The 70235-nt window shown below is 51.8% G+C and overlaps 2 protein-coding genes and 1 long non-coding RNA gene across 3 annotated transcripts in view; 1 reads left to right on the top strand and 2 right to left on the bottom strand.

Annotated features, from left to right (window-relative positions):
* Nucleotides 1–17914: 17914 nt before the first annotated feature.
* On the bottom strand, nucleotides 17915–40859 carry LOC126037209 (adenylate cyclase type 10-like). The gene is given in 26 exon segments (XM_049797474.1): nucleotides 17915–18092; nucleotides 18367–18545; nucleotides 18703–18810; nucleotides 19193–19407; nucleotides 20207–20545; nucleotides 21232–21486; nucleotides 22523–22639; nucleotides 23535–23671; nucleotides 24296–24579; nucleotides 25038–25124; nucleotides 25652–25844; nucleotides 26563–26716; nucleotides 28158–28210; nucleotides 29123–29312; nucleotides 29622–29698; nucleotides 30327–30448; nucleotides 30563–30754; nucleotides 31336–31424; nucleotides 31742–31835; nucleotides 32273–32478; nucleotides 33226–33369; nucleotides 34008–34046; nucleotides 35178–35282; nucleotides 35590–35752; nucleotides 35754–35869; nucleotides 40805–40859. Coding segments are annotated over 26 exon segments (3891 nt in total).
* Nucleotides 40860–60886: 20027 nt separating this feature from the next.
* Nucleotides 60887–62303, top strand: LOC126037179 (uncharacterized). Its single transcript, XR_007505544.1, has 3 exons — nucleotides 60887–60920; nucleotides 61472–61540; nucleotides 62236–62303. It is a non-coding gene; the product is annotated as an uncharacterized LOC126037179 (long non-coding RNA).
* Nucleotides 62304–68131: 5828 nt separating this feature from the next.
* LOC126037210 (T-cell activation Rho GTPase-activating protein-like) overlaps nucleotides 68132–70235 on the bottom strand; it is a gene marked incomplete at its 5' end in the record, with an annotated part of 2568 nt that continues 464 nt past the window's right edge. Inside the window, 7 exon segments of the mRNA XM_049797475.1 lie at nucleotides 68132–68289; nucleotides 68376–68467; nucleotides 69047–69192; nucleotides 69320–69437; nucleotides 69665–69796; nucleotides 70024–70137; nucleotides 70222–70235. The exon segment at nucleotides 70222–70235 is cut by the window's right edge and continues 107 nt beyond it. Of these exon segments, the coding sequence (XP_049653432.1) occupies nucleotides 68166–68289; nucleotides 68376–68467; nucleotides 69047–69192; nucleotides 69320–69437; nucleotides 69665–69796; nucleotides 70024–70137; nucleotides 70222–70235 (740 nt within the window).

Below are 70235 nucleotides of genomic sequence, written 5' to 3' on the forward strand. Positions count from 1 at the left end.
AAAGAGAACTGTGGCAAATGGAAAGAATGACAACTTCAAATCTGCAAGCGCACAAGTGATCAACAAATGCTGGTTGATAGCCTAACGTGGTGAGTAAAGCAATCACAGTACGCCTGCTTCTGCCCTGACAAGGGCCAAATGAGAGAACAACCATCAGCCAGGGGTCATGGGCAAGCCATCACTTCTGCACAAAATTAAAGTACAATGGAAACAGGCTGAAGAAAGAGAAATACACAGAATGACAGTGTGGAAAGATGCCCCTCTGCCTTACTTCAGATGTTCATCTGGAGGAAGCAAAGGAAGAAAACAACAGCTATTCTATTCATCATTTCCTGCTGCTGCAGGAGTGCCTGAACTGGCATGATAACATCTTCTTCCACCCAGGTGTGCTAGAAAGGGAATGCTGCACACATCAGTTACTGAATGAAATGAAATAGATGCAAGTAATAAGTTCATAAACTGATCTCTAAATCACTGCTATTTTGTGGATAGACAAGGTCAGAGTCTCCATCCCTGTATTTCGTTTCTCTACAGGCTTGGAGTCCATTTGACTCTCACGTAAAAGTTATTCCTGATTTCACTCTTGAACTGAACAACAGGGAAATAAAAACGGACTTCTTGCATCCCTAGCCCCACGGTTACTTGCAAGGAATGATAAAAGGATGGTCACAATGCATGTTTTTAGGGTTTTATCTGCCATTTGACGACACTTTCAGTTACCCACTGGTCAGATAAACACTAACATTAGACACTGCGTAGAGGTCTGGCTTACCAGAGCTATCGCTCCTCTGTCATTGGGTCTTCTTGTCCACAGCTTTTGTAGAGCCCCAGCAAAACAGCCCTCTTCTCTCCCGTTGCATATACATAATGGGCAGCTACACTCATCAGCTAGTCACAGACCTGTGGCACATGAAAGAGGAGCTGGGCATGACCTTCAGCATCAAAATCACCCGCCTCCACGCTCAGAGCAGTGTGGCAGCCCGCTGCCCTCAGTGAGGAGCGAGGCTCTGCAAGCCAACACAGAGAGAGGGGAATGCGCTGCCTCCTATCATGGACGCTACCCTCACACCGTCATCAGTTTTAGTTGTGATGCTCCTGTAGCAGCATGAACTACTCCTATCAAAGAGGTAATGACAACAACAAAACATTTGAAACCAACTTCCTGTATTCTACATGAGAGTGAAAAATACGTGCTTTCCTCCAAATGATGCTTCTTATTCTTTTTCTTCTTCTCTTTTTTTTCCCCCTTTTTGCTTAGTATTCAGCTGTGGGTTTTGCATCTCCTCAGAGATGGCAACACAGCACCCCAGAAAGAATCGAGTCGGACAACGGGACTCACTTCCGAAACAACCTCGTAGACACCTGGGCCAAAGAACATGGCATTGAGTGGGTATATCACATCCCTTATCACGCACCGGCCTCCGGAAAAATCGAACGATACAATGGACTGCTGAAAACTACATTGAGAGCGATGGGGGGTGGAACTTTCAAGCATTGGGATACACATTTAACAAAAGCCACCTGGTTAGTTAATACTAGAGGATCCGCCAATCGGGCTGGCCCCGCCCAACCAAGAGTTCCACATACTGTAGAAGGGGATAAAGTCCCTGTAGTGCGCATGAGGAGTATGTTAGGAAAGACAGTCTGGGTTAGTCCTCCCTCAAGCAGAGGCAAACCCATTCAAGGGGTTGTTTTTGCTCAAGGACCTGGGTACACCTGGTGGGTGATGCAGAAGGATGGGGAGGTTCGATGTGTACCTCAGGGAGATTTGATTTTGGGAGAGAATAGCCAGTGAATTGGGCTGTATGATATTTAACTGCTAAATAACCTGCCAATGCATGTCATTGTATCTATAGTGTCTATATGCCATATCAAGGGTATTATTGTGAGAATTATCCAAATGACTACAGGATGGACTTTGAAACTGAGCCAAGTACAACAGCGATAGAACTTGAACTGGCACCCAGCAATTTCCTCAAGATCTTCGACCTGCAGACCAAGGGCGTGGGTTGCACCAAATGTACTAGCCACAAGTTCCAGAGGCAGCGTACAACAACCCAACATCTCACACCATCTCTCTTATCCTGAAGAGCTGTTACAACAGATGGAGCCCCAAAGTCATGGACTAAATAAAATCGATGGACACATTAGAGGGATAGCCCATAGGCTAAAGGAATACCATTTGTGTGTGTGTGTGTGTGTGTGCGAGGGAGGGGAGTCCATATACTTATATACATAAGACAAGGAACGTGGTAGTGGTTGATTGGAAAATGTAAGATCTGGGCATGATGTAGATGGTATAGAATAAGGGGTGGATAATGTCCTGGGTTCAGCTGGGATAGAGTTAATTTTTACAGGAACCTGGGAGGAGGGGGGCATAGCCGGGGCAGCTGACCTGAACTAGCCAAGGAGCTATTCCATACCATGTGCCATCATGCTCAGTATATAAATGGGGAGTGGGCCGGGGGGGTGGTGCTCGACTTTCGGTGGGGGAAGTGGCGGAGCGTCGGGTCCCGGGTGGTGAGCAGTTGCACTGTGCATCACTCTTTTTGTATACCCTTTTCATTAGTACCATTGTTGTTGTTGTAATTTCTTTGTGTTGTCCCAGTAAACTGCCTTCATCTCCATGCTCGAGGTTCCAGGTTTTTTATCCTTTCCTCTCCTCCGTCTCCTCCCTATCCCACTGGAGGGGGGCGGGAGGAGCGAGCGAGCGCTTGTGCATGCGCCTTATACAATACTCTAATGGGTACAATACCCCGTTTCACTCAATGCTATCTTATCCTCTATTGGCTGTTCAAGGTTCTTCACGAGGTGTCCAGCAGTTACTCATCTCATTCTTTGGCATCCAGGAGTTGTTTGTCAGGCTCTTCTTATCTTCCTTTTTCCCAGCGTACAAGGACACAGCGTCCTTGTCCGCTTCAGCACTTTGTAAACTTATGCTTCGTTCCCAGCTAACGGCTGGATTGCTCACATGCCCTCGCCCAGCCAAGAAATCCTCAACAGCCAAAGGATTGTGGAATTAATATGCCACCCAGCGATCCTTTTGTGCTATCTTTGGAAAAAGAGAAAAACAAGAAAGGTGATAATAAGCTCAAAAGGTGTTGTTCTGCATGTAGTATTGGGCAAAGATGTTTAAAGTTATATGAGCAAGAACGAGAGGATGATACTGAAATGATAATTGGATCTCAAAGGGCCCCACCTAGAACTTCTCCCAGAAACAGTGATGAAAGAGAGCCCATGAATAGTCCTGTCCCAGGGCAAACAAGAGCTAAACAGAGCAAAGTTACTCAAGCTCCTCTTCCTCAGGCGCTTGGGACTGAGGGTGTGGCAACTATCAAAGTACCCTTTTCTACTGTGGATTTAAAAACTTGGAAAATAGCAACTGGGAGCTATCGGGAAAACCCTGATCAAACAGCCCATGCTTTGGAAACAATGATTCAGACTCAGGATCCTGATTGGAAAGATACACAAGTAATAATGGATGTACTTTTTGATAGTGCAGAAAGAGATATGATCCGGAGGGTTGCTAAAACCCAGGTAGAAGCACAAGTGGCTTCTGGAGTATTACAGGGAACAGTGGAACAAAATTTTCCATCTACTGATCCCAAATGAGATCCTAATAATTTGGCTCAGAGAAGACTGCTAAATCAATATCAAAAATGGGTTCTATTCGGGATCAGAAATGCTATGCTTAAGGCAATTAACATATCTAAATCATATGAAATTAAACAAGATAGAAAAGAGTCTCCCACTGAATTTCTAAGCAGATTAAGAGATGCTGCTAGGAAATATACTATTATGGATCCTGAGTCTGAAGAAGGAAAAGCTCAATTGGCTCCTTTATTTATAGGACAATCCTCTGATGATATCAGAAGGAAATGACAAAAAATGACAAGGAGCAGATTCTCGAGATTGGGGAAAACTATTAGAAGTTGCTTGGGTGGCATATAGCAATAGAGATGAATTACAGAATGAAATGAATGCAAGGTTAGTAGCTGCTCTGGAAGTAGGAGCTGGTATGGCACGAGGCAGAGGAGTTATTCCTCGAGGAAGGGGATGTGGTCGAAGAATGGGACGAGGGAGAGGAACTGGATTGGGGTCACCAGTGGGATTCAACCAGCCCCTGGGTCCGAATCAGTGTGCATACTGTAAACAAGAAAGACACTGGAAAGAGGAATGTCCCCTGAGACCTACAAGGTCACAAGCGACCTCAGTTTCAACTGCACAGTCTCAGCAAGTTCCCCCTTTCTTGGGAGAGCTGAGTGAAAGTATCTGATGGGGACCAGAGGGGAGTCTCCCAGCAGAACCTCTGGTTACAGCTCACCTGGGAGAACAGAAAATTGAATTTTTAGTTGACACCGGAGCCACCTTTTCCGTTTTAAACACCTTAAAGAGGGAATTAAGTTCTGAAGAAATTAGTGTTAAGTTCTGAAGAAATTAGTGTTGTCAGTGCAACAGGTGAACGAGAGACTAGACCCTTTTTTTAAACCTTTGACAATGAAATTAGGAAAGCAATGGGTCACTCATCAGTTTCCGTATTTGCCAAATTCTCCTAAACCCCTGTTAGGGAGAGATCTACTTGAGAAATTGGAAGCAGAAATTAAATTTTAAAATGGCGAGATTGAAATTCTAATTCCAGAAACTAAACATATGAAAGCAGTGGCTTTGTTGTTACCGGACGGTCACCAAGAGCAGAGGATCATACCAGTCAAAGTAAATAATGCTGTAATTCCAATCGTCTGGGCTGGGGAAGTTCCTGGTAAATCCAAAAGAGCAGAGCCTGTGAGAATTGATTTAAAGCCAGGATCGAGTCCGGTAAGAATTAAACAATACCCCCTAAAACTGGAAACCCGGAAAGGATTAGTACCGATAACACAAAAATTACTAAAGTACAAATTGTTAATAGAATGTGAATCCAAATATAACACCCCAATCTTGCCTGTTAAAAAGGCTAATGGAAAAGATTACAGGTTGGTTCAAGACCTCAGAGCGATAAATCAAATAGTACAAGACATTCATCCGGTAGTAGCAAATCCTTACACTTTGGTAACAACCCTAACAGAGAAACAAGAATGGTTCACAGTGTTAGACTGAAAAGATGCCTTTTTCTGTATTCCCTTGGATCCCAATAGTCAAGAGCTTCTTGCTTTTGAATGGGAAAATCCTGAGACTGGGAGAAAAACACAATATACATGGACAGTCTTGCCTCAAGGCTTTAGGAGCAGCCCTACCATTTTTGGAAATCAATTGGCGCGAGAATTAGAGATTTGGAAGAAAGAAAATAATGAAGGAATCTTGCTGCAATATGTGGATGATTTATTAATTACAGCTGAGGGAGAAGAACAATGCACAAAGTTAACTATCAGCCTTTGACCTTTTGGGGAATCAGTGGATATCGAGTGTCAAAAGAAAAAGCCCAGATAACCCAGAGAGAAGTAACTTATTTGGGTTTTGAAATCCTGAAAGGACAGAGACAATTAAGAACTGAGAGAAAGGAGGCAATTTGTCGTCTCCCTGAGCCTAAGACTCTAAAAAAATTGCGAACATTTCTGGGAATGGTTGGGTGGTGTCGCCTGTGGATTGCAAATTATGGCTTGCTGGTCTGACCTTTATACGAGCAGCTCAAAACCTCAAACAATGGATTTATAGATGGGACTGATGCCGGGAAAGCTGCTTTCAAACAACTAAAAGAGGCTTTAATGGAGGCGCCAGCCCTAGGCCTGACAGATCTCACAAAGACATTTGAACTCTTTACTCATGAAAGAAAAGGTATAGCTCTGGGTGTCCTGGCCCAATATCTGGGACCAAGTCGGCGAGCTGTGGCCTACTTCTCGAAGCAATTGGACAATGTGAGTCTGGGATGGCCTGGTTGTCCGAGAGCCATCGCTGCAACTGCGCTATTGATCCAAGAAGCTCGCAAGTTCACCCTAGGGCAGAGAATTACAGTGTATGTTCCCCACATGGTGATCACTGTACTCGAACAGAAAGGGGGGCACTGGTTATCCCCTAGTAGAATGCTGAAATGCCAAGTGGTGGTGTTGGAGCAAGATGATGTTTACTTGAAAACTACTATTATCGTTAACCCTGCTGTGTTTTTAACAGCTGATCAAGTTGAAGGAGAACTGGAACATGAATGCCTGCAGACAACTGAAGAAGTCTATTCCGGCTGACCGGATCTCTGAGATGCGCCGCCGGAAGAAACGGATTGGGAACTATATACCAACGGAAGCAGTTTCATCTGTGGAGGAAAACTTTTATCAGGATATGCGGTAACCACTACTGAGAAGGTAATCGAATCATGTGCTTTGCCTTCCAATGTATCTGCCCAAAAGGCTGAATTGGTAGCTCTTACTCGAGCACTGGAACTAAGTCAAGGAAAGCAAGGCAACATTTGGACAGACTCAAAGTATGCTTTTGGAGTAGTACATACACATGGAGCAATATGGAAAGAAAGAGGACTGCTATCTCCATGAGGAATCACCATTCAGCATGCAGAACAAATATTGAAATTGTTTAAAAGCCAACAGCAGTGGCGATAATGCACTGTAAAGCACATCAGTCAGGTAGGGCTGTCCTTGAAACAGGTAACCAATAGAGCTGCTAAAGAGGCTGCAGAAAAAGGCATCCTAGCACTAGTTCCAGAGAAAAGTGTAAATTTACCTAAAGATGCTCCAAATTATAATGAAAAAGATGAAGAATTAATTATTAAATTGCAAGCTAACAAAAATGAAACAAGATGGGCTGTAACACCATCAGGTTAAATAAGAGTCCCACCCACAGTAACGAGAGAAAATGCCCGGGCTGAACATAACAAACTACATTGGGGAACAGAAAACCTTGTTAAACATTACAAAAGTCTATTTTGCGTAGAGATATGACAAAGATTATCCGAACAATTACAATTGGATGTGAAATTTGTATACGCAATAATCCCAAGACCAGTAATAAGATTACTTTTGGAATTACGAAGCAAGGAAATTCTCCAGGAAAATACTGGCAAACTGATTTTACAGAATTGCTTCAACAAAAAGGCATATTGATATATCCTAGTTCTTGTTGATACCTTTACTAGGCAGCCTGAGGCTTTCCCTTGACACACCAACAAAGCAAGAGAAGTAGTTATCATCATTGTTATAATCTGTGTCACTTTTAGCTGTCTTAAACGAGCTGTGACACAATCTATGTTCAAGTGAGACTATTAAAAGAATTAGTAGCCTCAAACAGAAAGCGGGGAATTGATAGCATATTTCCATACATTCTGTATGGTATGTCTAAATATTTTGATGGTTTTAATATTTTGTACCAGCCGTGGAAACTGGTTTGCTGCTAGGTGACTGTAAAAGTGAGATTTGGTAAATAATTATTAGAAATCTTACACTAACAACTATGATAGAAACAATAGACAAAAGTATAGCCAAGCAATTAACTAGTAGAGGTAGTTACTCCTAAGTTTTGCAGTTCTTTGCTCTTAGGACGAGATGTTCCTGTACGCTAGATGAGAACAATGCTGAAACTGACCACATGTGATTGAAACTGCATTAAGCTTCAAGATCAAAGAACAAGGACAGGAATAAAGACTTCAAGGACAGCCAGCAAGAACTTCAATGGGTCGGTGGTCGCAAAAGCAGCCCTTCGACTCAAAGGGATCCTTCATTGCACATGATCGGATGGAGGCAGTACTAAGATAATCAGTTGCGACCATTTTTATGTATATGTATACTAATCTGATTAATATGCAATCAGTTATTCTATTGAACCTGTTTGTGCTGAAGCTGTGGCATGCACGCTAGGGGGAACTATCCCCCATGCATCCAGCGCCTAAAACTCCAAAACGCCTCTTAGAGAGTTTCTTCAGCCGGCTTTTCGGTATCATAATGACACTCTTTATACATAGAGGAATACGGTGATTTTAAGCTGTAGTCACTGGAGCCCAGGGACTGATTCCCCGGGAGTATTGCCCATCAAGTCCAAAACTGCAGAGTGCAGGAGTCTTCAAAAGTGCACTTGTATTTGAATTGTAGTTTTCAGCAGTGCCAGGAGCAAAAATGGATCTGTTCCTTCTGTGCCTGTCCCAGGTATTGCCTTGCAAAGCTGGAGTTTGCGTAGGCTGTTCTGCAGCATGGCTGTTGCAGGGGGACATGACATGGAGGGCCTGCAGAGGTGCTGATGGAAAATGGGTGCTAGGGGCATGAGTGTTCTGGTCATTCAAACTTAACTAAATCTCTCCATTTTCCAGATGAGCCAAGGTTGCTGAGTGTGCTGCTGCTGTAGCTCATGGGTTCTTCATAACCTGCCTCCAACCCAGGATCCTTTTAGTCCCAGGCTGTGGAAACTTTTCCCATTTTAGCTGTTCTGGTTGGCCATCTGTGAGAGACTGAAAGAGTTAATGTCTCAAACATTGTGGTGGGGCAAGTTCTGCTTAAAGATAAACCCTGCACAGCAAGGAACCAAGGTGAAAACAGCTCAGACATCAGCAACAGGAGGGGGAGGGTATGCTGGAGGGTGCACAGCTCCCTGTTCTGGTAAGCTCTTCTGATACAAAGATCAAACAATGGCCAAGTCTGCAGGGAAGGAGAAGTTACTCCACAAAGGACCCCCAACCCCAAAGGCTCGAAAACTGCTCATTAACCTGACGAGTTCAGGTGCCAGCCCAAAGGAGGGGCAAGGATGATAAAAGGACACAAACTGAAGCCCTGGGAGTGCAAACCCACTGGAACTGGACCCGTCGGCTGACTGGACCCCTCGGCTGACTGAACCAACGCTGGACCCAGGACCAGTGAAATCTTTCTCTCTGTCTTCTCTCTTTCCTTTTCCTTTTCCACAATCCCTACATCTCATCCGTTTCGAGATATGAACTGTTGACCAAGTCTGAGACTAAGAGTGGATCCAGCCGCCCCTGGGCCCTTCTCTGAGGAGCAGTCTAGAAAGCAAGGGGGTCTGCTCTGAACCTTGTGACTCAACGGGAGGGATCTCCTTATTCCCTGAATTGATGTATATGATTATACGGCTTACAGAAGTAGTCTTATGCCAATTCCTGTTGTGAGAAACCCTGTCACCTACTACCACGCCTCCCCAGTTCCGTTTGCTTCTGTCATAAATAAAACCTTTAACTGATCGTTTGGTGTCGTTTCACCTTAATTTAGCCCGAGGGAATTTTGAATTAAACACGATTCCCTGGTCTGTCCAGTCTGGGTCATGACACCATCTCCTCTAATAAGCCAATGTGACAAATGAACTGTGGGGTGGTTTTTTTTCTCTCCAAGGTTGAAGAGTGCACGTCGGACTTCACTAACACAAGCTAGAAACTTTCCATGAAGCAAGGTAACTTGCTGTTAGCTCATGTTGCGCTAGCACCTGCTGTCATCCTGCTTGCTGTAGGAGAGGCTCCGTCTTTCCCCAAATGCCCTGCTGCCTGGTGCATTGAAACTCCCTCGAACTTCTGTGGGACTGGGTAGGGAGAATGGGTCTGATGCCCGTCAGGTCCAGCTGTGAAGCGTGTGTGTTCCAGAGTGACAGTCTTCCCTACTGCTCAGCTAAGCTGCAGGACTCCAGGGTGCTGCTCGTAGCCTTTTGGCAGGCACCAAACTCTCAGCTTGTTACTGACGCCTCTGTCCTGCCGGGATGAACGCCTTTGCCCTGCCCCTGTCGCTGGTGAAGCAGAGTGTGCCTGTACTCCACTGCTTTGGTGCCAAATGGGCAGCTGCTTGAAGCTGAGAAGACAGACAAGGCTGGGACATGTTCTGTTCTCCTGTCTCTGCTGGAGGTCACAGCCACCACCGCAGAGTAGCTCTAGCCCCTTACGCAGTTCTTGCCAGACTGCCTGGAGCTAGTCCACCTGTGTCCTTGTGGTCCCTCTCGTCTCTGTACTCAGTATCTTCATCAGTAATGCCAAGCAGTGAGTCTCAGGCTTAATTTGCAGTTGGTAGTGGAGAGTTGGATGGAAATCCTGCAAGGAAAAGGAATGCAGTTCCCTCCCCTCCAGGTGGAAATCCTGGCAGGAGAAGAGCTCTCCCAAGGTACACCTCTGGCACCTGTCCCAGAAGTACAACTTACTCCCACCGAGCACTGACGTGGGTCCTTCATGAACAGCTCTTCTTGTGGTGTTTCATAAATCTACTTCCCCTGTGGGTTGGTTGCTTAAACGGAATCAGTTCACAGCGCTGCATCTGTGTGTCTTCAGGCTTTTCTTGGAAAAGGGGGAGATTATATCCCCTGGGGAAGTGAAGGAGCTCTCCAATTTCATTTGGAGTTGTTCGTTGTTTTTTAAAGATGTCGTAATGGTGCCCGTGTTGTTCTGTGATGGCAACATACTGCTTTGGTTATTTTACAGGCTTTGAAAAGTGGAAGTATACAGAGAAGCAGCAAGTCGTGGGTGAAGTATGACAGGCTGTGTATTTCTAGGATTACTCCTCCAGCTACTGTGTAAGATCACTGTGTCACAGGGAACATGTTCTGCTTAGGTTTTTTTTTTATGTGGGCTTGGTTTGAGGTGCTGCTTGCTTTGCTTTGCTTTGCTTTGCTTTGTTTTGTTTTGTTTTGTTTTGTTTTGTTTTGTTTTGTTTTAAAGAAACTAGACACTTGAGTCTACTTGAGTGTCCTCCAGTTGTGCTGAAACAAAATTTATTAGTTAGGCACTGAGTGTCACCTGTGCCAAAGGAACACTCCTGATCTGGAAATCCCAGCCCTGATGTTGATCTATTAATTGAAGCATATTCCAGGTCTGGGTGAAGGGCAAAAAGGGTAATTGTATGGACTAAGCTTTGGCTTCCAAATACAGAGGCTGATCTTTCTGCAGAGTCGGCAGAGTCTCTAGGTTCCTGTAGAGGCACCCCTGGAAAGTCTCCCTCTCTGCTGACTCTGGTCTCCCCGAGTACCTCAGTGTGTGGTCCTAAAGCCTGGTAGTGTGAGACCCCTTTTCCTCCTTTTTTTCCTGCATAAGAAGCTTTGGACAAATCTCCGAAGAATCTGGACAATGACGTAAAATTCCTCAAGTCTCACCTGCTTCTGTGTATTCTGCTTTCAGGGTGCTTTCTGCGGTGACTGAATTAAGTGCTCAAGCTGTCTGTACAAGATTCCATTTATTTCACAAAAGGATCAAACTTATATATGTTTCAACAAAGATCTAGAAAGAGCTAACGGCATACAGCCAATACTACTAACACAGGAGCACATATCTGGCTCAGCTGGGATGTTTGCCAGTCCTCAGAAGACTTAAAGATAAAAACATTCCATACACATACTGGTGACTGTCTTCAGCCACATCTTCCCAGGCATACACCAGGCCATCCTTCGACCTGACCTTGTAAAACTAGTTCTTCAAAGGCGTGGCAAACATGCAGCACAACAAATTCTAAGGTTCACTCTTGAAAACAAATGCCAGGTGTTCCGAGCTGCTCCCACACTTTCTTGCAAAGAGAACTTCTCATGGGGAGGATTTACCCTTGTTGCTGTATGAAGATCCCACTGGAAAACTGGAAACAAACTAGATAGTGCTGCAAGCCTGCAAACAAATGGGGCCAGAGATAACTTGATTTCTAGCCTGTTTCAGTGGCTTTAAATGCTTGTAGCCATACAGATACCAAGTTTCAGAATATTTCGTGGTTGGTTGTCCGTCACTTTTGGTCCAGTCAGTGTTAGAAATCGAGGCAGAGAAAGGTGATGATATGCCAACTGTCCAAAGACCAGTGATAGTGTTACTGATTGATTATTATGTTATTGATTTGTTATTGATTGGATGGTAGCTTTGATTTATTACTGATTTGGTAGTGGTTAGAATAAATTATGTTTGATAAAAATATAAAATGGTCAGAAACAGTTTAGTAAAGATACCTCTATTGCATTTTGCACATTTAATTAACAACCGACAGCTGCTGTGAAACCCTCTGTATAACCTGATACCAAGGCCGAAGGAATTGGTCAAAATCATTTAGAAGGAACATTTAGAACTTAGATGACAAGCTTGAGATTTAAGAATGATTTCGACATAGTGTTTGTCAGTAGGAGTATATTATAGCAAACTAGTGATGTAGTGTTTGTCAGCAGGAGTATATTATAGCAAACTAGTGATATAGTGTGTGTCAGAGGGAGTATATAATAACAAACTAGAAGAATGGAGAAGAAGTCAGAATTACAAATTAATGGAATTGATAAAGGTCGAATAAAGCGACCTGTAGTAATTTGCCAATAAATAGTTAGTTAGTGATTTACCAAGGATCCAACTGCGCAGAATCACCTGGAGAAGGTCAAGAAGCGGACAAGTGAGGAAGACTATGAAAGACCACTAGAGGACTCTAGAAGACCACCAGAGACCTTCAATGCGCATGTGTAAAGGACATTAATATATGCTAATGTAGGCTAATGATTTCTTGGAAATCTAATGAATATGAATGAATAAGTTCAATATAAGGTGTATGATTTTGGAGTTCGGTGTGCGTGGTTGGTGAGAGGACTCACCCGCGCACCCGGCCGTCAATAAAGAAGTGTCTGCTTATCTACACTAAATTGGTGTTGATAAGTTCTTTATTCCGAGTTTTTCGGCAACAATAGGAGGAAGAGACAGGTTTTCTTACTTGATTTGAGTTTGTTGCCCTGTTGGGTTAGACATTGGAATTGAAATCCAGGATCATGGTGAGAAAGGCAGGGGTTTCCCATCAAAGGGCAGGAATGGCTGTAGGGCAGGGAATCTCCAGGCTCCCCATGAGAGGTGATTTGGGGGCAGCCTGTTGTTGAAATGGCAGATAGACCCCTGTGATGGATGGAGTTTGGTCTTGTGACTGTGCTTCCATAGCTTCTTAAACAGCTCGCTGTGCTCTGCTGAGACCCAGCGGCACTCCCGTTTTCAGACCATCTTATCTTTTCCAATGTTCCTTAATGATTTCCCTCCCTTGCTCTTGCCTGCCCTCTGGAATGGTGTGTTTGGCGTTGCCTCCTCCACCCCAAATCATCCCAATCTTTACTGTAGCAATATTGTACTTGCAGAGGTGACCTCTGTCAAGCAGCAATGGGCTTGCTGGCATTTTGTTAAGCCATGCTTGAGACCTTCGATTTGCTTTATTTGAGACCAGGTAGACCTTTGAGGCTGGCTCAGCCTGTAGAAGTGGGCAGTTGCCCTTGCCCGTGTTTGACTGATGGTATTACACAGTAACGGTCTATTCCTGGGAGAGGGGAGAGGAACAGACTCTGGTATATCTCACATTAGGCACTTGAAGGAGAGAAAAGAACTTTAATCGTAACAGACCTTCAGACTTTTCTTCCTGCTGTTGGCTTTTCAGTCATGTGGGAGCTCTTGCGCTGCTGGTGAGTGTAGGGAGCAGTTAATTTTATGGCTCAGCTCTTTTCAGTAGACTGGCATGTTAATTTGGGCATCTTTGGGTATTACATTTTCAGTATTCGTGATCACATGTAATCAAATGAGTGAGTTAATTCTGGGTTCGGTAATACCCAGCTTGCAAGCGCTGGGCAGCAACCCCTCATTAACAATTGGGTGTTAATATGATGGACATTCCTGAGGAAGCAGAAGCTGCTTTGCAGTGTTGGCTTGAGCACAGCAATGAGGGTGGTGCTCAGCCTCTTCACCAAACACCTTCTTCCTGGGAATTCGTCCAGCTTTCTCCCTTGTACCGTCAAGTCACCCAGGAGAATTGCTAGTGCTCTCCTTGGGTGCTTCCTGGGATTGTGGTAAAGAAGTGGGTCCATGTGTTTGGTTCCCTCATCAGTGCTGCTGGCATTAGTCCAAGGGGAGTAAATGTCCAAAGAATAGTTAATTGGTGCTTGTTGCTAGTCTCAGTTGTTAATTTTCCACATAGATCCATTTTTAAGACTCGCTGCAAGAGTGTGCCCAGTGATCTTACTGGACTTAGTCTGTCCACAAAGGTTACATTGACCCTGTGGGTGACTCTTGCGTCTTCCTTAATGAGGGGGACTCCTGAACTCCATTATGGGGATATATTCACTGCCTCTGTTTCAAGTCTTTGGCTGCTTTTTGTATCTTGAGGATTAAGATACTTCTGTATCTGTTGTTCTTCTCCAGAGTTTCATCCTCTTCCTTCACCTGAGCGCTTGCTTTCTGTAGAGCCTGCATCTGCAGAGTTAGCAGATGAAAGATTGTACTTTATTTACTGTAGTGTCTTTAAAACTCTTAAAATGGTATTCAAATTTGCTGCCTTCTTAGATGGGTGCCTGTCCTGTTTCTTGACATTTCTCCCTTTCGGGCTTTAGAAGTGTCTGACAACTGTTTGGCTTGTTTGGCTTCTCTTTGCTGGATTTACAGGGAAGATTTCTTGGCAATCAGCAGTGCAGGTTGCAAGTGTGAGCTTCTGGCTTCCTGTTGTGCCCCAGGTGATGCAGGATTCCTAGCAGGTGCAGAAGTGCTTGCTTATTTTATTCTAGGGAGGTGGTGGTGGTTGTTTTTAAACTACCCACACTGTGCTGAGTTTTCCTTACCAAGCGAGGGGAGAAGTTACTGCTTAGAACTTTACAGCTGAAACTACAATGCCAGTCCCTTAACCGTGCGAAGTTTCTTGCCCTAAGAGCCGTTGCTGTTCTGGTTACAGGAATAACTGCAACTGGAGGAGCAAAGTGAGGAAATGACAGAGCAATTCAAGGGCTGGCAATGGATCAGAGTGGGGTACAAGCAGGTGAAAGCACTGCAAGAAATATGTCCTGTTGCTGCTTCTGAGAATACCTTAATTTGGAAACTTGTTATAGGAAAATGAGGTTGAAGATGCAGGGTGGGAGTGTGAGGGTCTAATGCTTCGGCATTGTGTGTTTCCAAGTTCTTTACCTTCTCAGCCCAATTAGTTTACAGTTTAGCTAAAGGAGTTTTGCATTAGAGTAAGCCTTTATTGGCCTGGTGTCAAACACAGATGTATGACAGCGGTGTCACACTGGAGAACGTGAAGGGCTTTTAATTTCCGTCCTAATAGCTGTTGAGATACTCTTTGATGTGTGAATCTCTTACAGCTCAGCTGAAGCATGATTTTCCTGAGGCTGTGGGCATCCTGAGGTGTGCCTGTGTGTTCCTAATGAGCACTTCTGGTGCCAGCTTTAGGACCTGCAGGTGACAACTGCAAGTCTTTGTCTTAGGTACTTAAGTGTTGATTTTGTGGAGGTGGTTTTTTCCCTAGTTGAAGTAGGATGGGGGAGGGAGTCCGGTGTTTCTGCTGGAAGGAAATACTGAGGAGGAAAAGAGGATACACACTCATTGGGGAAGGACAGGGGAGGAGGAGAGGAGAGGGGATTACTGGTCCTGATCCTGCAGCGCAGGTGGTGTTTTTCAGGGACGTGGTTAGGGCAGAGGGGCTGCTGTGTGCATAGTGTTTTGCACTATAAGGCTGGGGAGAGGGGAGCAGTGCCTCCCTCCTACAGGCTGGCACTCTTGCTGGCATGGCGCTCTCGGTGGCATTGCCACCGTTTTCTTCCGTTACCAGCACCCTTGTGGGGATTTATGGGTTTGAATTCAAGTTTCCCAGGCCCGTCCCTCGCCTCAAGCTGGGGTTTGTTCTCAAGTGAGCCATTGGCCACGGCTGAGCCAATCAGCGGAGCCGGTGTTGGCCTGTCAGTCACTGCCGACCTGGGGTGGGGCCGGGAGGGGGCAGAGGCCCAGTGGCCTGAGGAGAAATGGGGGAGAGACGGGGTGGGGCAGCCGGGGCGAGGGGGGGACCAGGGCCAGGGCCAGGACCAGGACCAGGACCAGGACCAGGGCCAAGGCCAAGGCCAAGGGCAGGGGCAGTTGCAGTTGCGGTTACAGTTGCAGGGGCAAGAGCAGGTGGTCTCGCAGTGTGGACGGGCCTGGGGGAGACCTCATCAGCCCTGGGCCCTGTCATGGCCCAGCTCACCAGCCCTGGGCCCGAGTGCTCAGCCCCAGGGACAACCCCAGCACCAGGGTCAGAGCAGCTCCTGCTGCTGCCCCGAGGGTGGCCAGCCCTGAGCCAGGGTGCAGGTATCTGAGCTGGGATGAGGTGGGAGAGACTGGAAAACAATTCATGGAGAGGAGGCGATGGAAGAAGGTGCAGCGTATGTGGCACCTGGGATTAACTGGCACCCTCGATGTTTCATATCTGGGTCAGTACTGTACTTGCAGATGTGTTGTGCCACAAGCGGGGGTCGGTACCCGGCGCGCAATAAGCCAATCTTACACGCAGAACCGAGAAATTGGTTTCTTTCATGTCTGTGCGGAGATGGGTGCTGGGGGGTAACTCCACAAAGCTGGCACACCACACCAAAGAAGAACGATGTATTTCTTCTGTTACAGGATTAGTAAGAAACCACCTAAATGGCGCCGCTTCTGTGGATCCTTAAGGTGGTGACCCCCAAGCCTGGGAACTCCCAAACCCGGGACTTCCAAACCCCAGCGACCCCCAACCAAGGAACCCCCAAGTCCAGGACGCCCAAACATGGGAGCCCCGAAATCTGGGAACCCTGCAACTCCCCCAGCCCAGCATCCCCAAACACTGGGGCCCCCTAAACCCCAGGCACTCCCCTAGGATTGAGACCCCCAAACCTGGGACCCCCAGACCCTTGGAGCCCCCAAATTCCAGAGCCCCCAAAGCCTGGGGATCCCTCAACCCTGGAAACCCCCAAACCTGGGACCCCAAACCCGGGACCCCCTGTGAGGGACTGAAAAGGTTAATGTCTCCAACACTGTGGTGGGGCAAGTTCTGCTTAAGGACATAACAAGGAACTCTGCCCAGCAAGGAACCACAGGTGAAAAGCAGCCCATCAGCACCCCATCAGCAACAGGAGAGGGAGGGGAAGGCATGCTAGAGGGGGCACAGCTCCCTGTTCTCATATGCTGCTCTTGATGTGCTGAGCAGGGCAGCTCACCATGCATGGCAAAAGATCACATCTGCAGGCAAGGGGAAGTTAGTCCCCAAACAACCCCCAAGCCCACAGACCTATTTCCCAAAGGCTACCTAATTAGCATAAGGAGTTTGAGTGCCCACCCAAAGGAGGGGCAAGGATGATAAAAGGACACACAAACTGAAGCCCCAGGTGTGCAAGCCCACTGCAACCAGACCTCTCAGCTGACTGGACCCCTCGGCTGACTGAACCAGTGCTGGCCCCAGGACTGATGAAATCACCTTCTCTCTCCCTCTCCCTCCCCTCCCTCCTGCCCCCTCTCCTTTTCCATGATGCCTACATCTCATCACTTTAGGCATAAACAGTTGACCAAGTCTGGGACTAAGAGCAGATCCAGCTGCCCCTAGGCTCCTCTCGGAGAAGGAGCCTAGAAAGCAAGGGGGTCTGCTCTGAACCTCGTGACTCAACAGGAAGGCTCTCCTCATTGTCTTCCCTGAACTGATTCCCAAATAAGCAAGGCCTGTAGCGTATCTTTGGTGATGTATGGTTATCACATGTTAGACAGTTTGCCAACATAGTTTCATGCCAATTTTTGTTGCGAGCATACGAATTCTTGCGGTGAGCATGCCAATTCTTGTGGTGAGCGAGGAGAAGTTGAGTTTTGTGAGTTAAAGGATCCCTGGTGTTGTTTCACCTTAATCCTGACATGGGAATCAGCAAACCTGAGCCATGGTCCTGAGAAGTTGGGACGTGACACCCCCTAAACCCTGGGAACCCCTCCCCTTTAGCGGGGGAAAGACAGGGAGCAGCAGTAACCGGCTGACCGTACGTGGGTGGTGAGGAGCAAGAACAACAGAGAGGGCTAGGGTTTTAGAGGCCTCTGGTTTTAATGTGACCTCAAATCAGAAGCGTCTTCCATCAGGAGCCTGCACCAGGGCCTGCGAGAGAGCTGTAGCCATCACTGATGGAGCCGCCGCAGTAGCCATCAACAGAAATGATAAGACAGTGTACCATTCCGTGCCTCAGAAAGAAAGAAAGAAAGGCCCGACTACAAAGGTCATAATGACGGAGCTGTTTAATGAGGTAACTTCGTTGCCACCCTTCTGGTGTAAGTCTATCTGTGGCAGGAGTCTGCTGCCCGATAGGAGTCCACTGCCCTGTCCGTGTTGGCCTTCATGCGCGCTGCCAGGCGGGAGAACGTCCGTCCACTGGAAGTGCCCTCCAGGCTGAAGAGGTGCTCCAGTAAGCAAAGACAGCAGCTCTGCCGCAGCAGCCAGGCTAGCCTCTTCCTCCTGCCACACGAGAGAAACTGCTTGGCCCAGAGGCTCTAGCTGTGCAGTGCTAAATGGGACAGGGCCGGGGGAAAGCAGGGCGCAAGGAGGGAGGGAGTGTGGGGCTCTGCCGTCCCCTGGTCTACCCGCACGTGGCTCCTTACTGCCTCGGTCCTGCTAAGGCCTATGTGTCAGGTTCAGGGTGGCCTCAAGCCTAGGCAGGTTGGGCCGGGATGCCTGGGACCAGGTGGGAAATGGGCTCTTCCTCCCCTGGCTTCTCAGTTCTGCTTCTTACCGGGCCTCCTGCGGAAGGGAGGATACTCTTCTGCCAACAGAAGAGGCACACGGCAACTTTTCCACCTGAGACTTGGCAAAGGCTCCAATGGAGGTCCGGGGGAATTGTCTTCCGAGCAGGCTCAAAGCCTCCCTGAGCATTTTCTTTGCCAGCTTCACGTGCCCCATATGCCAGCAGACCTGCAGAGGAAAAGGGAAACATCCTGATATGGACTAGTTGCCCAGGAGACTGCAGGAATCTCCAAGTGGCTGGAGATGCCAGGGATATCCCCTGCAACCGCGGAAGGCATCCAGCTCCGTCCCCCGGGAGATCCCTCCAGACCTGCCCGTCTCTTACCTCCCCTTTGAGGCTGAAGAAGGTGGCCTCTTCAAAGCAGGCTATCACATCTGCTTTCTTCTCTAGCGAGTTCCTCAGGACCTCCGCTTCGTTCAGCTTCATGAGGGCCTTTGCGCAAGCACACAGAGAGCAGGTGAGCGTGGGTGCAGAGCCCATGGCCAGCCTTGTCCTCCCTCATCATTGCCTCTGGCATCTGTCTTAAGAGGGCCTGTTTCTCCCCCTGGTGACGCCCGCCCAAACACAGTCACACTGTCTCAGGGCACAGACAGGCACCAGTGATCCTTCAGACTGCCTCCCTGCTAATGCCCCTTGTGCTAAGGGCACAGTGCCTTGTGTCTCTTGCCGCAGAAGAGGCAAACCAGAGGAAAAAGTCAGGGTCTGACCCCAGCATTTCCCTTCCAAGGTCCCGCAAAGGCATGCCCGAGTGCAACGGCCAGGCAGGCAGGCAGGCCTCTGGGCACAGTGCGTGCTGGCAAGCAGGGCAACTCACCATGTAGCTGTTGGAGACATGCAGGTAGGCAGCCGCAGACTCCAGAAGGTAGTAGAAGGCTCTGGCAGCATCGCCCATCGCCACGTAGTGGCGAGCCAAAGGCACAAGCACCGATTCCACGATGGCTTTGCATTCACATGAGCATGTACCGCTGTGCTTTCTGTCGGTCTTGCTGGGCAGCTCAGCTGTCTGTTCACTCTTTGCCAGAAACCGTCCTGCCACACTAGTCAGAGGACGGTTCCCAGGAGAAGAAGAGAGCAAAGAATACACAGGCATCACCCGTACTGCTCTTTCTCCCCACAGAGATGGCATCAAAAGCCCTTTTTCAAAGCGGAGCACGAGGCCATGGGCACGTATGACCCGTACAGGTGCTTTGTAGGTAGGGAGAAAGACAAGCTGGGCTTTCTGTCACCCCTTCCCACAGGCAAACCACCCGAGTCCCCGGGGCAGGTTTTCCCCTGCAGATTTTGCAGTGCTACTCTGTAGGAACTGGAAAGCAAGGGCTGCTCCAGTGTAGTGTGATGATCGCTCTGAGCCCACAGGCTTCCTCAAGCACTCCCTCATCTCCATGGCCATCTCCTCCCACCTCCCACCCCACAGAAAGCCTCTTCCCTAAGCTGCAGTCACAACTGGCAGCCAAATGGCGGCGCTTCCTTTGTCTCCTCTGGACACCCTGAGCTCACTGCCTTCCAAAATCGTCAAAACCGTGTCTGCTCACCCAAAATCCTCCTCCAGGAAAGCCTGCTGCTGCTGCAGAGCACCTGCAGCATCAGGAAAGAAAACAGGGGGTTAGACACCTCCTCACATACCCCAGGGGAAGAACTACTCTCCCTCTCCCAGCGGGCTGGGGATCACAAGGATCCTTGCAAGGGCCACGACACACTGCGGAAAGTCTGCAGTGGCCATCCTCACCTCCTGGGCTCGTCCCTAGCAGATGTCCTCCCACCCCATCCCCAGCACAGCCCCCCTGGGGTCCTGGAGGGCCCAGGCTGTGAAGCATGGTGCACAGCATACCCTCAGGGGCGTGAGTCCTGTCCCTCTTCAGCTGTTCTCCTGCGAGCACCAAGGCCTCCCAGCTGTGAGGGTCGCCCTGCTCAGCAGGGCCCTGACTGCTCCCTCCCTCCTGGCTGCTGGTGACAGTGAAGCGGTGGAAGGCAACAAAGTCCCCTTGGCTGCAGCTCTTGCATTTGTGCGCGTGCCGCTCCAGGAAGGCGGCGCACTTGCGGTGCAAGGCGACCCGCTGTCTCTCGGGCCACAGCTCGTAGGCAGCCTCCCGCAGCAGTGGGACACAGAAGACCAGCACGCCAGACTGCCGCTCCGTGGTCTTCTTGCTCAGAGAGGGTCTCTCCACACCTGCAGGGCAAAGGGCCTTTGCATCAGCCTGAGCTGGGGCCAGGGCTCAGGGCCATCCCAGCCGGGGCATGAAAGTCATGCCTTGGTGAGCATCCTTAGCAGCAAACCAGCGCTGCTGCACACCGAGCCTTGCAGGACGAGGCAAAAGGGCCCGCCTTGCCTTGCTGATGCTAGCACAGCCCTGGGGACACAGTGCTCAGCTGTGCTCCAGACAGGAGCTGGGGATGTTGCCGCCAGCCAAAGCAAGCCCCGGCCAGTGCTTTCTCTCCGCTCCTGGCAAGGCAGTCCCCAGCCTCCTGAGCTTCCCCTGCTGCACCACAGGGGAATCAAAGCTGAATAAAAGCCTCTCAAAGGCCCTGGGGCACTTTGGAGGGCATCTTTGATCCGGATGCCGCAGGCAGCTGGGAGAGGATATCGGTGATGGCACATGCCCTCCCGTGCCTGCGCTACAAGCAGCACTTGAAGGCAGAGGAGCAGAGGCACTTGGGACAGCTGGTGGGAGCGCAAAGCTAGCGTTCTTTGAGATTGACTTGCAAGATCTTTGAACAAGCCATCCCGAACCGCCATGCCTGCCTGAGCTCCACCCAGCCATTACTGGGGCGGAGGGGGGAAGTGCCCCATGCCCTGGCGAGCCCCACCAGGACACAGCTGGGAGCTCCCTTGGCCTCTTCACTGCTACCACTTACCACTCTCTGCCTGCCGAGAGCTGCCTGGCCCCTTGGCAGGATCTCGGACATCTTCTGGCACCTCTGTGGTTTTCAGCCACTTAAGGATGTTGTCGCTCACCAGCACGTCCAACAACCAATTCATCTTGTGCCTGATGCCATGAGGAAATATGTGTGACAGCAGCTGGGTGGTAAACACTGGCCCGATGACAGCTGCAGACTTCAAAACCGTCTGCTTCAGTGGCTTTATCCGGTCCAGCTGGGCCAGCGCAATCTCTGTCAAAAAGAAGCAACACCTCTTTCTCTCTTGCCTGTTCCCCATGCTGAGGCCGGAGAGGCTGGAAAGTCTCAACACATGAAATGGGGTGGACTTTGGCCTCTTCTCCTCGGCACTGCACCTGCTGGGCAATTGCAACCCAGGGCAGGCGTCTTCAAAATGGCTCCGCACCTGTTGGAATCGCAGGCCACAAGGCCTGGGAAAGAGCGAGACGCTCAAACAAACACTCGCCCACCTGGGGTGAGGAGGGCAGGATCCAGCAGGTACATGCGTCCGTGATGCGCCCTACCAGATCTGGAGTAGGGTTTTGCCCAACAGCGCACACAGAAAACACAGAACCTTCCCCACCGCAGAGGTGGACTCAGAGCTCCCCACAATGGCTCTCTTAACTTGGCCAGACAATACTATGCCTTTTGTTTGGTTTTCTTTTTTTTTTTTTGGGGGGGGGGGGAGGGGGGAGGGGGCGAGGGGATGGGACAGAACAACGTAATAGCAGGAATGCTTTAGCATGACGTTTCTTCAAGGTTCATACAAATGGCTATGGCTAGAGAGGAGGGACAGTCGTTGACAGCTCCCCCATCCAGCTCCCCTGCCAATCCACAGAAAAAAACAATGGATTTGGTTTGGATTAAGTGCCTTGAGAGCGCCGTTAGCTGGGGAGCTTAAAAAGAGAATAGCGAGGGCAAAGTCCCGATCACAGCTGAGTCAGCGGCAAGTCAAAGACTTTTCCCAGCAAAGGATTTGCTTCTGTGAGAAAAGGGAGCCATTCTAGTGTTGCACCAATAGCCTTTTCTCTCCTGCCTGCTGCTGGAAAGCAGCCAGCAGGCTCACAGCTGGTTCACACCCAGGAGGGGAAAATGGCTGCCCGCAACCCCAGGCCTGTTTCTGGTCGCACTGGAGCCACCTTCCCAGCAGAGCCCCCAAGCTGAGAGGGTGACTCTGCAGCACACAAATGCCCGGCCTCCCTCTAGCCAATGCCCCGCGAAGGGGCCCCAGCACAGCCGCGAGCCGGCAGAGCGGCTCTCGGTCCCTCACCTTTCAAGGTGGTGGGCAGCACCGTGTTCTCCGGGTTCACGTCTGGTCTGATGAAGCAGACCGTGCCATCATTCCCTGCGCTGGAGCTCGAGGTCGCTGTGAGGGGTGAAGCCTCAACTGCAGAAGCTGGGTGGAGCAAGAGAACACGAATAAGGCAATTTGCAAAGTAACTTGCGGCTTGCAATCGTTTCAAAATTCACCTGAGATGGGACAAGTCCCACTTCACATGGTCCAGTGCAAGCGCATAGACCTGCACGCGCTGAACGTGGTCATTAAGCACAGCAAAACAGGTTCCCACTGCAAGCATTTCTTTGCATAGCCCTCCCAGAACAGACAGGTGTTCTGCCTTCAGACCAGCTTTCCCAGACAGCCCCTCAGTCAAAGCTTCTGGAGTGCCTAGGGGGCAACTGAACGCCCGCGACAGAAAGCAGCAGCATTGCTGCCTTCCACAGGGCTACCTCCACAGCCAGGGAAATTGCCAGTGATCATGCAAAATGCAGCGTCAGCCCTGGCTGTTCCCAAGGCCACAGCACTCTGGCTGGCATGGCCCTCTCGGTGGCATTGCCACCGTTTTCTTCCGTTACCAGCACCCTTGTGGGGATTTATGGGTTTGAATTCAAGTTTCCCAGGCCCGTCCCTCGCCTCAAGCTGGGGTTTGTTCTCAAGTGAGCTGGCGTTGGGCCAGGGTAAATTACGTGCCCATTAGAATGCCTAAGAAACACCAAAACCGCATGTGCTCTGGAACTGTTTCCCCTGTGTTTTAGACCTCCAGCCTCCCCCCCTCCCCCGCCCCCCCCAAAGAATTTAGGCCCCTCCAAGCCACCACAACTCGCTAGCCCCTGCTTTGGCTGTCCCAACAGCAAGGCACGCAGGAGCCCACGCATCCGCCAGACCACGTTCTGCACTGCTGCAAGATCTGACTCTGCCCAGATCAACGGGGGAATGATGGGGCAAGACTGTGCTGCGGAGAATGCGCCGCAGCAACTCGCTAGTCAGCAGCAAAGGTGCTTACTGATCAGGCTCTCCCAGTTGTCCTCTGCTTTTTCACCCCGCCTCCGGGTGCGGAACAAGAGCATGTTGTTGCAAAGAAGGCAGCCCAGCAGCTCCTTGCAGTAATACGGGATCCCCGAGCTTCTTTGGATCAGGAACCTGGACAGGAACAGACGCGGCAGTGACCACCACAAGAGGAGTAAAGTGAAACACGGTTCAGGTGGGCGGCGAGTCACTTGGGCAATACAGGGTAGCCAGCATCTTTGTCACAGCTGCACCTCGCCTTTGAATGGGACAGTCCTCTGCTGGTTTGGGCTTTTGGCCCCCCCCGAACCTCCGGCCTTCGCTGAAGTCCATGGGAAAAGAATTGCGGCCAACGGCCAAAGCACAGAGCAGCGAGCCCTGTCTTTCCTCTCCTCAGGAGCCTAGATCCTCTCTGGCAGCAGGGCAGGCCTCTGTCCCAGGGAATCTCCCCCACAGCCTGGCCACCTAGACCAAGGCCTTTTCACAGCCCAGCCACACTTGGGCTCGGGACTCTTCCTCCCTTCCTCTCTGTGCAGCCACGAAGGGCTGACACTTCCCACGCTCCGTGTCTCGGCAGTGGCCCACTCTCAGCTCACGCCTGCCAGGACAAGGCATAACAAGCAACCCACCTCCTAGAGTACTCGCTAGAGTCGGTGATGCTTCTAGTGGCCCTGCGCTCCCTTTCCGGGGGGGCTGATTCCCGTCTGTGGTCTGCATAGGTTCAAGCCTTCAGGAGGAGCTCCCCTGCCTCCAACTTACCTCGCTAGATCCCTGGAGATGCTGTCCACTCTAAGGTTCTGGCAGACCTCCTGCACCACAGCTGAAGGTTTCAGCTCATCCAGATGAAGATAGGTGATTTTCTGGGGCATTGTGGTGTCTGCTGCAGCTTTGCAAAAGCCCTCTGTCCTTGCGTAGCCCGGCGCCAAGCTCATGACCATGAAGCAGGAGACATTTCGGAGCACGGGTGACATGATACTCCAGGAGGCAGGGTCGATGAAATGGGCATTGTCGATGACAAAAATGCCAAATTCTCCTCCAATGGTCTGAAAAAAAGCAGGATGTTCTGAGGACAATCCAGTGGAATCCCAAGTGTCTTGCAGGGGAGGAGACTGAGCCTCTGTCTCTTGAGAGGATGCTCTGAAGTCTCTCCCCAGCTGCTTCCCTGCTCAGCAGCTTACTGACTCAATTTCTTTGAGATTTTAAGGTCACACCTAACACCACCTGACCTGCAGAAGGAGGCAGCTTGGGCAAGGGAATGCAGAAGCCATTGCTCCTTGTCCAGGGTACACTTGACGGGAGGAAAGTTATGGGGTGTGTTTGTGGGGCTGCGTGGAGGAGGGTGGATGTGGGGGTGGGGGGTTTCTCAGGCCCTGAAGGGCGATGGCCCGGGCGTGTGGTCCTCCCAGCCACTCACACTGCTGTGGTGCAGAGCCTGCAGCCAGCAGGCTTGTTTTCCTTCTCTGACCCAGGAGGAAGGAAGGAAGGAAGGAGAAAGGCTCACCTTCTCCAGCACTTTTGCCCAAGTCAAGCGCAACTCCTTTTTTCTTTCAATTCCACGCATCTCGCGAACCTTGTCCGAAACGGGAAACTGGCCAGAAAAGCAGAGTCAGGCAGAAGCATCGCTCCGGGGCTAGGCACATGAACCCAGCAAGCAAGACCGCAGAGCAAACTGCCTCTGCTGGCCTCAGCACCTTACCTCTCCCCAGCACAGGTGCAAGGAGCCACAGTGGGGGCTGCACCTGGAGCCCAAAGCAGAGGCCCTCTGCTGAGGGTCGCTGGCAGAGCTGGGGCTTGGGGGTGGGCTGAAGAGCTGGTTCTCTGCCTGTAGGAAGCTTGGGCTGGCTGGAGCAGACCACTCGCCCAGCACCAGCCTCTCTCCAATGCCACTTCCAAGGTGCTGAACAAGGCACCAGGCACCGCCAGATGCAGCGCAGGACATGAACTCACCCTGGAAAGGGAGCCCCCCAGGGCCCAGGAATGGGAAACCTGTGCTACCACCCCCATGATTCCCACCCCCGAGCTCAGGCACTCCCAGCAGCGCGCCCACGCAACATCAGACCCAGAAAAGCTCATGAGAAGGCCTTCTCCAGGGCCAGAGAGGCCTCTTGCTCTCACCTCGACAAGGAAAATGTCATTGAGGAGACAAAAGCTGCTCTCTTCAATTGTCCCTCGGAGCTTTGTCTGCAGCGTGCACTGCCTGGCACCGCACGGTTCACTGTCCTGGAGGCCCAGGGCCCTGGCCATCAGCGTACGGATGGCAGAGAAGGACTGCCTCACGTTGACCTCTAGCAGTTCCATGGCAACTACCCTGCCGTGCAAAAGCAAAGGGGACTGAGATCCCCAACAGCCCAAGCCTTCCAAGACAAAAGGGGTGCAGATGCCCTTGGGGGGGTGCTCGTCAGCCACTCGTCTCAAAGTGCTTCCCAGAGGAGGCCAAGCTTTTCACCCCTCATACGAGAAAGGGCACAGAGGGGCAGTTGCTGCCAAGCCCCTGGGAGAGCCGGCTCCAGACTCTTGTGTCTCCACAGCGCCGGCCCAGGTCTCGCTACGTCCCCCCTGCAGAGGAACTCACGGGGCTAAGGGGCAAGGATGGAGCAAGTGGTGGGTTTGCCTTTGGGCTCCAGACCTTAGCAGCCTGACTCCCAGACCACAGGAAGGCTTTTCTGCCCCAGTGCTCCTTCTGGGAAGGAGCAGAGGGCAAGCAGGGCTTCCGAGACAGGCCACCCTGCTGTCTGTTGCGTCTGGAGTCAGATCAAAAACATTGGGCTCGGGCTCTTTCCTTCTATCTGTGCCTGGCCCAGAGGTGAAGGAGGAAAGGCCATGGCTCAAGAAGCCACCTCCAACTCCCCAGAGGTGTAGAGGCGGGAGCAGAGCATGCAGGTGCTCCTAGGGAGCGTCTCCAGGAGGCCTTCTCGGGAGGCTGCAGTCCAAGGGCCAGGCGCACCGGCAGAGGGGACGGACTGTTCTATGGCTGCCAGGTGATGGGCAGGGGCAGCATCCCAAAGCTAGAGGTCAAAAACCTGTACCTGTGGCCAGCAGCCTGGCCTAAATAGGCCAGTTCGGTAAGTAAGTGGCTCTTTCCGGAGCCCATCGTGCCCTCAAATGCCAGGATGTGCCTTTGTCCTAAGTCCTCATAGGCTTTCAAGCAGCTGCCAAAGAGGTCAATCTCCTTCTCCCGACCTGTGAAGACAAACAAGAAAACCAGCTGCTGGGTGTGCTGAAAAGCAGAGAGATGCCGCTTTGGCTGGCACCCTCCACCGCAGTTCCCTGTCCCGCCACCACTTCCACCAGCCTGCCTGCAGCCAGGCCTCCTTCCTGCCCACTCATCCCAGCTTTTTTACCTCTGCCTTCCTCAGAGCGGCAGCGGGCCCGCCTGCCCCACAGTGCAGCTTCCATGCCTTCTTCCCCGTCCCGCCACCCTCTGCCCTCCCACAGACACAGAGGTTCAGCCGGCCCCATGCAACTCCCCGCAGTGATCCAGCACAAGAGTGGAAGAGATGATGCGAGTCGCTGCAGCATCTCCTCGCTGTAGCATGAGCCACAGGGCACTTCCTGGGAGCTGAGGCAGCATCCTCAGTGTCTTTTGGCTGGGCTAGAGTGAATTTTCTTCAGCGATAGCTCCTACGGTGCTATGGTTTGGATTTGTGACCAGACATGGGCGTTGATAACACAACGATGTTTTGGTTATTGCTGAAGAGCGAGTGCTTGCACAGCGTCAAGGCCTTTACCATTTCTGACGCCGCCCCGCCAGCGAGCAGGCTGGGGGCACACAAGAAGCTGGGAGGGGGCACAGCCACGACAGCTGACCCCAACTGCCCAAAGGCCTATTCCATACCATATGATGCGGTGCTTGGCAAGAAGAGCTGGGGGAAAGAGGGAGGAAGGGGGGACGTTTGGAGTTACGGCGTTTGTCTTCCCAAGTCACCGTTACGCATGATGCAGCCCCGCTTTCCTGGAAATGGCTAGACACCTGCCTGCCCATGGGAAGCAGGGAACGAATGCCTGATTTGGCCTTGCATGCTTGCGCAGCTTTTGCTCTACCTATTAAGCTGTGCGTATCTCAGCCCAGCACTGTTCTCACTTTTAGCCTTCCGATTCTCTTCCCCATCCCGCTGGGGGGAGCGAGTGGCTCTGTGGGGCTGAGCTGCCTCCCGGGGTTAACCCGTAACAGGGCCCAAAACCTCCAGCAAGACACCGAGGGATTAAAGGCACCCCGTGGGTCCTGACATTGCCATGTCTACGCCCAGGTGCTGCCAAGAAAGGATCTCTGAGGAGTACAAGGGGGAGAACCCACCACCGGAACTCTCCCTCAGACTGGCAGAAGGCAATCGCTTTCCTGATCCCAAAGACTGGGATCAGTTTAGCCCCCAGGCGTGAGCAGCTCCGTAGCTGAAAGGTACCTTCGTACCAGGTCTGGAGCACGGCAAGGCAGCACCAGGCGCCTCACCCTGCTTTCCACCCCAAAGAGGTCAACCAAGTAGGGGCCGAGAGAGGCCGCACTTCCTTAGGGCCTCTGCAGCAACACCATCCCTGGCAAAAGCTTCTCCCATCCCAGCGTGGCACTAAAAGGTACCAAGGGGAAGAAACTGGGCTTCAGAAGAGCAAGGCATTCTCCACCTACCCAGTAAGGGGGTGTACTCTGACCTCTTCTTGGCAAGACCCATGCCAAATATGCTAGAAGCAGGGGAAAAGAAAACACAAGTCAATTAGTTGGTGAGAAGCCAGGGGACACAGAGAAGCAACCTGGCATGGAGGGGCAGGATGTGCTCCTCGTGCACCTGCTTGCCTTTCGAGCAGCATGTTTCCCCTGTATGCACCCCCACCCAAAGTTCAAGCTGCACGCGAGGACAGCTTCAAGCATAAAGAAGCCCAACAGCCATGGCAGGACAGGAGAATGTATCAAGAGTCCACCACCAGAGGCCAAACCAAGAGAGACACCGGAGACATGTGAAAGGAGCCAGGGTGTGCTGTTGGCTAGCACACGCTGGCCAAGGGAAACAAGTGTCTTGGAAAGGAGGACTTGTGTCACTGAACGGGTTGGGATGCCAAGCACCTAGCACCTTTGGCTCAGCTCCTCCTGTAGTTTCCAAGAGATGGCAATGTTAACATTCAAACCGTCATCCAAAGCGAAGGTCAAATCCTGGCCCAGAGGAAAAGCTGAGGTTTCAGCAGGAAGACATGAGGAAGGGTGTCCCCATGGTCCACATTTCCCCATGGGAACCAGGCTGGCCCAAAGCTTCCTGCTCGGAAGCGGCTTGTCCCAAAAACCTCCTCGGGTCAGCATTACCAGGGCATGTGGTGGAGCAAGCACAGCTGAAAGCCATTTGGACAGAGCCTGCAAGGCCAGGTTGTGTCTGCCAAGACAGACAAACCTTCCCCAACCCTGTGGCTTCACTCCCGCTCTCTTAGCAGCAGGAGACAGCAGGGGAGAGAGGCAAAAAGCCTCCCGCACCAGGGCTTCTGACCGTCTCAGCCACAGGCAAGGGAGACCAGCTTGGTCTCTCTCTGCCTAATTCCTCTTTGCTGGCCAAGGCTGCACCCTTGATGCCACAATCCCCTCGTCCAGCCCTCTCGGAGGTCACTCACCTCTTCTTGGTGATCCCCACATATTGATAGACAGTGCCAGGATGACTGAGGCCTTTCATCTTTTTCTCCGGCAGCTCCTTGAAGTAGTAAGGGGGCAGCCGAGAGGAGGCGTAGGTCACTGCATCACAGGACACCAGCCCAGGGTAGTGCACCATCATCCGGGCTGCCAAATTCACCTTCTGGCCAATGACTGCCAGAGAGAGAGAGAGCGTGCGAGAGCGTGCGTTGACGTACCCGTGCGACCAGCCCCGTGGCGCCCTTCCAGGCCAATGGCTGCCTCACCTCCAGCACAGGCCAACCCCACAGCGGGATCAGCAGAACCCAGGGGAACAAACGGCCACAGAGCCCATTCTCCTGCCACGGGCCAGGACCCGCACTGCCCGGGCCGCTCCTGACCGGCTGCTGGGAAAGCCCGCTCCCAGCCTGCCTTCCTCTCCCAGAGTGCTATGCTTAAGCAGGCCCACGCCAGCCTCCCGCGCCTCAGACACATGCCTCCTACCTGTGTATTCATGCCTCAGAGGGTGGCCGGTGACTCCGCAGAACACCGTCCCACTGGTAACTGCAACAGACACTGCCCTGGCACACAGGGAAACAGTGCAGCTTCAGCAGCGCCCCAGGCGCAGTCCTGCCCGCCCAGATTCATCCCTTCCCGCATCTCCCCTCGGCGCTAGCCTGCCATCCTGTCCTGCCAGCGCGGGTCCCGGGGACGTGGAGAGCTCAGGGGCGCAACATACCCACGTTGCAAGGGACAAAGGACGGGGGTAGAGCGCATGTGGGATGTTTTGGACACTTCCCCTGAGGCCACATTCCCTGAGCTGCAACCTGCAGAAGGCCACAGCCCTCTCATGAGCAAAGAGGGAGGGAAGAAGGCACCCACGATGTCACTGCCTGCGATGGCAGCAACCGGAGATCAGGTGGCTGGACCCCATCCCTGTTCATGGGCCAGTCGCCCAGAAGGGCCTGCCTCTGGCACCAAGGAGCCTCTTGCCCTTGCAAGGGCTCGTTCCAGCACGGTGGCTAGCAGGGTGTGCTTGGTGGGACTCTGCCTGGCTGCCGAGGGCTAAGTCCGGGGCTTGCCTGCCACCTCTCAGGGCACTGCCTCCTTCCTGCCAGGGACAAGGCAGAGCAAGCTAGAAGACACGTCTCTTTCTGGGAAGGCCCCTTGCGCCATCCCAGGCAGCATGCACCCCCACCACACACTCACTCTATTTCCATGAGCATCGTGGAGCAGGAATTGAAGATCTGAATAGCACTCTGCAAGGCGTGAATGCTCTCGTAGGGCAGCTTTTCTCCACTGAGGCCAAACACACAGAGGAACATGCAGCCCTGCCAAGGACGGATGCAGCACATCTTGCTACAATGCCTAAGAGGGAGCCTCTCCCTCTTGCTCACCGCCCACCCCCTCAGGGTGGGGGGAAGCGATTGCTCCCACACACTCACTTTGTCAAACAGGACGATTTTGTTGATTTTGCCTTTGTGAGGACAGAGGATTTCTAGCATCATCCTGCTGGCATCGTGGATGAGGGTGCGGATGTCCACTGTGCTGATTCCTGCAGTCAGCTGCAGTTGGACAAAGAGGCTGGTGACTGGCCGTAGCTCAGAGAAGAGGTCCAGCGGCACTCTGTCATCAAGCTGGAAGACAAGAGCATGATGGCTTCACCCGCCTGCTCTCCCGGGGGCTTACTCCCCATACCAGATACCGAGGGAGAGCAGGCATACTGGCAATAGCAGGTACTCCCCGAGGAAGGGCTAAATCCTCCTCTCCGTGCAAATGGCGGGCAGGCTGCCCAGCCTGTGGCAGGCAGATACCGAATCATTAACGCAAATGACAAAGGAGAGAAAGGTGCTCCGGTACCACCCCATCCTGGGACGGGTATGGACATGAGGGGCGACCCGCAGGGATGCTCTGGGGACTTCAGTGCAACCTCTCCTTTATCCCTCCGCCACGACCGCAGCGCACCCAGAGCCATACCCACAGAAAAGACAGGCAGACAGAAGTCTGCCTCCCACCACCCGTATCTCTCTGAGGACAACACACGCAATGGTGCAGCACCAGTGCCCCCTGGCTCAGTTTCCCCGCGTTGTCTTCTCAGGGTGCGTTTTCTTCTCTTTGTCTGTTCTCGTGAGAACTCCATCTCTGCAATGCACCACTTCCTCTGCCCTCCAAAAATGCAGTGGTGGCCTGCACCCCAGCAGCGGTGGCCTGGACGTACCTTCCCGAGAGCAGCTCCTGACATGTACTTGCTAAGCATGTCGTACGCATTAGCGCCACCGGGCAGGAGAAGAGCAGGTCTCATGGCACCTGAGGAGAGAAAGAGCAGGTGGTCGCAGGGAGGACAAGACTACGAGGTGTTGGAAAGCAGAGGCTGGCACGGGAAACGGGGGAGAAAGAGTCTTCTGTGTTTGCTCATGTTGCCACCTCCAGATGCTCACGGCAGTGCTGTCCCCTGGAGGGAGAAGGCAGCAGCAGCCACTGCCCCAGCTGATGCACGCGAGGGCCAAAAGCATGAGTGCTAGCCGAAAGGAGGAAGAGGGCGCAGGTGGTTCCTCTCTGGCCCCTGAAGCAGCCAGGCCCCACCTTTCCAGGCAAGCCGCGAACAAGGTGAAGTTGGCACTCACCTTCCCCTTCCAAGCGCTGGCTCCTTGGGTGTCGTACAAGCTTGCGTAAAGCGTCTTGGCGTTCTGACCAAGACATCGGATCCATGCCTGTAACCTGGAGACACACGGCGTGAAGGCACTGCCACCGGCCTCCCCAGGAGTCCCAGGGGACAAAGCCTGCCCTCCACCGTCACTGCCCAGAAAAGGGGAGAACAAGCCCACCTGGCTGGATGGGACAGCAGTGCTTCCTCAGAAGCACCGGAGCTGGGCAGGCATCACCCAAGCATCCCCCAGCTGTCAACAACAGCGCCATGACCCACAGAGGACATTGCTGGTGGGGCCAAAACCCTCCCAGTGCCTCCCGACCCCTCAAACCAAGCAAGCCCAGACCACCGTTACCCCTGAGAGGGAAGGACAAGAGCTTCAGCTGCCCACCCACTTCCACAGCTCCAACTCTCTCCACACCCAGCTCCTCAGCCTTCTGACACCTCCCTCCTTCACGTCCAGGTCTGGGTCCTCAAAATGGCTCTACAGGCCATGCCACCCACCTACCTTCACAGCTCTTTTGCCTGTAAGGCGCCTGGTCCTGAGCCGCTGCTGCTCACACAGCTCCCAGGAGGTGGCTGAGAGGATTATTTCACCTGCATTCGCAAGCTCTTCGGCCTCACAAACTTCATCCAGGGCCTCGCCACAGATCAAGAAGTACTGCCGCCTCCTGTCTCCGACTACCAGGAGGTCCATGGGCCCTGCAGAGATCCCTGGTGAGAGAGAGAGGGAGAAGCGGCACTGACACAGGGAAGATTTTGAGCTCTACAGCCCCCAGCATCTCAGCTGTTCAGAACCTAATCTGAAGCCCAGTGGGGAGACTGGCGTTATGGAAGACGAGGCATCCTCCATCCTACTCAGGGGCATACTGACACAGGTCCCTGAAACGGGTGTCTAGAAATAGACAGTGTGTTGAGAGTGCCGGGTGTCTTAGCCAGCAGCCTGCCCAGAAGCCCAGCAGCCTGCTCAGAAGCCCAGCAGCCTGCCCAGAAGCCCAGCAAACCAGGCGGGCTTGACCACTGCCTGCTCTACTAACGTGCAGGCAGGTTGTAGCTGTCTGCTTGACAACACACACGACAGCCTGCCAAAGCCCTTCCCAGAGCCATGTGCAAAGCAGCTCCCCTTTGCTCTTTGTGAGAGGCAGGGGAGAATCCAGCAGGGCAAAGGATGCAAAGCTGCCCCCACCTGAAAAAAATGGAAAGATAACTACCTCCCACAGACATTTGTGCTAAATCAGACAGTCGAGGACCCTAATACTTGATCTGACGCCCGCTTTGCCTTTAAGCTTCCTCTGCATCTGCAAATGCACGCAAACCCAGCCGGCCTGGTCTCCCATCCCCGCCCAGACTACAGCTGGCCCCTTAAATGCTCGCAGGAGGTGCTTTCCTTTGGCACTAGCCCCAGGACGGATCCCCCCATTCCCTGCCAGCGAGAAGCACCCCGTGCCACAGCGCCCGTACCTATCTTCAGCTGGATCTTCTGACCCACGTGCGTGTCACGATTCCCATACTTCCTCTGGATCTGCCGGCTACATTGCAGCACCAGGCTGATGGTCTTAGCCAGCTCCCGGGGTGGTGCTCTCCACAGCACCAGCACAGCATCCCCTGGGGAAAGTGAGGGAAAGGGAAAGGCTCTGCTGAGACCTGACTCTCCCCGACCTGCGCTCAGTGGCAGGGACAGCAGAAACCGGCCGACGCGCTGAGGAAGATGGGCCTGTGGGAGGGCATCGTCCTGGAGGGCCAAACCCTGGGCACCGGCACACCTCTCCTCTCCCGGGCCAGCCACAGCGGCCGACAGCCGGCAGCGCTGGCACCCCCTGCCCCGAGCGCTCCTCTGCAGCTGCAGCACACCAGGGCCTCCTCCTCCCCTCGCAGCCTGGCAGCCCGAGCTCCGCCATCACCAGGGCCTCCCCGCCCCTCACCACCACCCCGACACACACCTTTGGCTGCGCTTTCTCGGGGGTCTCCTCCTCTCAGTGCTTCCTTGCCCCCCCACCCCCAGCCCAGGGTCCTGCCAGCAGGGGCAGAATGAGGGAGGCCACAGCCCTTGCCAAAGCCAAACCGGAGGCAGGCAGGCCCAGGGAGAAAGAGAAGCCTGGAGAAGGGGGGGTGCGTGAGTGGCCAGGAAGCTGGCTCAAGGTGCTGCACAGAGCCTCTTGAGAAGGAGAGCACAGCAAATGGCCGCCACAACAGTTAAATGCTGCAGGTCAGCACACGTGGGCATCGTCGTCCTAAGTACATACCAGCAAACTTAAAGATGTCTCCTCCAAAAGTCAGCACCTCTGCGGACAGAGAGAAGGAAAGGAAGAGTCATGGGGACACCTTCTTCCAGAAGCCACAGAGCAAGCCCCTCTACCCCGAGAGGAGCACCCAGGTGAGGGTGCACCGTGGGCCACAGCCCAGGAAAGCACCGCTCTGGCCTGCCTCCCGGGCTCACAGGGGCCACAGCCCTGCTACGTGCACAGCAGGCACGGAGGCAGGCCTGCGAGCTGCCACCAGATCTCAGAAAGGTGGAGGCTGGAAGGGACCTCTGGGGTCCATCTGGTCCAACCCTGCTGCTCAAGCAGGGCTGCACAGAGCCAGCTGCCCAGGACGGTGGCTACATCGTTTTTTAATAGCTCCAAGGAGGGAGACTCCACAAGCTGCCTGGGCAACCTGTGCCAGCGCTCGGCCACCCTCACAGTCAAAAAGCCTTTCTTGACGTACAGAGGGAACGTCCTGTGGGTCAGTACGTGCCTGGGGCGTGGCCTCTGCTCCTGACACTGGGCAGCACTGGAAAGAGCCTGGCTCTGTCCTCGTTGCACCCTCCCTTCGGGTTTTAGACACATTACTAACATCACCCCCCAAGCCTCCTCTTCTCTAGGCTAAACAGTCCCAGCTCTCTCAGCCTTTCCTCATAGCAGAGATGCTCCAGACCCTTCACCATCTTTGAGGACTCTCTTGCTTTGCTCTGCAGGGGCTGCCAAAGAGGTGGCCACAAATGTGCTCACGGTCAGCTTAGAAGGGTCAAGAAGTCCCGGGTGAAAAGGCGCCCGTGAGGGTGTCACAGACACACACAGACACACATATATATATCAGCGCCAGCATCCTCGGGTCACTTGTGCGCTGGCACTTGCTGGATGCCCCCAGCCTGCTCTGGGCACTAATGCATCACTGAGCCGGGTGTTCATGCCAGAAGCACAGAGGAAGCTGCTGAGAAAGCGGGTGCCTGCTCAGCCACAGCGGGGAGCAGAAGGGACCTGCGGCCGTCTTGACTCACCAGGAGGCCCTGGCTGCTCTTGCTGTTCCTGCAGGCCACAGAAAGCCCCAGCCCTTGCAAGGAGGCAGGACCAGGCTGCCCAGCATGTCTACCCCCACCCTCCATGAGCAGCCTCACGGCCCGATGCCAGACAGTCCCGCAGCACGGCTCTTACCCTCCAAAATGTCACACAGGCAGGAATTGAGGGTTTGCGCCAGCTCATCAGTGCCTCTGTCTGGGCCGGCCCTCTGGATGAACTTCTCTGTCAAAGCAGTGAAACCTGTAACAGGGACACCCAGAAGTCAGGAAATGCCCACGTGGGACGAAGGACCTGGCAGCCAGTTCCATGCTGCCCGGCCCGACAACCTGTAGGTCACACCTTCCCACGTGCTGGCTCAGTGCTGGTGGTGGCAGTGGGTGACCGCCCAACATAACCCGTCCCCCTCTCTTTGGGCATCCCAGCAGAACACCTCAGCAGTGACAAGATGGCTCTCTCCTCTGTCTGGGGAGCCAGGGCAGGGCTCCAAAGGGCCTAGCGTGTCCCAAAAAGGCTCGTGTCCGTGGTTGCTCCTCCCTGCTCACCCCACCTGAAATATCCGCAAAGAGCAGCACTCCTTGGACAGCCTGAACGGGACTGATAATCTTGAGGCAGTCCTCAGCAATGAGACTGGGGAGAAAAGCTGCTGCTTTCTCCAGCTGTGAGTGGTAACGGTTCCTCTCCCAGGCAGAAGCCATCATCAGCGCCCTGTGGCACACGGGGTACCTCAGGAGAAGATGGCCGTGCCCAGCTGGGAGGACGAGGACCTCACCACACAGTGCGAGTTGCACAGTGAGCCCGGGGCCTCTGTGCGGGACTGGCCCTCTGCCCTCACGGTGGTGGTCACAATCACCTGGCAGTGACCTCCTCCGTAGGTCATCGCTTACCCATCATCTGTCCTCAAGCAACACAATCAGCTAACAGCGACATCGTCTGTATGTCATCGCCTGCTGAGCAGCTGCTGCCGTGACCCAGTCTCCCTCCTTGACGCTGAGCCAATGACTCGGAGGCAGCCAGCGCCACCCCACTTCTTGGAGGACAGTGCCGAAGGGAGGCTCGTGCAGCGACCCGTCGCTGAATTTGCAGCTACCTAACTAAGGCCTTGCACCCTAAGAATGGGTCTTTGGAGGCTCCAAATGAGGCTTCACACCCTAAACGAGGAGCTTGGCCCCTAAAATGAGGCTTTGGGCCCTCCAAATGAGCATTTGAACCCTCCAGACTGCAGACTGGATCCTAAAAAGGAGACTTTGGAAGCTAAAAACTGAGGGTTGGGGCCTGAAAATGAGCCTTTGCACGCTGTAAATAAGGCTTGGGCCTCTACAGCGGAGGCTCTGGCCCTTCCAAATCAGACTGTGAGCCTTCAGAATGATGCTCTGGGCCCTCAAAAAGAGTCTTTGCACCTGAAGAGTGGGGCTTGGAACTGATGAATGAGGCTTGGACCCTAAAAATGAGGCTTTGGACCATAAAAAGGAGGTTTCCGAGCCTAGAATTGAAGTTTTGGACTCTAAAACAGAAGCTTTGGGCCCTAAAAGAGGGGTTTGGAGCATAAAAATGAGGGCTTGGAAACTCAGGATGCAGCTTGGAGCCTCAAAGCAACTGGCTGGATCCTAAGCATGATGCTGCTCTATAAAAATGAGATAGCTGTTCCTGTGCACGTAGCACCCCTGGTCCTGCCCCTGGTCCTGCCCCTGCTCCCTCCCTTGCCCCAGCTGCCCCCGGCCCATCTCTCGCCTGTTTCTCCTGAGGCCGTTCAGCCTCTGCCCTCTCCGGCAGAGGAACTGGGCCACAAGTGACATCACAAGCATCTGCACAAGCCAGGTTCCTGGGCCTGCCCTATCGGCAGTGACATAAACACCACCACAGGATCCTAAAAATGAAACTGTGGCTTCTTCAAAAAAGGCCGTGGGTAATGAAAGACAGGTTTGGACCCTCCAAATGAGGATTTCAGCCCTCAAAAGCAGCCTTTGTCACTGCAAAGAACGGGGGAGATGCTACGAATACGCTTTGGACCCTGACAACAAGGTGAACCTATTGGTTCTTCTATGGCCCCCCGAAATGAAGCTCTGATGCCAAATACAGGGCTTTGGGCACTACATTTGAGGCTTAGAGCTGTGAAAGGCGGGTTTGGACTCTCTGAAGGAGGGTCAAGGCCTTAAGAGTGGGGCTTTGGGCCCTAGAAATGGTGCTTTAGAAATGAAAATGAGGCTCTGAACCCTGAAATTAGGTTTGGGGCCCTCACATGATGCTTTGGTACCAAAACCTAAGGCTTTGCACCCTAAAAATGGGTCTCTGGATGCTCAAAATGAGGCTTTGGGCCCTCAAAACTGCAGACCGAATCCTAAAAATGAGCCTATGGTCCATGAGAAGGAGGATTTCGTCCCTAAGAAAGAGGCGTTGGAAGCTAAAAATGAGGCTTTGGGCCTGAAATGAAGCCTTTGGACCCTCAAAACGACGCTTGGCACCTTCATAATCAGACTTGAAAAAATCGTTACTCACAGGATGTAGTCCTCATCACGACCATCACTCTTCTTGGCAGCAGAGGGGAAAGCTCTGGATGACAAAGGATATCAGGATGCGCTCCAGAAAGAAAAGACCAGTGCAAGAAGATCCCCGTCACCTAACTGCAAAGGAGTAATTCTAGCTCAATGAAACGGGTACCCAAAATGAAACACACAGAACAGCATCCATCACTGAAACTCTTTCAGTGTCAGTTTTAACTGCTGCGGATCTGCCGGCAGACAAACTTACTGTCACAGGGCCCCAAAAGGAGTACTAATGAGCAAACAGAAACTCTACCCATAGCCCATATCTGTCTAGCCTGTAAAGGTAAAACAGCTCAGCCTACAGCTCTGAAGGTATGGACCAGTTCATCCTTACATCCTGTGTCTACCTGCTCCGTGATCTGTCTACAAACTGAAATCAGAATCACCTTTGAAAGAGGATGGAACTTGGGGGGAAGGGGGTTGAAAGGAAGACATTGGTGGAAGAAGGGAAAAGTGTAGGCACGCAACGCAAAATGGAAGGAGCCAAGTTATCCCACAGACCAGCTCGGGCCGACTCCCTTTTGCTGGCAAAAAGCTGTGCAGCTGGGAGGAAAAAAAGCAGACTTTGGTGCTGGGATGCACACAAATGTCTGAGTTCAGCTCTGAAACAGCAGAAAAACCTTGTCAGGGCTCCTTTCCACTGTCCTGCTACCTGGGTGCATGCTGCAACTTCCTTGTTTCCCTGAAGTCCTCCCAGACTAACAGGGACGTGGCACCTGTCCAGACCACGTGCCACGACGAAGGAACGGTTTTGATCATGAAGCGGGTAGCAGATAACTGCATCTGCAGAAGCAAAAGGGCAGCCACGCCTCAGCTTCAGAGATGCCCAAAGCTGCCCCAGAGCAGCTCCTGCTGCTGCCCCGAGGGTGGCCAGCCCTGAGCCAGGGTGCAGGTATCTGAGCTGGGATGAGGTGGGAGAGACTGGAAAACAATTCATGGAGAGGAGGCGATGGAAGAAGGTGCAGCGTATGTGGCACCTGGGATTAACTGGCACCCTCGATGTTTCATATCTGGGTCAGTACTGTACTTGCAGATGTGTTGTGCCACAAGCGGGGGTCGGTACCCGGTGCGCAATAAGCCAATCTTACACACAGATTCATTACAAAATATCCCCAAATACAGAAAATGCATTTTACCACAAGCTACTAAAAATGTGGTGAATAATACTTGAATATGCATTAATAATATTTTTTAATATCGAACTAGAATAATTCAAAATCCTAGTTTTGCTTTGAGACAGCTCAGGACCCCACTGGAGTTAAGTGATCTTGTACATGGCACTTTGCAGGAACAGGGCCTCAACTTTTTCTACCGTAATGCATTCTCAGCTCTTAATGATTGTTTCAGTGCAATATGAAGGGCTGAAAAGAGACAGAAAAACACCCACACATTGAAGGATAACCTGAGAACATGCAGGCACATCTTGCCTCCTGATGCAAAATGTGAGGAAAGAGTAAAGAATTTAGTTTAACAAGAGAATGGCAGCTCCTAACAAAATTCAAGCAAGATCCATGCAGTACTAACAGAAAGAGAGGCAGCCAACATTTCCCTTCAGAAAAAAACCCACCAAAACTCTTCACAGTCAAAAAAACAAACTGTGAGAGATATAAACTTCTGATTCATACTGCCAAAGTTGCTGGCCAAATGTCCAAACTAAGAGGACAGCTGATCAATCAGCTGCCAAGGAGATTACAGATCTCATACCCTGTCTTAACATCATCTGCTAGTTTCAGTCCGAATCATCAGAACCTGCAGAAGCACAACCACAAAGAGCCCCTTCTTATGTCGAGGTTTAACTTGGAGATCATTAGGATCAAGTCACTACCTCTTTCTACAATGCAGGTCAGCATTTTATCTACTATATTGCATTCTAGTTTGCCTTAGAAGCATGTGCCACGGTACTTTGCCGCTTCCCCCCCCACATCCCGCCCCAGAACAGGCATTTCACTTCAACACAGACATTTTGTAATTCCAGCATATAGGCAAACATCAAAGGTATTCATCTACTTTACGTAATGGCTTTACCTGGGAAGAGTACAGCTTCACCTCAGGGCAGGTTGGAAGAGAAGATACTGACTAGCCCTCACACTCCCAACTTCAAGGCATTCTGACCAAAAGGTTTGGGTTCAAACCTTCTATTCAGCACAGAAATAAATAGAAAGGGTTGCCTGTTGCCTGCTCAAAGAGAGTATGTGAGAACACAGCAAAACCACTCTCAAGCATGCATTTTTCTTAAATGCTAATAACCTGTTGGATTAGCAAGGGAAGTTCTACCTTGCTGCACGCTGCATCTGATTATTTTTTTGATTAAATCACTTAGAGAAAAACCTCGGAAAAGCAGATGAAAGTGAACAGTTTGGGGGTTTTGGCTTCATTGTGGTTTTAAGGTGGTTAAACAAGCAATTTTATTGCTTCCACTCTCCAGAAGCATTTTCTTTGTTTAATAACGGATGAGAGTTTAGCCAAGTAAATCCAAGAGGTACTCTTGTTTCTTCTCAACGAAGCAGTCGTCATCATCTGTTTGCGCTTGCCAAACACACATCCAGTAAGACCAAGAGAGCAAGGGCTCCCATCTGCTCCGTTTCCCTTGCGTGGCAAGGAGGTCGACAGCAACCAGCCCGTGGGAGCAGACAGCTTGCAAACAGCCACCGCGCTAAGGAACGCAGCCCACTGCTCAGAAATCACTGGCCTCTATAAGGGCTTTCCATAAAGGTACAAATGAGAAGGACAAAAGAAGGACCAAGTATCTACAAGATCAGAGCAGAATGAGAAAGCCAAGAGCATAACTTGCAACACTCCAAAATGAAAAAAAACCACCCAAACAACTTCTTACGAGGATGTCACATCATCTTGGAAGACCAGTGCACTTGCCTGGGCGCCAGCAGGACCCAACAATTCTTTCTCCTGAGATTTTCATCACCCGTTGTGGCAAGCCACTGGGCAGGCCTCATTAGCCATATCCTCAACAGCTTTAATTGATGACTGTAGCCCTTGGGACAGACAAACAAATGACAGGCTAGCCAAGGCTGTAAGGAAGAAAGAATCCCATGCTACCTCTACATATAACAAGCTCTTTCTGAGTGACAGGAGACTTGTACTCCGGGAGTAAAGGTGTCCATTTTAAATGACAGATCTACTCAGCGGGATCGCTGTCTTCACAAAGAGGCACTCCTACTCACCCTGCCGCAAAGGCGGCAAAGAGGAAGGGAATGTCTGAAGAACACACAGCCAGAACCAGAACCGAGCTGGGATGGCTGCCAAAAGCCTCCAGGCACATCAGACCACAGCACACTCCACATTGCTTCACAGGTCTACTTGCCTACTGGCTAAATAACTAGTTTGTCTCCCTCCCTCCCTCTTTTCCTTTGTAGTACTGTACATTGCTGACAGCGGCCTACTGCAACTTGCTTACCATAATTTAGCTTACTAAATGCAGTAATGCATGCAGGTATTTTATAGCACCTGAACCAGGAAATCGTTTTTTTCTTCACCGAACCTCCCCAGAAATACATAAAGGCCCATCCTAGCCAAGCTAAAAACACACAGGACACAATTAGCTTAACATTTAACAGAAGGAAGCATGTTGTATGGAGTCAAACCCCTGCAAGTATGTGGAATGACAAACTGGGTATCTCCTCATCTCGTTACGCTCCTCCATGCTAGCACCCGCTCCACTCCCAGTCTTCTCAGACACACCCTGAAGATCCATTTAGCCTAACTGGTTCTATAAGCAGTACCAGACTCCCCCAAATGGGGAAGAAGAGTATAGGTGTGGAAAACCAATTCCTAGAGGCACACTAAACACAGGGGAGAAGAAATTATTCCAAGCAATCTTTAAGAACTCCACATTTTCAACACACTGGGAAAGGAGGAGAACTTACACACTTAAGGGTAATTTATAAGCTTTAGAAGTCACCACCTAACAATGCTGCTACCTATCCTTGCAGCTGTTGGGATAAGCTTCCTTTGACCTGCAAGTTTCTTTTTCACAGTGTTGTGGTTTAACCCCTGCCAGCAACTAAGAACCACACAGCCGCTCACTCACTCCCCCCCACATCCAGTGGGATGGGGGAGAAAATCGGGAAAAGAAGTAAAACTCGTGGGTTGAGATAAGAACGGTTTAATAGAACAGAAAAGAAGAAACTAGTGATGATAATGGTAACACTAATAAAAGGACAACAGCAATAATAAAAGCACTGGAACGTACAAATGATGCGCAGTGCAATTGCTCACCACCCGCCGGTTGACACCCAGCTAGTCCCCGAGCAGCGATCCCCTGCCCACACTCCCCCCAGTTTCTATACTAGATATGGCGTCGCACGGTATGGAATACTCCGTTGGCCAGTTTGGGTCAGCTGCCCTGGCTCTGTCCTGTGCCAACTTCTTGTGCCCCTCCAGCTGGGCATGAGAAGCTGAAAAATCCTTGACTTCAGACTAAAGACTACGTAGCAACAACTGAAAACCTCAGTGTTACCAACAGTCTTCGCATACGGAACTCAAAAAACAGCACCGTACCAGCTACTAGGAAGACAGTTAACTCTGTCCCAGCTGAAACCAGGACACACAGGATCCCTGCCTCTAGGGCAGTTGCCATTTTGCACTGCTGCAGCCTCTTCCACAGGCAGTGCATAGTGTCATTTCAGAATGCCTTTTATTGGTTGTTTTCCTGGATTCAAATTAGAAGGCCATTTGGAAAAAAACATCTGCCGTGGGCCTTTGGTATGGAAGGCCAGGTAATGTTCACAAGCCCAGTGTCCTTTGCGAATGCTACAGCTGGTCGAACTGGCCAACATCTCATCCAGTCACTGCCCCCTGTCCCCCCTGATTTTCTGCACAGAATGCTGCCATGAAGGTAAACATCTGCTGATGGGAATCCCTTATCAGACAGGGTGCTTAGCCATTCAGTGACAACTCTTACTGGTGCCTTGCTTCCCCCCCATCCTCCCCCACCATATTTCAGCCATTACACCTCAGCAAACTGAAACAATGCAGACTCCTCGGTTTGTTTTACAGCTCCCGGGACTCCAGGCTGTGATGTGCTTGAGGAGATCTGTCAGGAAAACAATTATGTTTGTATCACCTGACTCTTCAGTTTCAGTATCAAACTTCAACATGCTAAATTTCTGATCCAGCGTACAGAAAGACTCCTGGGACCTAAGAACATGCAGATGAGTGCCAGCACACCTGTACAAGGAACAGTACCTGCCTTCGCAGGAGACATGGAAATGGGTGATCTGTGAAATAGTGATCTTGAATAGTTTTTCACAAGGTGAGTCTTTCCCAGGATCAATAGAACAGGCTGAGGCTTTTTTGAAGGGCTTTTATTTGCCCACTGGTATGTCAAAAGAGGGTTAGCAACAAAAACTTAACACTATATTGTATTTCACAGTTCGGTGAAAGACGTGAGACTGCAGACTAGTGCATAAAAGGCAGTTCAAGAGAATCACAAAGAACCATTGCTGTACCCCCTGGGAGAGGCTTTCAAAGCTGTCTGAAGGATTGAATTGGATTTGTCTGCTTCTCACCCCATTGCGTGGATCTACAGTTTTACTGGCAAAGCGTTTAGGTGCTACAGAGATGGATACCTTTAAAACAGCAACTGTAATGATCTCATGCATAAATATGCACAAAGATGCTCTAATATCACCCATGGTTATAACTCAGTGGATGCTCCTACCAAGACAGTGGTTCCTTTCCCTAGCCACTGAACACGTAAAAGTATGGAACAGAATGACACGATCAAGCTCTGAAGCAAAATCTCCCTTTTCATTTAGCTTTAATTTAGAGCTGCATTTAGTGGTGAAAAGTGCCAGCCTGACAGCTCTGAAGCATGAAGCACTTGATCTTCTGTGCCAGAAGCACGCAGGCACTGGCCAGGCAAGCTGCCTGCCTACTTCTTGCCCTGCCAATACAATATATAATTGAGGAAAGTAAAATGGAGATAGAAATGTATTTTCTCCAACTATTTGGTGCTGACAGCTTCTCGCCTCCAGCCTTCCTGCACCTCAGGAGCTCAGAAAACGACAACAAGAAGTGAAAGCAATGAACACCGGCACTGCATCACTCACGGAGTGGCTTTTCCACTCAGAACAGTGGTTGGACTTCATCACCATAAAGACTAATTGTCTGGGTTTGGAGGAGTGCCTTGGAAGCAGTGCAGGGGCCCAATTCAACAGCGTGTCATCTAGAGAGAGGGAGACAGTCAGTGGCCCAAATGTCCCGCTCAACTGCCACAGCGGGAGAACAGGGAAGCGTTATCCCTGCAGTATTGCTGAGACACCAGCTTCAGTAATGATGAGACACCAAAGGTAAGTAACTTTCCCCAGGTCTCATTAAGCATGCACTCACGTTTTCCAATTTCCTTTCACTGAACTACACAAAACCTCTCTCTACAACAATAAATGCACGTGCCCAGGACCATTCCCTGAAATGGAGGCCAACTGGCACAATTACCCTTGGCCATTTGCTTGCATTTTTTTTATGCAAAATTTGGATGCGCAACAGCTGCGTCCAGAATGCCCACTGGGAAATCCCCTGGCCCACTCCCACTCGTGAGTGGTGCCAAGGAAGTTGTTGAGCTTTTCAGCTGACATGGGCCAAACCTGTACCTGTAAACCTCCAAACGATTTAGCACTACAGATGATCAAGGTCCAGTTCACGGGAACACTCACTGCTGCTGTTTAATTCCATACCACAGATGCTGCCAAAAATTCTCCCTCAGACAGCATCTCACGGTAACATACACAGGGTAGGGTTTTTTTCAACACTCTCTTAAAACACCAGTAAACAGAAGCAGAGGAAAGCAATGGGAATAAACCAAGCTCAACCGCTATCATCTCAGGGATAGAAGAGTGGCTCGTTATCTTAAGAATACAGCCTAAAGAGCATCTGGCTTCAGGCCCAATGTTCAGCTGGAATCCTTTTTTCCATTACTGTGATGAACAGGTAGAAGGGGGTGGGGGGTAGGTTTATTTTTAAACTTCTTACTTTTAAATAAAAAGGGGAACAAAAGGTATTAAGTATCTACAAAGAGACAAGGCACTATCACAAGTGTAGGATCTAGCAACAAGAAGTGACTGAAGAAAGGGAGGCAGGAAATGGGAAGGGTCACCAAGTACCTAAGCACAATTCACAAGCCAAGCGATCCTGTCAGCAGAGACCTTTTTGCCACCAAAATGCTTGATCAGCAACAGTTCAGTCCTTCAAACAAGAGGACATCAGAGCAATTAAAACGTGAAAAGGCAACACATACCTTGAAAGACAACACCTGAAGAGGCAGTTGATTTGGAGGAAGGAGAAATTGGAAGAGATCTCCAGGCCCACCATAAACTTGCTGAACTCCATATTAAGCAATAAGGGGTTGACTGGTTGCTTTCTGCTTGCTTTCCTTCCATCGGAAGGCTGTTGCAGAACCCAAATCTTAGAAGCATTTAGAGTTTTCTTCCAGTTTTCAGCTTAAATTTACTCGGGAGCAGGTGGTACACATGTCTTCCGGTGCCCACTCCTTTTAAGCCTAAAAACTGTTCTGCCTAAATGGTATTTCCCTCTCCTGCGCTTACAGGAGTCAGCCCACTCTTCTTCCACCTGCTTTTTCTAGCCTAGGCAAATCATGAACTCCTGATGTCATCACGCATGTCCATCGCCCGTGTCCCAGCAATCCCTGCAGCTCTCTTCTCCAGTTATTCCAGAAGGTCATCTTTCTTGTACATGAAGGACCAGCAGGGAGGCCACGTCAGATGAGCTGTGCTCTGTTCAGTGGCATTAACTCTTCTCTACACTTCCTGAAAATACGTGGCCTGACACACTGCAGCGTAGCACTTTCTTATGCCCACATCACACTGTTGGCTCCCAGCTGCTCTCCTGTCCTTCCCTTTAGCTACCTGTAGTTCTTCTTCCCCCTCCTCAGTTTTGGCCAGCTGAAGAACATAGAAGAGAATCATAGACTCACAGAATCATAGAATGGGTTGGGATGGAAGCGGCCTTCAAGAGCATCTAGGTCCAACCCCCCTGCCATGGACCCGGACACCTTCCACTGGATCATGCTGAGCAAAGCCCCATCCAACTTGGCCTTGAACAGTTCCAGGGAGGGGGAGTCCACAATTTGTCTGCACAACCTATTCCAATGCCTCTCCACCCTCGGAGGGAAGAATTTCTTCCTTCTATCTAATCTAAATCTACCCTCTTCCAGTTTAAAGCTATTACCCCTTGTCCTATCACTACGTGCCCTTGTCAAAAGTCCCTCTCCGGCTTTCTTGTAGGCCCCCTTCTTCCCTCTCTTCTAAATATCTTCTTGGGGGTCTCAGCTTGCTGCCCTTCAGCTATGTAGCTTATCACAACAGGACAAGGATAGCACTCTTTTCTCCCCAAGTAAGCAAATACTTAAACTGTTCATTCAAATATAAAAATGAAGAGAAGGGAAAAAATTGACAGCTAAGTGGAACGTGAAAGTTTAAATTCGTGCCAAAGCAACTTGACTACTTATTCTGCAGCTGTAGCAGAGGGCTGGCACCTCGATGTCTGATCATAATACAACAAAAAAATCCTTCCACTATGGCTTCAAATTACAAAATAACTCCATCTAAGGGAAGACAAAGTGTATATACACAAACATTGCCATATGTTTATAGTGCCTTCTCAGCACAATGTTTCTCTCATGGCACCAAGAACTTACTGCTATGAAAAATTACACATTTTAAGTGCTACTTTAAAGCAATTTACAGCTAAATCAACAGTAGTGAGAAAATAGTCAAGAATTGGACTTGCAGAATGGGAGATGATTCATGACTGTCTCAACATCTTTTACTACTGATGAAGCTTACAACTACCTTACTGTTCGGGAATGACATTCTTTGTTAGTATTGGTCCAGTTAGAAACTCAGCAGGCTGGCTTGTTCATCATTGCAATTTTTCAATCAGAGGAAAGAAAGAACTGAGGAAGAACTAAGCAGAAAGAAGGCCAGCAGGTACCAGTTTCAACTACCTTTCACCTGGGTGCAGAAAGAAGCTTCTTTCTAAAAACAAAAATTGCATCCTATCGGGATATTGGCTATGCTCGGAAGTGTCTTTTTTCCACCCTTCACTTCACTAAAAAGCTTTTTGGCCCAGCGCGTTTTCTCCTGATGCGGAAATGTGAAAGCATTGGGAATCTGGCACATTTGCATAGGAAAGCTGTTGCCCACTTAGCTCTGTAGCTGTGACGGTAGGCGCTGCAATGGTCACGTTCCCCTGCAAACAGCAGTTGTCTTTGCAGGTGAGCCATGTCACAAGGAAAACATGCTCCATTACAACTTCCCAGCTGGATGAGCAAGGACACCACTAGTGGGTCTGCATGCAGGTCAGAAGCCCAACGCTGGTGCCACACCTCAGGTTCTTGACACAACAGTAGGTCAATATGCAAAACTTAAAACGTGGGGTGGTTACTGTTGGAATGCCAAAAATGAAGGAGAGGTATGGCCTGTGGGGGACTTCAGAAAAAGAAAGGAAGATCTTACTCTCTCTGTATTACACTTTCCAAAATGAAATCTCGTATGTAAAAAGCAGTCAAGACAGGATTAACAGCTACCAACAAGTCAACAGATTTCCTGGAATTGTTCTGGAATCATATAATCCCTGTCCGAAGGAAGCTATCTGCCTTGAAGATGCCAGACAGTCAGTGGCATTTCTACCGGTGCTCAGCTACATTTTAGTTCATCAATTAGCATGCAGCCTGGCTTTTAAAAGATGTTGCACTGGCCAGAAGAGTCAGAGCTGAACTGAGCTCTCACATGAAGTCGAGGGGAGAGGAATACAACAACACGTATTTACCACAAACTGGAATATAGTTGACAAAAAAGTAATCCACTTTGCATGGCAGACATGCCCGGGTTTAGATGCTGCTGCTAACATCTCGGGCAGAGGCTGTCGTTATTCTGTGGGCTATCGTTGCACTCATGTAACAGCCAGCCTTCGCTTGCACGAGGACTGGAGTGAGACCCCTGTGAATTACCATACTCACTGAATCAGCCAGCAGAAAATAAATAAATGAATTTTTAAAAAATCACATGTAGCACAAAAGAGGGCCTTCTTCAGAAATTATGGCTCTCTAGAGAAAACAATGGCTTGGATCAGTTTCTCATTAACTCTTAAGTTCTCTGTCCTCTGCTCTGATAGGTGTTGATTCAAGATCTCTCTGGACTCAGAAGCTCTACAGTTGGATATCCCGGCAGGAGCAGTGGGGGACAGCAGCCACCTAGACCAAGACCGACTCCTTGTTCTCTCTGTTAAGTCAATAAACCTGAAGGAGCATAAAAGTGACTCCTCTGGTAGCAAAAACAGAACGGGATGAAGGGGCTTGAGGTTTTCAGAACTGGTCTCCCATATATCATAACGATGGAGCAGGAAACACTTTATTTTGATCCCAATTCACAGTTCCTTCATAGCCAGAAGAAATTTCATTACAGGAATTTCCATACCACTAAACTGGCAAAAAAGGCATCCAAGCCTTTTTATCCCTTCTTCTCCTTTTATACTTGTTCCATAAAACCATTTTCCACTCTCCAGCTCACGATCCCTCTAAGCAGAAAAGTCCTATCTGCCACACACTTGGCATAAACTAGGCAGGATATGACAAAGTTTCAAATCCATCAGTATTTATAAGGTTAGAAACGTCAAAGTGCAATAAAAAAAAGAAAAAACAAAGCAAAAAAGGGTGGTGGGGTAAAAATTAGTTTCTACCTTGACTGTTAGGCTCTTAAGCTGCCAGTACTTAACACTGATTTTTCTATTTCCGTGATTGCTACAGTTCTGCGATTTGTGGATATCAGTTTGAGATTATCTGCCTTTCCCCAGCTCAGGCAATCCACTTCTCAATGGATTTCTTTTCTTTTTTTTTTTTTTTTCATGTTTAAAATGGTTAGAATACACGCCTCCTCTCGATTTAAATACCAGAAGTTAGCTCCACTGGTACATTCATCCACAAGAACGTTAACACCTCCAACTTCATAGACAACTGCAAATTATTTCTGTAAACAGCAAATTACTAAACATAGTACAACACTCTATGAAGGAGAAAAAGAATGCACACCATCAGCATTTCCCTTTTGGACTAGAAAATGAAAATCTCTAACAGCAGATAAGCCTGAACTAAACATCAATCAAATCTGGACCCCAAATGGAGTATGGCTTATGATATGTCACATGTCTGGACTTGACTCTTGAAAGCAATCATGCACTTAGGAAAATTCGAGGCTGTTATGCAGAGGTTTAACTAGAGTCTTGGCAACTTTATTTGGGACATGAAAGGTATTTGCACTACAGTACCAGGTGCAGTAAAGGAAACTGGTCTTGCAGTTTAATTCCAACGCTGCATCCGCAAACAAAAGGAGGCTGCTACGTTTGAGGAACATGGATGGAAATCTCACCTGCCATCCTGAAGTTACGCTGTGGCATTTTGTCACTTCTTGTCACTTTCCTCGGGCTTGGTAAATCTTTTGCAGAGTCCAAGGCAAAGGCCCATAGCTTCTTCCTGTTTGTAACAGTAGATGTCTGGGGTTTCGCAGGCTGGTTTGCTGTGGGGCACCACTTGTACCCTCGATTTGCCTTCATACATGCATCCTTGTACTGGAAAAGAAAAGGGAAATTGCCAGTCATTACATTATACTATCCACAGGGCAACAGAGTGCAGTGCTTGTAAGAGGATTTAATACAGTAAATAATCCTTAAATGTCTTGATTTTTTTAACAGTTCCGTCACGTGCTTAGAGACTGACCGCCAACACAATCTAACACCAAGAAATCTTGAGATAAGTTGAGCTGCATTTAAAACAGTGGGGTTTCTCTCTCCTCTCCTGAGGGTTTATCACCCAGAACCCAGAGCAGGCTGAAGTTCTGATCCTGCAAACTGCTCCCCAGTGCTTGAATGCTCACTCTGGGAAACAAATTCTGTTGCAGGTTCAATCTTTGTTTACCTTCTAGTTTGAATGAAATGAAAGCAGACACTTAGCAAGAAATGCAGCATGATGCTCCTTACCTTGCACTCCCTTTCCTCTAATAGATCTGGATCTTAGAAAATTTGAGTATATTCTTTCCCCAACCAGGCACTGAAAATAAACCACTACCAGCATCACCTCATTTTCAGCAACTTCTGATACATCATCCCAGTGGGCCTTCCAAAATGTACCATGCTGCACAGCTGCACGCAATAAACGGGGAACACTTAAAACTGTCTTTGGCCTGGAGCACACGACACACATCTCAGTTCTTTGCTATATTCTTGCTCTGAGGCAGCAAAATGAACAAAGCCAGGCTACGCATAGCGGGGTAGGGGGAAAAGGTCTGGATCCTGCACCGTTTGGGGGGTAAGGGGAAGGATGGGAACCTACTTTATTCTCAAACTGCAACCGTGACGTTTTCCAAATACCTTGCTGACTAGACCAAGACAAGATTTTTGAATGTTAGCAGCCACAAAGAGAGCACATTTCAGTATTTCAAGCGTGCTGCTGTGCCAGGTGGAGAATGCATGAATCAGAGGAACATGCCACACTTTCCTGCTACAGCTGTTTGCCTAACAACGGAGAGGGGCACACAGCACTGGCTGCTGTGGGAGGCTACGCAGTGAGGACCAGTGCTGACTGCAGGGAGGAAGAACCCAATACCTTCCCATGCCCTCCCTCAGTAGCTCTCAACGACAGCAAACAACCAGACCTGAAGCACATGGCAGGGCAGCTGCAGGAAGTTTCTGCTGAGGTTGCACACCTTGCCACCCACCCAGCTGTCATCAGTCCCCATTACAGCACAGAGAAACACCTACGTTTCTTGCACATGCCTGCACAGAAACGCACGCAGAGGGAAAAAATCCCCTGGGTGTCACACGCAGAGATAGCACTGACAACCTTGTTCTCTGACAGAGTCACTGCGGCGTTTTCCCAGATCAAGAAGCAGCATGCCTTCTGGCAGGATCACCATCGCAAGCGTATCGCTTGCTTTCATCTCCATCTTAGTCTATCGGCTGGCGCTCGCTCCCTCCAGACTGTAGCCGGGATAGAAGCGATTCAGTTTACAAGGAGCACAGCACCGCGTGAGCCCGCTGTGCGAAGTCCTGTATTTGTAAACATGGCTATAAATAACAAAACTCTGCAGGGACCGCTGACCCACACGGAGGCTGTGTTTTCTGAACAGGGCGTCTGCGTGAAACCGGCCAAGTCAGGGCTGCGACCCCCCTCACCCTGTCCCTTTTCTCCTTCCCTCAGCCGGGCCCGGCTCCAGCTTGGAGCCCCCTCCCCCGGGCAGCCAGCAGGCAGGAGACACCCCCACGCCCGCCCAAGGGCCTCCCTCGCCTCACGGGCAGCCCCAGCCCTCACCTCAGCCGGGCCGTAGCTGGAGCAGAGGCTGCAGAGACCAACATGGCCGCCCGGCAGCCCCCAGGCCTACAGCTCCCAGCATGCCCCGGGAACCACCAGGGCTCCTGCAGGCCCCAGGACTACAGCTCCCAGCATGCCCCGGGGGGCTCCTTCCTGCTGCCTGACCCTGCAGGGACACCATCCCCGGCCCGGCCCCGCCCCCCGCAGGCCCCATGGCCGCCTGCCCGGGGGAGGACGAGGGCGAGGAGGAGGACGAGGAGGACGAGGAGAAGGACGAGGACGAGGAGAAGAAAGAGAAAAGAAGAAGGGGAAGGGGGGACAGGGCGGCGTGGTGGCCGGAGAGGGGCAGGAGCAGGGGCAGGGGCAGGGGCAGGGGCAGGGGCAGGGCAGAGAGAGGGAAAAGGCGTCAGGAGAGCGGAGCGACAGAGCGATGGGACAGGGAGCAGGAGAGAGGGACGGAGGGCAAGGCTGAGAGGAGACCGGCAGGGAAGAGAGAAAGAAAGGGAGAGGCAGGGACAGAGAGCAAGGGGAGGACAGGGAACAGCCCAGAGAGAGTGAGAACCAGAGGGGTGCGGATCAGGACAAGGAGGGGCAGGAGGACAGAGCAGCGATGGCCTCCAGGATGGAGACGGCGGAGGAGCAGAAGGGGCTGGGGAGCAGCACGGAGGCCCAGAGAGAAGAGAGAAGGCCCAGCCAGCTGAGCAGGAGGGGATACGGGCGGGAACAAGGGGCCAGGCTGCGGGAGAGAGAGGGAGGAGGAAATACGGACAGGGAGCGAGGCAGAGAAAGAAAGAGGAAGAAGAAAGTAGTGGTGAGAGGGAGGAAATAAAAAGTGGGGGCAGGGAGCCAGACAGAGCGTGATGGGGAGAGACCAAAAATGGCAATTCTGGGCAACTGCCCCCGTTTCTGGAGCACTCCCCAGGAACTGCATCACCGGGAGCCTCAAGGACTGTGCTGCCTGCCAAAGCCCTGCCCTGGGCCCAGTCCTGCGCCCTAATATTGGCGATGAGCATTGCCTTGCGTAGTGGCCAGGACTGAGGGAAAAAAAAGGACAGCTGGGAGTGTGTGGGGGGAAATCACCCAGCTGTTTTTGGGCTGCTTCTGTATTTTTTTTGCTTGATGTTTTTGCTTTTAAAAAGAGTACTCTTTAGGCTCTAAATACAAACTGCAAGGAAAAAGGAACCAGGCATACCAGTCTGGACACATTTAAAGCCTGAACCCATTCAACAGCTGCACCAACCACCACTCGCTCCTGCTGCACACACTCCACCGCCTGCCTGCAGGTACAGGCAGCCGCCCTGTTTCTTGAGCGTTCCCCAGGCACGGCAGCACCAGGCAGCTCAAAACACCATGCTGCCTGCAAAAACTTGAGCACAGCTGAATTCTGGTCAGTTTTTCCTCTTTTTAGGCTGGGTTAAAGAGTCACCCATCGAGAGATGGCTCAGGACCATGCCGGGGCCGGTGGCACTGCTTTCTGGATCCTGTGGCGGCGATGGGCAAAGGAACGGGTTGTCAAATCCCGGGCTTGGGTACCCGTGTGGGTTTTCAGGGTCACCCCTGCCTGATTTTTCCCAGTGAAGCTGCAGGTAGTGCCAGCCCCGTGCTGCAGCCCTGGGGCTGAGGCTCAAGGAGCCGGGGATTTCCGCAGGCGCTGCATCCTGCCGGGCCCCACTGCCGGCTGCTGGCTGCCCCCTGTTCTCTCCAGCTCTGCTTTCTGCCAGCGCTGGGGGCACCCCAGAACAGCCTGCCCGCTCCCCACAGCCCCACTGCCGTCCATGTCTGCAGCTCATGTGTGGTGTCCACATGCCACAGCTGATTTGGGGGGTGGCAGGTCTCTCTTGTGGCAGCCTGGGCATGGGGGCAATGCAAACCCCATCCCTCCCTTTCAATCTTTGTCCCCAGGGAGACCCCCTGGAGACTTAGCGTGCACTGGAGAGCGCCCTTCAGGGAGGTGACAGCCGATTGCAGAGCAACGCTGAGACCCGCCTGACAGCAAAGGCGCCCGGTGGCCACGGAGGAGCCCAGGTGAGCTGGTTCTCTTGGAGGCCAGCAAAGCAGCCTTCCTCTGCCCCTGGTTTTGTGAGGTACGGAGCAGTGCAGAGATGTTTCTCAGGCATCCAGGCCTGAGGAGGGTTTCCCAGTGCCCCCGTGAGAGATCCTGCTCCCAGGCAGCATCTCCCCTTAGAGCCGAGGTCGTATCTAGCCCCCCGGAGCTGGGTGCGGCTGCGCTGAGGGGTCTCGCAGGGAGGACGGGGTCATCTGCCTGCTGGCTCTGACACAGAAATGATGAGCTGAAGCCCCGTGGCCATGGTTGGCCGGTTCAGCGTCTCCGAGTGCCTTTCTGCCATGGAGCGTTTAAGCCAGGCACTTTTTCAGAGCGTGATGGATGATGTGAAGATGGATGCTGGTGATGTCCTAGTGGCTCTGTCCCACTGCCTCTTCAAAGTTGTGATGTCTGAGATCTGGGGCCACCTGCAGGCTCTGGCGGAGATGTCCAGGGAGTTTGTGTTCCATTTTTTGGTATCTTGAGGCTACAGTGTGCTCGGGTTATGGTATGCTAGCGTTGCAGTGTGCTAGGGCTATGGGATGGCAGGATTACAGGATGCCAGAGTTCAGGTGAGTTAGCATTAAAGCATGTTACTGTTACGGACCAGCTGTGCGTTTGTTGGCCCTGGGTTCTTGGAGTTATGTTATTTTTGCCTTGTCTTGTGTCCTGGGTGGTCTTTTTTTTTTTTTTTTTTGCAATTCCTTTTTTATCTTGTTTGTCTTTTCAGGGTTTGGATAGGGGCCTTTGGTTTGTGTATGTTTCTTCTGGCTGTTTTTTTTTACTGTTCCGGTGGTTTGTGTTGGGTGTTCTGTCTCAAAACCACCATTTGTGGTCTGATATGTCTGACCAGGTCATACAGAGTTACTTCTGGTGCAGTCTGACTCATTTCCAATGACTCAGGAGGTTGGTAAGTAGGTAGGTAGGTAGGTACGGAGGACTTGGAGTCAATTGTGAACAACTACCAGATGGCTAACGGGCACCTATCCCACTCATCCCTCCACCATTCTGTATTGCTATGGACTTTACCAGCCATTGTCATGGACTCTGAGCCTGTACTGTAGTGAAGTCAAAGCAGGTATTAAAAAAATTTAAAAAAAAAAAAAAAAAAGAGTGTTTTTCTAAAATATTTACAAGATTGGAAACAACAGGTGGCTGTGGGCAGGTGTGAATACAGAGAAATGGGCAGTGTGCATCTGGATTTAGGGTTTGTTCTGGGATTTGGGCAATGCTACCAGGCCTAAGGGTTATTTCGGGTTTGTGGGGTGCCACTGGGTTGAAAGCTGTTGAAAGCAGCATCTGCTCCAGTGGAAGCAAACCCTGTCCCTGCAGCAGTGCCAGCAGTGCATGTCGTAAGGTGCTGCGCACCAGTGTGGTCATGCCGCACTCTCTGGAAGGGTTGTTTCAGCAGCTCAGGTCCCCAGCTGGCCACCCTTGAGAAGAGCTGGGGTGCCACCCTCTGGTGTTCTTAACTTAGCCGGTTTGAGGTGAGGTCATGTCTCTGATGTTTAGAATAGTTCAGGATAGTACAAACCGTGCTGTCTGCTCTGCCTTGGTAGTCAATGATGTGTTTCTCTTTATAGTTGAATTGCCTTATTGCTTCTTTTGAGCCTCTGATGCAGATCACTCGGGGCCGTTGATCGAGGCTGATTTTTGAATTGTGCCTGCTGTTTTGCTCGTCAGTGCTGCAGGAGGGAAGCCAGGCAGTGCTGCTCCACTACTGCTTGCCGGGGTAGCTGTGGAGGAAAGAGGCTTTAGGAAATCCCTTCCCAAGTCCAGCTGAAGCTCAAGAGGTTTTCTGCCAGTGGAGTTGCTGCGGCACTTGCATCACTTGGCAAGGTCTCTAACTTTCCTTGGGATCACCTTAGTTTCTGCTCTGTAGGAGATGGCTGGCAAGCATTGAATTCGCACAGCCTGTGCTCCTGTTGAACCGTCTTGTTGCTTTTTGTCGCAAAGCAGTTTGTCAGAAAATGTCTGGTGAACGAGGCTTCTAGTGATAGTTTGCTCTCTGGATATTCAGGAACAGGAGAGGGATGTAAGTTAACGTTTTTAAGCTGGATGGAAACAGCAGCTTGAATTTATTAAATGTTTTGGCACACGTCAGAGTAGCTCTGAGAGCATCCTTTGCCTTCTAGCGATACTGGGTAAGGTCATGAATCTTTAGTCCCGTGCTAGGTTTTCACCTGCAAACACTTGCGTGTACTTCTTCCTGCATCTGCTTTTGTCCCTGTAAAACCAACAGCTGGTCTCTGGGTCTTTTGCTTTGTGGTCAATGCTATTATTTTGTAGTTTAGTTCATCTGCATTTGTCTCTTTCTCTCTGTCCTGTGAAAATGAACTCTATCGCAGCTGCACCCAGGACACTCTCTCGCTCCCTCTGTTTTGGATAGCTGAATAATCTCGTAACCTCTTAAGTAGAAGATTAACCAGGCGCCTGTTCCTGTACTAAAGAATGCAATGTAGGAGCGAAAGGCAGAAGCGTCTCAATAGGACACATGTAAAAATGCAATGTCATTGACAGTTTTGGCCGTGTTTGGCGGTGGTGGTTGCTGTAGCCCTGTGCTAGCTCCGTGCTTCCAGCTCAAACTCGGTGCAAAGGTTGCCTGTGAGTTTCTTGCTTGGTTCTGCCCGTGCCTTTGGTTGGCGTGGGGTCAATGTTGCTGGCTGGTGGGTGGCTTCATGCCTTATCTGGTAGGCTGATTTGTCTGCTTTGGGAAGATTTTGAGCTGTTGAACAGGTGGGACTGAGAGCAGGGAAGGCATCTGGCTTTGGGCTCTTGTCCGTGTCCTTGCACTAACGAAATCACACTACTTTTTGGCTTATCCCTGTTGTTCAGTCGAGGTGCATCAGCCTCCAAGAAAGGGAGAAGTCTAAAGGCAGCATCCTCCCCAGGAAGTTTTGTTCTAGGCGTCGCCCAGCCCGATGTCGACTGTGGAACTGGCGCCTGTAAAGAACGATGACGAGAGGTGCTGGGACTGCTTTCTTGAGGAAGAGCTACAGGCTGAGCCTTGGGCCAGAGAAGTCCAAGCTCCCAGGGACCGGCCTGCACAGGCTATGTAGAAGACGGACCACTGTGGTCCTGGATCGGGGTGAGAGCGCACTGCCTTTACTTGAGATCCACTGTCTTCCCATTGCCGATCCGAGGTGTGGTGGGGTTGAAACTGAGTAAATCCCTGAACTGAGATCTGGGGGGGCCATTCCCTTAGTACCAAGGAGTGCACCAGAAGCTCATGTCACAGTGCCCTTTCTTCAGCACACAGCTTGGCCTTGTGAGACTAGAGAACGTCCTGTTGCCTGTCTTTGTCCCATCCGATTCAGGGACTTCCCCTTCCAGGTCAGACGGCTCCTCAAGTTCTCAGATTAGTCCTTTCCTGGGAACTTTTGATACTTGCTAGGCAGTCTGTTTTCTCTTGAACTGACTGATCCAGCAGAACTGTGCTTATGAGATCCACAAATCTGGGACTCGAGGGCTTGTTGCATTCAGAAATAAAGCAGGCTGCATCAGTGTGACATTAGGGATTCTTTTGCACAAAGAAAGCTCAGGTGAGGCCATACATCCTTAAAGGCAGCTGTGGTTTAGACTAGATGAGCTACATCTGCAACCCTTCCTACCTCAGCCTGTTCTCTGGTGTGGTTAAGAGGTGTAGGTACATCAAATGTTCCAGGTATGAACAGAGGACATCAGGAATTGCAGTAGTGATAGGATTTATTTATTTTTTTTTAAATGGAAGTGTATTCCCACCTCCAGCTTTTGAAGTCACTCTATCTGGCAGTTGTACAGCAGGATTCCTGATGGTGCAGTTCCACCTGTGGGAAACAAGTTCTAGCTCCCATTTGCTGTTGAAGAGCAGCTCAAATTGGAAATAGCCCCTGTTGCAGAGATGGACCCCATAATGCTGGACTCTAGAGTTGTTAGCGAAGACAGTAAGATGAATGACTTCTTGAAGCTGTGTTTTCCACCGTCTTGTCTGTACCCTTGAACATCGTTTCCCCGTAGTTACCAATTTCTTGCTCGTACATGAAATTAATGCTTGAGTTTACCTCCTGACTTGCTAAGCTTATTTTGCTTGTATTTTACCAAAAGATGGTGAAAATCAATTCACAATCATTCAGCAGCTGCTGAATTATTATCTGCATGACGTCTTTACTGATGCTGGTGGGTACCAACCTGCAGCTGCTTACAGGAATTGGGCTGCTTCTCACTGACTAGATGGCAAGTGATGCTGTATCAGTCCCCAGATATGCAACACTGTGGGAAAGGAAAGATCTTTTAGTCGTCCTCCTGTTCTTCCTCTTCCTCCTCCTCCTCCCCCCCCACTAAATCTAGTGTAAAGCTCTCCATACAAGCCTGGCCAGCCCGTAGCCTCAGTAGCATTTACATATCGGAAATCATACGGTTTTCTTTTTTTCCCCTCCCCTCAGCCCAGAGGATCCCACATAATTGTCGTCAGACTCCGAGGCAGAGAGAAAGCCACAGAAGAGCAGCGGCCAAACAGCAAGCACAGAAGCAGCTGTAGCCAAAAGCACCTGAGCCTGAGGATGTCAGGGAGCGTGCTGATGTGCAGACAGCTAGGATGCTGAAGGGGTCTTAATTTCATCTAAATCCAAAACCTCAAAGCATGTGGGGGGAGGGGCAGTGCCCCAGGGCCGTGGCCACGGTGGGAAGGCCGGACTGTGAGGTCACAGAGCCCCGCTGTGCCACGCCGTGATGTGCAGTGCTGTGCCACAGGCACCGCTCCAGCAGTGCCAGTGCCAGTGGCAGCGGCAGCAGCAGCAGCGTCATGGTGCAGGCGTGGGGGACCATGACCCCCACCTGCCTCATTATCCTTTTTATGGTGTCCCTGCAAGCCTGGGATGTCGGGGCTGCCCCGTGGCAAGCGCGGGGATTAGGTAGGGGGGCAGGCGAGGGCCAGCACCCAGCCCTGGCAGCGTGGCACAGCACCCACCACACCTCGGGGTGACGGCGGGGCTGGGGTCGTGGTGTGGCAGGGCTGTGAGAGCAGCGGGGCCGGGCTGGGCCGGGTGAGCCGTGGCCAGCTCCACGGGCAGCGGGAGGCAGATGCCCCGCCGGGAGGTGCAGGGGGCTGCAGCCGCTGCGGAGGCATTTTCGAGGTGAATGGTGGGGCCGAGAGCGGCACCGCGGGGTGAGGAACCATCCCTCGAGCCGGCCCTGTGCTGCGCTGCCCCAGGGCAGCCTTCCCCTGGCCTGCATGTCAGGGCCAGAGCAGCAGTGCAGGGGCCAGGCAAGAGCCTGCAGGAGCACTTCTTCCCAGGACTGGTCACAGCCGTGCCCGGGGCCGTGGCTCTGCCGCTCCCCGGCTGAATGCTGGCTTTCAGCCTCAGGGACCCAGGGACGTCCATCCTTGGGAGATGTCTGCTCAGAAAAACAGGAGCATTCCTGCTCTAGCCCCGCAGTGCTCTCCTCAGGGGAAGCCACGTCCCCCAGGCCCTCTGCAGCTTTGGAAATCTCCACCCATGTCTGGGTCCCACGTCATTACCTGACCCCCCTCCAGTGACTGCAGGTCACTGAGAAAGAAGTAGATCACAGCCTCTAATGGAAACGTGCTTGATTACAGCTGTGCCTGTAGCCAGTGGCCGCCCGACTGCTCAGCCGGATCTTGTCTGGGAGCCTCAGGGCAACCCCACAGGTACGTCACTTGAACGAGCGGGCATTTAGGTTTTAATATTCGTTCATGTGAAATTTAATATTTTCTTGGCCGATGCTTAGACATGCAGAAGAGCAGAGAGGGAATGGGTCAGGCTCAGTGACGCGGCCTGGGGCGCTCTGCCTTGCAAAACATTCTTTCCCAGCCTCTCCGACCCTGCGCTGCCTCCAGTGCCTGCTGCAAAGCCAGCGGGCTTGTTGGGGTTGAGTTTGGAGCTGGTGTGAGCTCCAGGGAGTCCTTTCTGCCGGCAGCACTGTGCATGGTTTGTTTTAAACTGGCATGGTCCAGGCACCCAGTAACGGTCTGCACGGTGCTCCTGAGTGGCAGGGAGAGACGAGTGCCACGGAGCAATCCTGCGTTTGAACTGCATGTGTTGCCGTTCACATCTGAAGAAGTCTATTGACATATTTCACGGGAGCTTCTCTGTTCTGTTTTACAGACGTGGCTGGGCGCAGTGGATATCCAGCTTCCCAGCCGGGTTCCAGGGCTGACGTGCAGGGAGATCGCACGGGTACGTCATGGCTTTTTACTTCTTTGAGAGCTGCCAGCTCAAAGCCTGAATGTGAGCAAGATGTCTCTTGCAGGTGTGAGAATATAGACCTGCATCGTGTGTGCCATGTTGTTCTGTGATCCCCTTATATGTTCCGCTATTCAGTATGCCGGTGTATATGACAATGTATGATGGGAACTTCTCTTGGGTGTTTGGTTGCAGACGTGGGTACAGGGAGGGCTTTTCCAGCGTCTCGGCCGGGTCCTGCGCTGGAGCTCACCTGGCATCCCAGGGGTGAGTAGTCAGTCCTGACTGACTTCACAGACTAAGCGCTCGTTTTCAGTATGTTATTCTTGAGAAATTTAACTTTATACTTTCTGTTAAGGTCCTCAAAGAGCAAGGTACAAAGCTAAAGCTGAAATAGGAAAATCTTCCCAGCGGTCGCCAGATGTCCTAAAGGAAATCCTGAAGGAATTGGACAAAGCAGCACGTGGTGGGTATAACCGGAAGACTTGGGAAGCGGAGGTTTCAGATGCATGTATGGACAAGCCGTAGCCTACGCAGCAGGAAGGGATCGATCAGAGCCTCACTGCACTGTCACTCAAACTTCACGCCTTGCTGGTGCTGGTGAGCTGTAGAGATGGTGCAGAGTCTCTGCTGCCAGTTGTGGTTCAGCTGAGCCCCAGGGATGGCTGCTGGCCCAGTTATAGCGTTACTGGCCAGAGCTGTTCTGGGCAGATGTTGGTATCCAGCTGGCAGGAGCTGGCGGTGCTCACACCTTGAGTGTGTGAGGGACTTGGCTTAAGGAGGTGATTCCTGATAAGCCATGAGAGGGCCAGCACCCTGCCAGTCGCTGGCAGGGAGAGTGCCCTCGGCCGGTGGACAGGATGCGCCGGGAGCTTGGGGTCACTGAGACCGGCAGACTTTGCCTGGGCTGCAGGCATCCCCTGGGCAGGATGGGAGCACCCCGGCTTCACAGCCTGGTCTAACCCCATTGTTCTCCTTGATGTCTGAGGAGTCCCGGTGAGACCTCGGGGTCAGGGACAGGTGAAAGCTGGACACCCAGCTGAAGGCCAGACACCTAACTTGAAGGCAGCTAAAATGAAGGGCTGTGAATTCAGTGTTGGGTGGTTTGCCTGTCTGTTTCTAGTTGTGTTTTAGATAACTTGGTTGTGGTTTTCCTCTTGTTTTGGGGGACTGTGGGCTCTTTGCTGCCACTTGTGAAAGAGCCCAGAATATGGTAGCAAGAGCTTGCGGTTCAGTCCACCATGTGTGTCTGTTACCCTTACCATGTGGTGGAGTTGGTATGGTGGGAAGTGCTTCTCAGAAGGACTCTTTCCTTAGCTGAACTGGTTACAGCATCTTCCTGTCTTCTGCGAAGCAAGTAATTTACCATCATCTTGCAGTTTGCCAAAAATGCACTAAGTGGAATGTGAACAAGATCACATGCAATCCCCTGCACTCTCAGCAGGTCAGGATTTGCTGTCTGTTGGTAACCTGGAAAGTGTCTAGCGCTTAAATTTTTCTCCATGAATGACACGCTGTTTGGACTAGTGACTAGGTGCACCCCCAAATGCCCAGGCTTTGTTTCTAAGCGTCATTAATGGATTTTGAGAAGTATTGCCTCCTGAAGATACCGCGTTCCTGATGAGGAACGGTTACTTCTAATTAAACCGAGCCACTTTCTTTCTAAAGAGGTGGACCCTGAGACTGTGGAGAAGGAGGCGTTTCAGGACGGAGATGGTCACGCAGTGCCAGCCTCTGACGAAAAAACAGGGGCAATTCAATCAACAGGCGTGCCAGGTAATTGCTGTCCTTCAGTCATCCAGTGTCATGAATCAAAATCACTGTGTGTCTGCAGCCTCTTCCCCTGGTGCCCGCTACTGCACATCTTGTCAGCAGCCAAACTATTCGTACAGAGCGAGTGTTCTAAAAGAAGCCAGGAACGGCTCTCTGAGGATGACTGTCATCTCTGGGGTGTGGAGGTTACTGCCATCGGTGTGCCAGAGAGACACTCACTCGGAACCCTCTGTGTGGGTGCAGTGAGATGCTCACCTCCCACCGCACCCTGTTCACAGGCATTTCAGAACTTTGCCGTTTTGGGAATGAGGCCATCTGAACCACCCTCAGCAGATGATGGGAAATACAACTCTTAACTGAATGTGCCTCCTGCAATACCTGCATCCCAGAGCTTGCCCTGAGTCCCCCACAGAGGGGGATCCCTCCTGTGAACTGAGGTCCAAAGGGATTCACTGGCGGATCGGGCATGGGCTTAGAGAGAACCTGTGCCACCCTCCTGCACCTTCTGTGCCTGAGCCATACTGAGGCTTTACCTTTTCTCTGATTCTTGGCAGTGGCAGTGCTGTCCAGCCCTGGAGAAGCCCACCACACCAGGAGATATCAATTTTCTCCAAAGAATGCAGGTAATCAGCAGTCTTGCAGGGGGCCATAAGGGGGGAGACAAGTCCTGAAACCTGGGGGCATGCAGGCCATGCCCGCGCTGGAGAAAAGGCGAAGAGGGAGAACGAGGTTCAGGTGTCTCCTGAGAGGACCTGACTCCATCCCCTCGGGGTGTGGGTGCTGGGCTGGGGAGAGAGCTGGGGGTGGCACTTCCTGATGCAGGGATGGGTTTTGTCTGTGTTGCTCAAAGGAACGATTGCCCAAACAGCTGCGCTCCCCCACATGCTCTCCATCTGGCCTCATGAGTCCTGTTCACTGGCACAACATGTCCCAAAGGGCCAGAGAGAGCCTCCAGGCAGCACCACTAGCAAGCCTTGGAGAGTGAAGGTGGGTGAGCGCAGAAGAAATTGTGTGCAAATGTGACGGGTGGCCAAGAAGGGGGAGCAAACCTGTGACACTGGGAAAACTGGATTACGGCCGTACCAGAGTGTAAGCAAAGCTCTGAGGAGAAAGAGAGGCTCCAGAGTGCATTAATTTGCAACGGCTTTGAGAGTTTCCTTTGCTTCTACTGAAACCAAGGAAACGTTGCAGCCCCAGCATGTTTGCGGGTGCAGAGATGCTAACAAAGTGAGAAAGAACACTTCCTGGCAATGTCAGACCTCCTGTGAGATTACCAGCAGTGTGCAGGACACACTAATGCACAGAATTGTTCCTCCAGGTGCGGATGGCAAGAGAAGCACAAATGCTATGGATCATCAAGATTTCTGGTACTACTGCATAGAAGGCGCCGCGGCGGTCTTGGGCTCCGTGCTGTTTGGAATGATATTGTGTTGTGTGATCCGTCTGTGGTGGAAGAGACGACGGTGAGTTGTTGGGAGGTTTTTTTGCCAAACTTCTGTATTAGATGGCTGCTATTAGCCATGAAGCATTTAGAGGTAGGGTATTCTGGAGTGCCGAGTCAGTTACCGGCCAAACTCTACTGAGATTGCTGCTGCAAGATGTTTTAACTGGCCTCTCAATTCACATGGGCACTCTTTTCTGAAACCCCTTCCTCCTGTGGCAAGTGTTAGTTAAAAGTGACCCTGCCTCGACAAGAGCAGACCCAGCAACAGACAGAGGCAGACACAGCCATTAAAAGTGAGAATTGCAATCGTGACATCTGCCTGCCAGTGAACCTACCAGCAGAAATCACCCTGTTAGGGGATGCCGAAATCCCAGAGGTTCACCTCGGCCCGGGTGTCCCAGCAACTCAGACCGTGGTGAGGAACCTTCCCAGCTCTCGGCCTTGCTTTGGAGAAAGAGAGTCAGTCCGTCCCATCTGCACCTGAGCACTGCCAGCGTGCGTGTTCTCAGCACAGGCAGGGTATTTTTCTGTGCAGGGGTACATTATCTCTTTGGATGAGCAGAGAGCCGAGGCTGTGCCCTTGTCCGGTCAGGGACGGGCAGGGCAGCCGAGTGCTGGTCTCTGCCAGGCACGCTGAGAAAGGCGAACAGGAGGCTCTCCTGGCCCTGCAGTGCTGTGCCCAGCTTTGGTCGCCTCGGTCTGTCGCAGGCAGGTCTCCTTCCAGGCACGTGCAGAGCCAGGCAGGTCAGGATGGTCAGGGCCGAGAGGAGACGAGCCGTGGGCAGGCGAGCAGAGCCCCAGACGAGGGATGTGGGGCGCCCCGTTTTCTGCAGGGAGCTCTCCATGCCCACAGCTCCCACGTGCAGCCAGGCATCCGCACCCCGTGAGGTGCCCAGTTGCTGCCCCGCACCCTCCCACCCTCCCGGCCTCACAGTCGCGGTGGGGTCTCAGCAGCCTCCTCTCTCCGCAGGCGCCTCTCCGCAGCTTCGCGAGCCCGGTCCGACACCAGCAGCTGCTCCTCAGGCCTGGACAGCCGGAGCAGCCGCCCCAGCAGCCCGGAGAGCTGGACCCGACAGCAGGAGCCATCACCTGTGCCTGCAAAACCGGCCCGCCTGCCACAGAGCAGCAGGGAACAGGCCTCCGCCAGCCCGGACAGCCGCCCGGCCCGCCCGCCTCCACCCCGGCCCTCATGGCTGTCCAACTCAGCCAGCCAGCTGTTGCGGGACCAGCCCAGAGACCTCGAGCCCCCAGAGGAATTGAAGCCACCCGCCCGCGCCCCAAGCCCATCGCGCCGGCCCTCCTGCCAGGGCCTGAGCCAGCCCCGCCAGGGTAGGGGTTTGGGCTGCGATGACAGACTCCTGACGGACAGCTTCAGGAGTCGACCATTCGTGTTCGAGTAATGGCCCAGCAATAAATACAGTTCCGTAGCACAACTGTCCAGGTGGTAACGGCAGCAGACCCAGGGATTCACCAGTCCTGGGCCGAGCGTCGTATCGGGGCACACAGGGACCTGGATGCCCACGGTGTCAGCAGGCAGGGAGCTGGGCATGGGACCCACCAACAGGCTGGGCGAGCCCAGCTTCCCTGGTGGGACCGTCCTGCTAAATTCTGAGCCACAGAGGCACCAAAGGGCTCGTTAACAGGTCATCACCCCCACCTCTGCTCCCTGTGCCAGCCTTGTCCTGGAGTGCACAGGACAGGGGAACTGTGTAGGGCAATTCCAGCCCCAGCCCCTCCATTGTGTGCGCACCAGATACACCACATAGGGCAAAGCCAGAGATAAAACGCAGAGCAGCACCAAGCTGCTATTGAGCCATAACAGAGACACCATCTGTTCTGCTTTCGGCTGGGATGGAGTTAATTTTCTTCCCAGCAGGACATATGGTGCCGAGTTTCGGATGTGTGACCAAACCAGTGTTGGTAGCACACCCATGTTTTAGCTATTGCTGAAGGCTGCTTGCATGGCCCCAAGGCCTACTCTGTTCCCACGCTGCCCTGCCAGCGAGTAAGCTGGGGGTGCGCGCGCTGGTGGATGAAAAGCTGGACATGAGCTGGCAATGTGCGCTTGCAGGCCGGAAAGCCAACCGTATCCTGGGCTGCATCAAAAGCAGCATGGCCAGCAGGTCAAGGGAAGGGATTCTGCCCTCTCCTCCGCTCTCCTGAGACCCCACCTGAAGCACTGCATCCAGCTCTGGGGTCCCCAGCGCAAGAAAGACACGGACCTGTTGGAGCGGGTCCAGAGGAGGCCACAAAAATGATCCCAGGGCTGGAAGACCTCTCCTGTGCAGAAAGGCTGAGAGAGTTGGGGTGTTGCGCCTGGAGAAGAGAAGGCTCCAGGGAGACCTTAACAGCGGCCTTTCAGTATGTGAAGGGGACTTCTGAGAAAGGCGCAGAGAGGCTTTTTACCGGGGCCTGTAGTGACAGGAGAAGGGGCGAGGGTTTTACACTGAAGGAGGGTAGGTTTAGATTGGACATAAGGAAGAAATCTTTACGCTGAGGGTGGTGAGATGCTGGAAGAGGTTGTCCAGAGAAGCTGTGGATGCCCCATCATTAGAAGTGTTCGAAGTCAGGTTGGAGGGGGCTTTGAGCAAGCTGGTCTAGTAGAAGATGTCCCTGCTGATGGCGGGGGAGGGGGGGGGGGGGGGTAGACCAGATGATCTTTGAAGGTCTCCCTTTCAACCCAAGCCATTCTACGTTTCTATCATTTTTACTCCCTACAGTGGGAGGACAAAACACCCTGGGCGATGCCTGGGAGGAGTCCCAGGGAGCTACCGGGCATTGACCTGCCTCCAACATACACAAAACCGCTCAGGTGGCTTCCTTGGAGGAGTCTGGGGCTGCTAAGTTTTCTTCCCTCTTGCAGCAAACACAAGGCAATAGTTGTATGTTCCTCTGTGGACGTGGACTGTCGGGACACGCTGTGTGGGACAGCCAACAGCTCTGCAGTCACGACAGCATTGCAGCTGCGAAAGCTGGTTGTGTCACGACTGCTGTGAGCGGGAGTATGGACCCAGCCCTGTGGTGCGTGGTGACGGGTGCTGAATTGGGCTGTCCCTCGGGCAGGGACAGGCTGGAAAGCTCGTGGAATGGAAACCTATTTTGAGGAGCAGACACCAAGGGCCAAACTCCCTGAAAACCCTGCCAAGAGCTACAGAGCACAACCAGGGCAGGAGGGCAGGGACCGGTCACCTCGGAAAGCGCACACAGACGTGGGAGTGGGGTTGGACCAGAGGTGCAAGGGCAGCACAGGGTGATCCACTGCTGATTCACCCAGCATGCTGACATTTTACTGCTTCCTCATTCTCTGGACAAGCTCCCTTGATTTAAATCCCCTTCCTACCCTTGCTGGAGAGGGGACCGTTAGTGGACCACACAGCTTCCTTGGTGAGGCCTTGTAATTTCCCTGGGACCCCAGCGCAGGGAAGAGCATCTCCAGAGCATCCCTTTTCCAGCCCATGAGATGCTCTTTGTGACAAGGGCAGGTGCCCGTCGGTCCAACAGACGAGGCCCTGCAGGGCTCCCATCAGGTCATCCTTTCACCTACCCATCTTCCAGCCGCCACTCCAGGGGCTGGGGGTCTCTCTCACGTGGGTCCCCTGACATAGCCCTTAGCCCCACTCAAGGTCTCATGCCTCAGCGTGTGCTTGCAGGGCTTGTTTCCGTCCCGCTGGCAAGGGCTGAGCTCCCATTCAGTGCTGCGGGGCAACCTGGAGCTTTTTCTGGGAGTCACATTGCTTTGCAGTCCACGCGTGCGAGTCACGTGCTGCATGGGAGATGAGGACACAAGCTGACCTAGTTTGGACACTGGACCCTCCCTCTCCAGGCAACGCCAGCCCCCTTCTTTTTCCTTTGACTTCTCCAGCCTGAAGATCTCCAGTGTCAACTTCTACCTGTCCTTCGATAAGCGTCTCTATCACAGCTATTACGTCAGTGACACAGCACTAAAATACTCCCACGTTAAAAGCACCAACATTCAGATCACAGGTAAAGAAGGAGGAGGACAGAGGAAAAGAAGTGTTCTATTTTGAAAGAAATCCCCTTTTTTTCCTCCAATAACTATCGGTGGATGAAAAAAAAAAAAGTGAGAAAAAATTTCAGGTCAGCCACAACACTGGGTTTCAACTCTGAGCCTGTAATTTTGTGGCTGTTCTGGAATGTCTAGCAGTGAAAGAAGAGTTTGAAATGTCAGTCTTCCAAACTGATTTTTGGCTTATTTTGACGCCATCAAGCCTAGAATCGTTTTGGATGCCTTGATTAATTTTCCTCTAAATTAAAAAAATACAACAAAAGAAGAAAAACGTGACGGAGTCACAAAAGCCTTTGCTGACACTAAAAACATATCCTCCTCAGCTCGGGCAACAAGAGAGAAAAGTTTTGCCCCTTTTACTCATTATGTCAGCCCTTGAAGAGCTGAGCACTGCACGGTTTCCTCTCTGGTTTGTGCCAGTAGGGAACCAGCAGAGCAGCCAGGAAAGCCAAGGGACCACTAAGGGACCTGGCTGGGATGAGAGGAGGAACCTGCAGTTGAATTCCTAATGGAGCATGGGCCTGCTCTTACAGAGGCAGCAAATCAGCGAACACATCCTCTCCGCTACAGCTGACCTTCATGGTAGGTGACAGATGGTAGCTCCTTCCACTTTTGTTTCTGCACCACCACATCAAACTGCAATCGCGCAGCTGATGAGGAAACCTAGATGTAGATTAATGGCTCAGATTTCTCATCTGAGAGAGAGGGAGGGAGGCCTTCCGAAAGTGTCCAGAAGAGGACCGGTGGAAATTCTCCTTCTTGTTGCCATGTGAGGAGAGGCTGAGAGTCCTGGCGCTCTCCGGCTGGGGGAAGAGAAGACTGGAGGAGAGGGGAGGTGTATTATCAATGTGTATAAAAAGCTTCTGGGAGGGAAGGAAGATGAGGGAGCCAGGCTCTTCTCAGGAGTGTGCACCGAGAGTACCCGAAGCAACAGGCACAAATTAAAGCACATGATATTCCAGCTGCTCATGAGGAAACAACTTTGCTGTCAGAGGGGACAAACGCTGGCACGGGATGCCCAGGGAGGTTGTGGACTCTGCGTCCTTGGAGATACTCAAAACCCAAGGGGACACAGTCCTGCGCAACCTGCTCTAGGTGGCCCTGCTTGAGCGGAGAGGTTGGACCAGATGACCTCCACAGGTCCCTCCTAACCTCAGCCGTTCTGTGTGATTCTGTGCTTCACTCCTAAAGCCCCTGAACTCAGCCCCGATGCCTGCTGGAAAGGATTCTGGGACAAGGGATGATCCCAAACTCCTCCAATACAATTTATCACAAAACAACCTCTACCTCAGCCAGAAGATCACACAGCAGACACAGTAAGAAAAAAGAAAATGTCTTTTATTGTGCACATGAAGTGCGGGAGCCCGGGAGTCACCGTGGTTCAGCCAGTTCCAGGAAACTGGCACCTACAATGATAGAGTCAGAAAGCACAGAGAAACCCACAAAGGCAGGAACAGGCATGACTTGGTTCCCCTTTCTTTGGGCAACACAGTTGACAAGGATTTGTTTTCAGCCCAGAAGAGAGAGCCATTGCTGGCATTGACTATAGGATGGCTCTGGCCTCTTATGCCCATGGGTAATACCACGCAGCAGGGCTCGATGGGGAGCCCCTGGGGAGCTGCCACGGAGTTCTTTCCAAAGCCTGTGCAGCACCGTCCCTTGCCGTCCTTGGCAGCGACTTCGACTGATGTAGAGCAGTGTTCAGAGTTGGGAAAGACAGGCAGAGAGCCTGGGACACACCTGGGCTTCTTCACCTTCTGGCCCTTCCTGCTTTCTTTCAGTCCCCATCTTTTTCTCTCTTCCTTCTTTCCTTTTCTTGTTGGCATTCCCTCTCCTCTGCCCAGGCCTCTTTTCTCCTTCTTTTTCTTCGGTTTTCATTTTCCTGGGGGCAGCCTGCAAACCTTTCCATCCCACAGTGTGATTAGATAGGTAAAGCCAGGGTCAACTGGAATCAGTTCTGGATTTAACCAAAGCTGACTCATGTTACCTGCTTTCCTCTGAAGGGCTCTTGAGTTCTTCTGCGCACACCAGGGAGTCCACTGCGGTCTCTGGGGTGGCTGGAGGCAAAACAACAGGTGCCTAAACCAGAAATGTCGGCATTAGCAGATGGCAAGGGACGCCCTGGAGTAGCAGGCGACTGTTTGGCAAATTGCTACCATAGCTCTACAGAGAAGATCCTTTTGGCTGGTTTGCATTAGCCCTGTCTTCCAAGGGCCTCCCTTTGGAACACAATGTTCACACAGGTGTGTGACGCTTGTGGGGGCCATTCAGCAGGGAGCCTGTGGTCCCCCTCCGGGCAAGAAAAGGCTTGCCCGCTTCATTCTGCCAGGGCTTCTTCTGCCCTCCTGAGACAGAGCTCTGCGGCTATCCCTTTGGTGCAATAACACCTTCTGTGGTAGGAGGCTTTGCTTTTGAAATCTCTCTTTCTGGAGGTACTTTGTAGGTATTTCCCTTGGTTAAGCACATGCCTAACGCATTTGAGAAACAACCATTCCAGTTTTACTTACAATGTATCATGCCAGTGGGAAAAAAAACCCAAACCCACAGAAAGCCACAAGAGATGGAATGCCAGGAAGAGGCACAGCAGCTACTTGGACTCATCAGGAGCTCCCCTCCTACATGAGACCTGTTGTCCCAGTGTTTGTGGAGCTGCCATACCTCTGCTGTTTCCGATCCCATCACTGTGTCTGCCCCTGCTGCTCTCTGGAGGATGAGCAGAGAGGGTGGTGCGTCCAGGAAGGCTTTTGCCTGGTGCTCCGTGTCTGCTTCGCCTGCAGGGCCACGCTGCTCTTCCAAAGGCAGCTCTGGAAAGCAAAAGCAAAAGCATGTGCAGCGAAGTGACTTGTTGGAAGCATACAACAGCTAAAGCAACCTGAAGCCCTACACCAGCTGTCTGCTCAGGCTGTGACAACCCTCAGTCCCTCCTCATACCTGTGGATCTGCCCATGGGCGCTGGCAACTCCTCAGCTGGTGGACTGGAAAGGCCAGCCATCTCCTCCCCAAAGATTTTCCTGCAGTTTTCAATCAGGAACTCCACTAGCATGTTCACCTGCACACAGGAAAGCCTTGCTTTCAGCACAAGTGCCTGAAAACGTGTGAAGCAGCCTTTCCCACTCCCGACACCTGCCTCTGCGCAGAAGGCTGTTGCTGTGGGGCTGCTTTTCCAGGCAGCCACCCCACCAGCATTTGCACAAGAGAGGAGGCAACCAGGGACCTCTGAGCAGCCAAGCTCGGATGGGCCGGGAAGGCTGCAGCCAGATGGGAAATACAGTGTACCTTGTCAGTCACCTCCAGCAGCAGCTCCAGCGGGAGCAGGTTCTTGTCGGCTGGACTCAGCAGCTTTGGCCCAACGCAGATGGCCAGACTGCTGCAGCTCATCCTGCTGGTGCACACGTTGTGTGCGATACGCTGGAGCAGGGACAGCAGCTACTTGAGAAGGAGGAGATTTGCTGCAGGCAACTTGTTGGCCACCCTGAGGGAACAGAAACCCAACGTCAATAAAGCAGATGTTGCCCACAGCTGTTCCCCAGGCTTGCACAAGGCAGGTGGGAGCCAGCGGCTGTGTTGCACAGCTTTGCATTTGCTCTCAGCCAGTGGTCAGTGCTCCTGCTAAACAGGCAGGCTGCTGGCCACACGTAGGCTTCCAACTCTTCCGCCTTCTCCTGCTTGCTTGTCCTCTCCATCGCTGTCATCCGTTCTGCGTAGAGGTTGGTCACAAGGAGTTTACTGGGGATGCTTCGGAGGAAGTCCTGCAATGCCAAGAGCTCCAGGTGAGCCTCTGAACACTCCAGGCCAGCCAGGAGCTCTTCCAGCTGCAGGCCAGACACGCTCACCTTCAAGATGATGG

This window comes from Accipiter gentilis, unplaced genomic scaffold (genome assembly GCF_929443795.1).
Source record: "Accipiter gentilis unplaced genomic scaffold, bAccGen1.1, whole genome shotgun sequence".
Classification (NCBI taxonomy): Eukaryota; Metazoa; Chordata; class Aves; order Accipitriformes; family Accipitridae; genus Astur; species Astur gentilis.